This window comes from Triturus cristatus, chromosome 5_2, assembly GCF_964204655.1.
Source record: "Triturus cristatus chromosome 5_2, aTriCri1.1, whole genome shotgun sequence".
NCBI classification, from domain to species: Eukaryota; Metazoa; Chordata; class Amphibia; order Caudata; family Salamandridae; genus Triturus; species Triturus cristatus.
In genome coordinates, this window is record NC_140588.1 from 536,675,789 (window position 1) to 536,747,877 (window position 72,089).

Consider the following 72,089-nt stretch of genomic DNA (forward strand, 5'->3'; position numbering starts at 1 on the left):
GTACGGTCTGTACATACGGGGGCGTGGGGGGTTCGGTGCGGACGTATGCGGGAGGGGTGGGAGGCTGGGGGGCCGTACAACTCGTACCCCGAGCACAAGTGTACTCGGGGTAGGGGTCGTACAAAATTTGCTCCATACAGGGCCTTTTCCATGCGCTTGTGTTTTCGGACGGGCGGTACGGATCGTACTTGCGCACTCGGACTTCAGTTTTACGATTTGTATGTAAAACTGTCCGGGGACATCTCGTAGACTTTTCCAGAAGCGATTTGTATGTATTTTTCACGTACAAATTGTACTTCGCCGTTTGTACGGGACTTGTACGATTCGTACGTAAAAAAATACGGATACAAGTCGTACGGTAATTTGTTATAACGGATCGGAATCGGCACCAAAATGTCGTTTTGGATTCCCACATCCAGTAATTTCAAAGGGAAGAGTCAACAGTTTCATGTCAGCAGTGAGGCATACTATAACTCGACAATCTCCGAAGAATACTTACAACATAAAAAGAACTGGAAAAGTATATTAATGACTCCAATCAAGTGATTCTGACAATGTGGAATGCAAATATGGATAACCAGTATGTTATGTCATATATAACCAAATATGAAAAGACGGAGTTGAAAGAAATGTGGGAAGGAATTTCACAGGAGAAGACTCTTAGTAACAAATGGTACAGCTTTAGTTTGAAGATGTTATCCCATTGAGAAATTAGATCCTATGAATGTTCGGACCTCTGCAAGTTTATATTCAAAGTCAAGAGGAATTATTTGGGTAAATCTAGGTCTTGCTGCAACACGAAATCGAGTATTGAAATCTGTACAAGAAATTGAATACTTAGCATTGAATGAACCAGAAAGTACAGATATTGTTAAAACGAATATGTTGGATACATACTATCCTAAAAAAACTCCACATCTGGAAAACATATGTCTTTATGAAGTACTGCGACATTACAGCTTCAAGAGAAACATTACAGAAAATATAAATGAAGAAAAATATGCAGTAATTGGATGTGAATGATGTTTGGTAAAATATGCCAAAGGAGTTATAATTAACCACAGGAAACTCAGTTGTGAAACTCCAGATACAAGGAAATGTTTCAATTTGGCACTTCTGCAACTTTTCAAACCTTGGCATAGTGAAATGGAATTATTTGGAGATTTTGATTGCTATGAAGATTCCTTCAATGCATGTAAATATAGCATTCAATGCACAATTTTTCCAAATTATCTACAAATGTTAAATGAAGTGATTGAACAAGAAACTTCCATTACAGCTGAAATAGCTAAAAACAGTTCTCAAGATAGTCAAAGTTCTGTTCCTATAAGTCAAGATTCATTAGGACAACCAATTCTTGAAAATGAAGCATCGATAGCCATGAATGAAGTAGAAACGGCTATGTAACAAGCACAACAGGATATTATTGAGTTGGGAAACGTGGAAGAACAACTAAATATTGAACAAAAAGAAATATATCAGCAAGTGACAGAACAGATACAACATGGTTTGCTGCAAATGAAGGAGTTTATTTGGGTATTTTTATTGCAAATTGATTTGGAAACATTATTGGGCCTATTGGGAAGATGTGAAGAATTACTTTTTGGATTATTGTTTGTTCTAATTGTTATTGTATTTGCAAAATTCTGTTTGAAAGAAATAGTTTATATATTCAATCTTTATATTATAATGATGTAAATGAGAACGTATCTTTCAGAAATGTACTTCAGAGAAATAAATGATTTATTGTGTGTAGAATGCAATGTTATATTCAGTAGAATCTGAGAACAGCAAAAATGGAAAACTGAACATGTTATGTAAATGCAAAATTATGTTGTGTTCCTAAAACGATATTATTATATGTAATACCTATTTTTCTTCTTCTTTTTTACAGAAAGTAATACTAAAGCTTTAAAAGATTTTCAATGCAGTTTAAAGTAGTTTTACTGAGTTTTGCATCTTGTTTAATAAAGAAGGTAAGATGAAATAATGTAAAAGTATAACAATATGAAGTAATATTTACAGTTACTTTTATTGCACTCATCTATTTTATCAACCACTACCCATGCACTGATCTATACAGTTTGGCACTATTCCCCACTCTTACCATCACCCATACACTACCCATGCATTTCTCAAATCATTTCATTTATCATCTTTATTTCGGTCACAAGGACCATAAAAGAATTACACAATATAATAATTCACACATGATTAAGAACAAATTGATTATAAAACAAATGGCCTTAAATTTACAGACAAGTTCATTCAATTGGTGTTGACTTAATACATCGGTTGCGACTGAACCACATAGCTGTTAAAAATTTTGCGACTGCAAATACAATTGGGGCCGACAGATCTTCTTTTAGAATCCTGAATGCCTGGAGGTGCCGTCTACAGCCCAGGTTTTCGAGGAGTGGAACTAGCCAGTAATTCCTTGCTCTTCGATAAACTGGGCAAAAAAATATAATATGCAAGTCAGTCTCACTTGAATGAGCACAGGCTGGACATTGTGATGTAAACTGGGAATTTGTCCAGTGAGCAGTGTGCGCTCTGAGGGGGAGGGTGTTATACCGCCATTGCATATAAAGCTTCCTTGTTAATGAAGGGGCTATATTATCAAATGCAAGCTCTAATAGGTACACGTCTTTAAACCCCAGAAATTTTTTCGATAGGGACCTCTCCCGTACACTCTTGATTAGAACACCTAAATGATGCTCAAAGTAGACCTTGGAGATGGATTTGCGTGAGATTCTGGGACATGTATTTTCAGGATCAGACCACAGATCCGGTCTGCCTAATGACTCGCATGTTTTTTAATGTGTCTAAGCCAAGGAATTTGTGCAGGTTTGGCAAGACGCATGATCTCCTGAAGCTCAGCTCTATAGTTTGACAATTCCGGTGTGCACCATAGTTTTCGCCAGTAGATTATGGGCCTAAGGCCCAACTCCTCAGTGATGGGTCTAAGACCTAAATCAAGTCTTAGTGGGAGAAGGGGGGTACTAGACGGAAGACCTGTCAATTGCCTTAGGAAATTATTCTCCGTGACCTGCAATTTTTGGGTTGCGGTATGCCCCCATAATTCGCCTCCGTAGGTCACTGCCCCTTTTGCCTGAATTCTATAAATTTGGAGGCGGGGAGAAAATGGCCTATAGGTCAATCCTCGCGTCATCCTTGATATACCACCTATCAACTGGGTCAATTTGAGGTTTGCCCTGGTTAGATATGAGTCCCACGTCATGGACTGGTTGATCGTAACCCCCAGGTATTCAAATGTATAAACCCTCTCTAGTCTGGAGGGCCCTAAGACAGGGTTTGCACGTGTAGACGAAGGTGGATTGAAGATCATGTACTTAGTTTTAGAAGCATTAATCTCCAATCCACGTATCGCGCAAAAGTTCGCAAATCCGTCCAGGACCCGTTGTATACCCATGGGGGATTCGGAGAGCAGCAGGGTATCGTCCGCAAACAAAATAGCGGGCACCCTGCTGCCATCCAGCCTGGGGGCATCGGTATTACTCAACCCATTCAGATGGTTAATCACCCCGTTGACAAAGAGGCAGAAAAGAGTCGGCGCGAGCACACAGCCCTGTCTGACCCCCCTGTCAACGGGGAAACCATCTGAGAGAGCTCCTCCTCTACCACACCTAACCCTGGCAAAATTTCTCAAATCACCTAGCCTGCATCCACACAGTTATAATATTACCCAGACACTACCTATGTACTCTTCCAATCACCTTGGCACTATCTGTAAACTCATGTAATCAGCTACACATTACCTGTACACTCTTACAATGTCCCAGGTTATACTTATACACTTCTGTAATCCCCTAAGCATTATACCTGCAGTCATGCAATCACCAAGACACTACCTTTGCACTCTTTCAATCATCCAGGCAGTATCTATACAATGGTGTATTCATTCAGGCAGTACACATACACATATAAAATCAACCAAGCTCTATTTATACAGTCCTCCAATCGACCAAGGTACTACTTGTATACTTGTGAATTCACTCAGCCACAACCCTTTACGTTTTAAAATCACTCAGGCACTACCTATGCACTCCTACAAACACCCAGGCCATACCCCTACACTCTTGCAATCAGCAAGACATTACCCCTACACTCATGCATTTCCTCAGGTATTAACTATGCATTCTTCTAACCCTCCAGACATTACTCCTGCACTCATGCAAACACTTAGGTATTAGCTATGCACTCCTTAAATCCCCCAGACATTACCCCTGCACTCATGCAATCACTTTGGCATTACACATGCACTCTTCTAAAGACCCTGACATTGCTCTTGCACTCACACAATCATCCATGCATTACTCATGCACTCCTTCAATCACTCAGGCAGTGTTTGTGCATTTATAATCATCCAGCCACTACCTATGCAGTCATGCAATCACACAGGCCCTACTAATGCACTTCTCCATGCACTCAGGCACTACTCATACACTCCTTCAATCACCCAGGAACTACCCATGCAGTCCTACATGCACGGAGGCACTACTCATACACTCTTCCATGCACCCAGGCATTACTCATGCACTCATTCAATCATGAAACCAGTACCCATGCAGTTATAAAATAATCCAGGCACTACCTATGCACTCATGCAATCACCCAAGAACTACTTATACACTCATGCAATAATTCAAGCACTACCCATATACTCCTCTAATCACCCAGGCACTATCCATGCACTCATGCAATCACACAGGTAATAGTCATGCACTGCTGCAATCACTGAGCAAGGACTGATGTACTACTCCATTAACTAAGGCACTACCTATGAACTCTTCAATGCACCCAAGCATTATCCATACACTCCTTCAATCACCCAAACATTATCCCTGAACTCATGCAATCATCCAAGCACTACCCATGCAGTCTTTCCATCAATCAGGCACTACTCCTGCAATCACCCATGTACTACTCATGCACTCCTTCAATCACCGAGGAACTACCCATGCAGTCCTACATGCGCTGAGGCACTACTCATAAACTCTTCCATGCACTCAAGCAATCACTGAGACACTACCCATGCACTCATGCATACACTCATGCACTTCTGCTGCACTCATGCAAACATGCAAACTCTACCTGTACACTCATGCAATCACCCAGGTACTACCCATGCACTCCTCCAATCACCCAGGCACTACCTTTGCACTCATGCAATCACCTAGGCACTACCTATGCAGTGCTCCATTTACCCAAACTTTACCCATGCACTCTTCCAATCACCCTGACATTACTCCTGTACTCATACAATCACTCAAGCACTACTCACGCACTCATGCAATCACTCAGACACTATACAAGTAGTCCTACAATCACTCAGGCAGTATCCTTACACTCATGCAATCACTTAGGTAATTTTTCTATTTTTAACCAATATATGTGGTTCTGTAAGAACCTTCTTTTTTTGTTTTCAAACAATTTTTTTAAATGTTTTTACTTTTTTAACGTCTTTTTCTTTTTTGGGGTGTTTTTGACTTTTTTTAAACAAAACAAAATTGAAGACTGTAAAGGAACTGTTTGAGAAAAAAAACTAAAAGGAAATTTGGGAGCACATTATAAAAAAAAGAACATTTATTTGCTTTGATTACATTGGTAATAACATCAATGCACTGCTCCCCGATGCACAGTTTTGCATCACATTTCTTACAAATTATGGCCACTTCCAACAGCCCTGGAACAATGTGAGGCCTTGGTGTTGCTGTAAGTCCTTGAGAGGATGTTGAAGGGGCATTGAGGTCTTGTTCAGCCGCTTAATTCTGCTCTCTCCGTGTTACTTCTCTTGCCAGATGTAAGGGATGGATAGTCTCCAAATGCTTCTTCATGCTTGATGTCCCACATGAATATTTCTTTTCTGAGCCTCTTGACAAGACTCTTTTACAGATGTTACAGGTGACTTTTCATGCGTTCACCTTTTTATTTCCCTCTGGCACACTAAAGAAGGCCCATACCATGCTTTCCTTCCTTTTCTTGACTGGCTCCACAATGTCATCATCCTCCAGTTCCAGTGGATCAATATCTCCATGTCTAGATGCGACAATGTAAAATAAAAGTCAAAAAACACATAGAAAGTAAAAAAATGAAGAGAGGTACAACAAACAGGTCTTGTCAGCAAGACAGACACATAATGAGTGGAATGTAACAAGGATGGATCCTCCCTCTTACAGAATGAAAATGATTTAAACCAATCAGAAGCTTTCTTTTTTTGGTGACATGAAGTCGGGTAGGGTGCACGTACCCTTCGCTTATGCGTCGCGCACCCGCAAAACATTGTATATATAATTATAAAGTATAAATAGATGTTTATGCAATATTTTTAAAAGCATATTAATGAAAGTGTTTATTCAAATCTGATATTTTAACTTTGTATAGTGATATTTCAAACTTTGAAAATACCCCGGAAATACATGCAGGGCGGGGCTGCGTACCGTACACGCAGACATTGCGCACTCGTTAATAGACACTCAAAAAAACTGTTTACAAATTGTTTTCTAAATTATATTGGTCAAAGACTTTAACCAAAACTTATATTTATAATTTCTACAATGATATTTTATACTTTTGAAATTAAGCCGAAGTTGCGACTCCAGCATGACTTCTGAAATGCGCGCTAGCAGGGTTTGCACACTTTTAATCTGCGCACCCATCAAGTAAGTTCGCTTAGGGTGCGCAAATCATTTGAAAAAAATTTTTATGGAAAAAATAAAGCATTTCAATACAATACAACAACTTTACAGTATTAAAATAATTATTTCCCAAAAATATAATAGTAACTTGTACATCTAAAAAACAGTGTTATGCTTGAGATTGCTATTTTATATTTCATAGGCTTAACATTCTGAGCACTCAATGAATATTAAAATTTCAAGAGAAAAGTGAGATTTAAGATGTCTTGAGAGATACATTACTGATGAGGGTACTTTGTATGAGTGTGTTGTAAGGTATAGTCAAAATAGGCCTCTTTCTACATGTCTGTTGATTCTTTCTGCACATCTGTTGCTTCTTTCTGCACCTTTCTTTGTCTTTCGAACTTCTGTTGTCTGTTTGTGCATTTCTCTTGATTCTTTCTGTACCTTTCTTTCAGTTTCTGCACATGTCCTACCTCTGTAGGTATAGTTAGTAATTAGCATTTAAAACCATAGGTTTCAGGGACGTTACAGTCTGAAATTATCATTTAAAAAACCATAGAAATTTACTGAAAGACCATAGGTGCCAGGGAGGTTCTAGTTTGAAATTAGCATTTAAAAAACCTTTGAAATTCACTGAAAAAACATAGGTTTCAGGGACAATATAGTTAGAAATTAGCATTTAAAAAACCTTTGAAATTCCCTGAAAAAACCATAGGCTATTAGGGACATTATAGTTAGAAATTAGTATTTAAAAAACCTTTGAAATTGACTGAAAAAACCATAGGTTTCAGGGACGTTAAAAAAACCTTAGAAATTCACTGAAAAAACCATAGGTTTCAGGGACGTTATAGTTAAAAATTCGCATTTAAAAAACCATAGAAATTCACTGAAAAAAACACAGGTTTCAGGGACGTTATATTTAGTTTGACATTTCACTCGTACAAAACCAGAGAAATTTGGGCGTTATAGTTAGTTGAGCTCGCAATGCACTGCTGATGACATCAGATATTACATCACTCATGACATGGTCAGTGACATGACTGATGACATCACAAATGACATCTCAAATAACATCACTCATGACATGTAAAAGCATACATGGTAGAGGCATATGCATGGTAGAAAATTAAGAGGTACGTTTAAACTCTCTCTCTCTCTCTTTCTAACATTGTCTCACTTAACATTTCATGGTATTATGAAAATAGGTAGTGTGATTAGCGCCAAACCACACAGCCCTAGTGGGCTCACCCAATTCAATATATTTGTCAAACATGTCATTGATACATATGGGTTGCCGCTAATCACGCAATTACCTATTTTCATAATAACATAAATTGTTAAGTGAGACAATGTTATCACAGGTATTTAGCATTCAACAATATGGGGTGATTTACCAACTCTCCACTCAACACAGCACTGCCCCCGTGATGCTGCACTGCATTGCATGACAATGAAGGAGCAGGAGAGTGCCATATTTTCAAAGATATGGTAATCTCCTCCCCATTCCCTGGCGCCGGTGCTGACTACAGCTGTTGTGCAGCACCCACACACCTTAGTGCCATAGCGCTAGAGTGTGTGTGTGAGTCCAGCATTGGTTTTGTACAGGAAGGATACCCTTCCTCGTGTCTATGCCTAGACACGAGGGAAAGCTTTACCCACTTTATATGCGTGCTGCACAGTGCAGCACGCATGCAAAGTCGGAAAAGGAAGGAGAAATGAAAGCATTTCTCCTTCCTTGCGTCTAATTTAAAAGGGTGCAGTTTTGTTACGCTAAACCTAATCTACTGTGTTTACCAAATTGGGTTCAGCGTGAGAAACCTTGGGTGGTTGTATGAGAATGCCCATCCACCACCCATGGCACGCCCCCATGGCGCAAAGTAATGCAAAGCAGCGATGTGTGCTGCTTCGCATTACTTTTACGTTATTTCCAGTGCAAACAAGTTTAGCGCTGGAAAGTAAATTAGATAAAAAAGATTTTGTGACACAAACACAACACAGCACAAAAGCTTAGTAAATCTCCCCCTATGAGTTTTACAGCCACTGTGGTGCAATTCAGTATCATGAATGTATGTGTCCAATTCAATTCATGGGAAATTTAGGACGGCAAATTAGTCAATGTGTTTTTTTCTGAAAATGGTATCATTGTATTTGGTATACATATGGGATGCAGTGTATGTATGATATTGTGAACTATTGCGAGCAATAGGTAGTGTGTCTACACTCGCGTTAGATCGTGCAACATACAGCAGTGGCATAGTTCACAAACATGTAAAATTGGGCAAGCCCATCTTGACTATATAGGTCAGCTCTAATAATGTAGCGCTTAATCTTACAATAACTTGGTAATGACTAACTAGACATTGGTTTAACAGATAATCTGCACTTAGCAATATGAATCAGATAGTCACCAAAGTGTAATTTTAATACTGTGAAAGTGTCCAATATTAAACATGATGACTTAAAATGTATTATGCTACGTAGTTTCACTGTAAATGTATACTACTTTATGTGCATACAATTAGAAAGTCATGCCAGGATGTATCAATGTGAGTAATTGTGTAATCAGTCTTCACTTATGATGACACTTCACGTAGCAACCTGTGTAAATATGGTAACAAAATGGCGTTCCTTTATCTATGAAAAAGGCTGCTCGGCAGCCGAAATGCGTTGGCTAGCACCCCAATAAAGGCATTCTAATCAGCTTTCAAGAAAGCGTCATCTTCCTTGTGTTTACGAGGTGGTATGAATATATATATACATAAATATACATACATACACATGTATTTAAGGACTTTTTACTTACCTGCAAAATGATTATATTTTCATGGTAAAAGCCATCAGTGCTAAAGACATATCAGTTGTAAAAAAAATTGTTGTAAAAGACTTTTGTGGTGAAGGCATTTTCGTTGTAAAACCTTTGTTGTTTGGATGTCGGTGTAAGCAATGTTTCCCATGCGTATCTCTTATATAAAGGGACTGAACAAAGTCAAAAGCATGCCTCTCTTAAGTACAAGCTGTGTGTCTTTCTTTCTCCTCCATTGCATCTTCAAGTGTGAGGGTCCAAACTGCACCCAGCCTGCATCATATTGGCAAAGTCTTGCCTATGCAATATCTATTGGCCTTGTGAAAGTTTTTTTAGCCATGTTGTACAGCAGCGCGGCTGCTGTGGGGCATGATTAATAGTAAATATTTTTTTTAAATGCTATGCAGTATTAAATGCTGACCATGTCATAATGTTATTTTTTTACTTTCACCCATGCTGCACTGCTGTACAAAATGTCTAAATAAACATTGACACAGTCAATAGAGCTCACATAGGCAAGCCCTTTTTGTTTTGCTAATGCATTTTATTTATGATAACTTCTCCTAAAGCTATAGTCTAAAAGCGTTTTATGTCCCACTTCCACTTACAAACCTTGCAGGTTAGCAAGGAACAGATCACAATACATAGGAGTGGACTGAAAAACAGTAAAGAGTAGATATAATGCAGCTGGCTCAGTCAGACAGTTGCAGTTATATAATGTAGGCACTGAGATGGCAATGTAAAGGTGGATTATTTCAAAGTTTCAATTCATTTACAAAAGGTAGCATAGAAGAGCTAATACAAAGCACCCAGAAGGTAAACCTACTCTGAGACTGCAGAGCTGCTCATGTCATGTTGCGGTGGCCAAGGAGTCGGGGCTGAGTGAGGGGGGTCCACTAAGCCCCTTGACTACCAGACAAAGGTCCCTCACATCTCAAGCCCCTTGGTATTCAGCTCCCTGCCCTGACCTAACCTGGCATCAGATGCCTGATGAGGAAAACACTCAGCTGAGATGACTCGTCCCCCACAAATCGGTGTCTCTAAATGTAAAGCTCAAACAAACTGAATTGCAGAGAAGTTTTAATAAACTCACAAACACTGGCCTGGTTGGTAGGTGTCTGGCAGTGCTAGGAATCTGCAATGTCAGCGGCAAATGTACGCTGTATATGTTGAAATATGGAGATGGAATCTCCATCAAATGAAATAGTGTGCCCGGGATCACACAGTATGCTGAATGGCTGAGCCAGGACTCAAACTCACCAACAGAGTAAAGCCAGCAGATCCCGAGGTAACAGACAGATCATGATGCCTCCCTGTTCCTGCCATCCTGCATAGTACCCTGGCTGCCCTGCAACCCCTCAGCATACACAAGCACATGATTGCAATACCCCAGTCAATTTTCCTTACTCCCTGATTTTCTTTTGGATCTGGCAGGCCTATAACTCCCGTTTTCCTACAGGACCATCTTCATTTCACCACCTGATGCATCCCAGGAGATGCTGTTTCCCCTCAGACCTTTCTGATCAAAAACTCTATCTCCCTTCTATCCCAATCCTGGTCAGATTCTACCCACAAGCAGTATTCCAGTATTCCTCAGCCTGAAAGAAGTGGTGGGTATGGTGCGACAATGAAGTTCCAGTTGTTTCTTTCATCAACTTCCTACCAGAATTGGCTTCCATTAGATTAATCTAATTTTTCTGTGAACAACTATTGGCCTGCAACTTCAACAAGTCTTTCTCTCATAGAGGGTAGACCAGTTTGCAGACTTCCTGTAGTCAGTATAGTCATGCAGGCTATTCCTTTACCTTCTGACATATCTGTCCTCTGAGATGTCAATATCATCATCGGGTTCCTTCAGGAATGGTCTCCCAACTCTAATTTATCCAGAAAATAATTGTGGCAAAACGAACCATTCATTATGTTTAGTTTCCTGCAGAATGCTTGGATGTCTAAGCCCTGGTCTGCACAGGAAGGTTTTCCCCCAAGACATGGTGGTTTTCACTATTACAAGAGGGTCGAAGACGCTTTCTCAGCAGACTACCTACTTAATGTCCAGACAGCTCCAGGTTGTGCATGGTGAAATGTCAAAAGAGAAACAAAGACTGTACTGGGGAGTTTCAGCAATCAAATTGGGGTTTCTTCTTAATGGCCCTTCAGATATCTTTTCCTTTCAGCCCCATTTTGCTATTTTAGCACACTGGGTGACCTGGTTTTTCTCAAAGCAGGTGATGATATCTCTAATTTTGGGGCTTACTCAGTCAGACGTAATATGGCCTCGAATTACTACGGTCTAAGTTCTAAGATACAGGATATCATCTGAGCAGCTACTTGGTTCACTGGTGGTACTTTCTGAATCTTATACTATAAGCTGATTTGAAATTGTGCCTCAATTGTGTTTCAACAGCTTTGAACAGGCATAATCCATAGCCTCTGGTCCTGACATAGAATAAATATTTTTCTAGCTAACGCATCAAGAATTTTCAATTCTATTAAGGACATGGAGGCAAGGATTATCCCACCCTCTCTTGTTAAATAATGTAGTTTTAGCATTTTGTTTATATTATCCCATCCTCAGGTACTATTGCATTCATATGTCATATCTTTTACCCGCAGGGATGCCTTAGGGCAACTATGTGCTCAATAAATGGTGTTAAATTAAAATAAATTAAATTAAATTACCCTACATGGCATTGGGTATGATGTATGGATATATTTATATGTGGTGTTTTTTCCCCTACATGATATTGGATATTGTGTGCTAAGGTATTCACATGTGGTGTGTTTACCCTATCTAGCATTGGTTACTACTGTGGTTTCTTTCTCTGTTCTTTCCAGATCCTGATTGGAAGTTCGAATAGATGAACAACAAGAAGTTCCAGATTTCAGTTTTATTCAAAATCCTGTTGATCTCTTGGATGTCTCTAGTTCCTGAGTCTTATCCTTGATGCTCCGCTGTGGTTAAGACACCGCAGTGATATCCAATTGATGCAAGATTGGGCTTTGTTCTGAAGTTCAATCAGCTGATGGGGGCAAAGAAAGAGGACGTCAATATAGTGACAATGCATTGTATATGTGCAGAGACATTGGGATTGGTGCAGGAGATGTGATGTCATGCTATGGTTTATGGGCAATGTGGTTTATTGAAAAAGTTTGTTTTGATTGGCTGATGTCGAATTGGTTTTAATAAACAGCAGAGAAGGAGAAGCATAATCCTCGCCTCCATGTCCATAATAGAATTGAAAATTATTGATGCATTAGCTAGAAAGAAAATGAATCGTGTGCAGTGCCCCTCATGTATGCGCTGACCTCAACCCCACCTGAGTAAGCGAGGCCCCTCCTGGAGCATTGTGGGACCCAGACGTCCCTCTGGTCCTCACTGTCGAGAGAAGGCTCGGCAGCTGGATATGAGGCCTCCCTTCGTTGGCTGCGTTTCCCAGGATCCACGAGTTCAACTCAAACGGTCCTCCGGGAAGCCTTTAGGAAGGAACAAATCAGGTCATGTAGAGTAGCCGTCATACAATGCCTCGGAGGACTATCAATCCAACTGTCCTGTAGAGCCATAAAATTCCTCAAAACCGCAGCAACAGAACTGGTAAAAAAGGAAACCATCAACTAACTTAATTAGTTCCAGTACACCTCGTCCAGAAACTCACTTATTGTATTTTCTGTATGTTTTATGTTTTATACTCACCTATTTTTACTCCAAAATGTACATTTCATGAATGGTGGTTCTCCCCCCTTTTATGATTTTTTTTAAATGAAATCAAATAAAAGTATTTGTTCATCCATTCAAAAACTCTTCTATAGTTCCTGCTGCCTCTGAGTCTAACATATGCTCTGGCCATCGGCTCTCAGCATTCTCCTCCACTGCATCTCCCAAGTACTCCAGGTCCTGTTGTCTGATCCTTTCCCTTATGGGGTCAAATCCTGGAGGGAAAATTGAAGTATTTTTTTTCTAACTTTTCCTCTTGTGCTTGTGTTCCTTGTCCTTTCTCCCTGTTACCCTTTTTATTTTCCCTTCTTAGTCGTTCTTGTGGTGACAGGATGGACAGACCCAAGGACTCCAGAGGTCAGTTCTTGGTCTTGTGTTCCATCCCACTGCACACTTGTTATGTAGAGCTATCAATTCAAGTAACAATTATCTCTGACGGTCAAGTTTATAACCACCTGGAACTATTTATGGATTACCAAAAATTATATCTTAATTATAGTTCTAACCTATATTTCGGTTAAAGTCATTTTCTATTAAAATTATCAGTTGAAGTTTTTGATAGCTTGTGTTTGACAAATTATCAAAAGAATAGTAAATCATTTAATACAACCGATTTACATTTTAGAAAGTATTTTTTTTAATAAATAACCTGCAATAAGTGCCCCCCATTGGTTCATCAATTTCTGTTGCCTGCACATTATATGAATAAATAGAAAGATCCTGTATTTTGTATGGTACCTGCACTGAAACCTAAATGGTTAACTCTTCCCCGGCTGTCCTGGAGTGTGATTGGAGCATTCAGGTAATATTATCTGGAAACCCATCTAGCTGTGTGAATGCTCTAACCCAGACTTATACTTGAAATCATCTCAGCAAAATGCCATTCTATGGGGCATATTAACAAGCGGCAGCGATAATTATCACTGGCCGCTCTTAGCGAGGAAAATGTTATCGCTGTCTATCGAAGGAAATTATCGCCATGCTAGCGTTGTATTAACAACGCATGGCGCAATGGTGATAATTTCCCAGCGATAGCGATGTTTTCCATGGAACATCGCTGGTTTTCCAGCGATGTTCCATGGAAAACGGCGATAACCTTGCTGATACTACCCTGTGGTCGTATCGGCATAATCCACCCCCAGTGGTAAGTATAGCTAAGTCTGCATTTTAGCAGACGTTAGTTTTTGGAGAAAAAAGCTGTTTTCTCCAAAAACGAACGGCTGCTAAAATGCCTGGGCAGCTTTGTAAATATCGCGATGTGCACATCAGCGATATTTACAAGGTTGTACTGCCCAGTGACGCCCACTTTGCATCTCATTAGAGATGCAAAGGGAGGCATCGGGTAAAAGGGTGCTAACATGCGCTAATGCATGTTATCACCCTCTTGTAAATAGGGCGATATTTTTATCTCCGCTTTTTTGGCATTTTTGGGAAATGCAATGACCCCTACGCACCAGGAAATTAATTTGTGCGTACCAGGGCCATTATTTTTTGTTTAACCACATCGATGCTCAGGACGGCTCCTGGCCGTCATGAGTCATGGTAGTTGTGTGCTCATGACGGCCGGGAGCCGTCTGACTGTTGCGTTGCCGCTCTGCCCACGTGCGGCTAATTCCCCGCCTGTGCGGGCAAATTAATTGGTGGGCGGAGTTCGGACGGCTCCCGGCCGTCATGAGCACACACCCACCGTGATTTATGACGGCCGGGAGCCGTTCTGGGTACCTGAGCGCCACGCCCAGCCCCGCCCCCCCCTCGCATTGCAGCGGAATTTGCCAAGCGTGGAAGGGGTAAAAAAAAAAAAAGAAAGCTGCCCAGCTTTGGTAGTTTGTTTTCTGAAACCAAAATGCTTTGCTCAGCAAGCACAGCACATCAACCAGGGTGCCCTGTAGAGGAGCTGTTGCAGTGTTGACTGCACTGAAGGCACAAAGATTCCCAGCCTAAAATGGCAGTCGGCCCTTCACCAGGGGAGCAGAGGCCATAGCCTCCGCTGACACAGCAGACCACTAGGTCCCCACAAACTCTAAATGAGCCCCAAAATGTGTTCTTCTCCTTCCTCACGTTGATGTTACTGTTCTGATTTTCTGGATAAACACAATGCCTCCAAGGACCCGATAAATGAGTGCCTGCCATTATTTAATTGTTTTATTTTTTCAGTGTAAGTGTTAAACATGTCGACTAATTTAAATGAATCAAAATTCAGAGCATTAGTCCAACAAAGATGGGAAAGGTATTGAACATGCCGTTAAGAAGCATGAAAGTATTTACTTATTTGGGTGTGACTTTTGAAACCGATATGAAATTGTGGCATAAAGCTGCACGTATTTTGCTATCATCCAAGTCGTGGACTCTCGATTTACTACAAATGTTGATAACAAACTCTTTGATCCCTCTGCGTCCCTACAATCCCTATGCAAAACATTTACAAAGCATGCACAGGGGCTGGTTTGTGGGAATACATACATTATTCTAAACTGCAGATAGTAGAAAATTGATTTTGTGTGGTGCTAGTTGGGTCTGCACACAATACCTCCAATGAGAAAAGGAGTGTCAATTAAACATTTTAGTCACAAAAATGACATCATGTCAGCAGGGAGGGACTGGAAACCCAAAGCAGCCCTGGCAATTTTGTCAGACCAGTGCCCTGCCCCCCCCCACCCCCCGGAGGTGGGGGCAAATGGGGACAGGGGAGGGTGCAAGTGTGAAGCACTGCTGCTTAACAAAACCGACCCCAGCCCTGCTGCTTTTGTTGCTGAGGGCTGATATTTCAGCGTTGCTGCAAAACTGCCCCCCCCACCCCATTAACAAAACTGGCCTCCACCACTCCAAAACCAGTCCCCACCCTTCCAGCCTGCAGGCCAAACACCCGATGCCCACTACGGCCTGTCGGGCACTGCATGTCAGGCGGCCCTGTTTGGAAACGCAGGGTGAAACTGCTGACATATTTTATTTCAAAGCAGCTTTCGTGATCCTGGTAGTTTCTGATCTTGGTACAAAACTCTGCCTCCTTATCTGGAGTCTCAAAATGGTGGGGGCAGTTTACCAAAGGTGTAATCGAGATGCTTCCTCTGATTCTGACATATCAGTGGACGACAATTAAACTGTAAATTACCTTGTAACCCCTTTAGTAAACAGGTGGTATCAATGCCATAGATAGACTACTCTAAAATCTTCCACCAGCATTAAAGTGCCAGTCCTATAGAAAAAGAACATTGTTGCCTTAGGAGTAAGTGGAAGGTGGGATACATTTTTCAAACTATAACTTCACTTTGGTGGCAAACACTCTTTCTCAAGACCTAAGATCTCTATCAACCAGAAAAGGTATCATATTGAGGCAATATTAGGTCAGAATGCATGACCGATAAAATCTGCCAGAAGATTAAATGAATGGCAGAAGCGCAGCCTTCTGATTCCGGGGGGAGGGGGGTGTGTGGGCTTGGTGTGTTACACCCTCTTAAAATATGTATTCTGTAGTAAGTAGTTGGGTACAAGAGCCGTCAGTCGGAGAAGATAAAGTCTCTGTCGGATTTCACCTGGGATTTTTACATGGCCACACTGACAAACAGACACAAATACTCTCTCGTCTCTGTTTTAAGGGGCAGTTGTATGACCGTTTATGTCATTCGCAAATGGGAATTCGACCCGTTTGCGACCACAAAATTGGTCTGCCACATGAACATAACATATTTTGCGACTCAGTAACCTATTACCGACCCGCAAAATATGGTTTGCGACTCGCTATTATGAAGGGGCGTGTCAATGGCGTCTCTTCCTAATAGTGAGTCTTACAGCAATGTATGATTGTTTTGCGACCGCATTTGCAGTCGCAAAACACTTGCAGTTTACCACCTACTTCAAGTAGGTGGTAAGCTACTCGCAAACGGTGGAAAAATATTTTTTAAGAGCAGGGAGGGACCACGGCCTGTCCTTAAAAAACGAAACTGAAAAGTTCCATAAACGGGCTGCATATAAAAAATAAAACTGCTTTATTTAAAAAGCAGTCACAGGCATGGTGGTCTGCTGACCCCAGCAGGCCAACATCCCTAGGAGTGCTAGACATTCCCAATGGGGTCGCAAATTGCACTTACCTCATGAATATTGGTGAGGCATGCAATTTGCGACCCCATTGGGAATCGCAAACAGTGTCTGAGACACTGTTGTACACTCACTTTTATGAGTTGCAAATTGCGAGTCGCATTTCGACGCAATTTGTGACTCGCAAAAGTGAATGGTCGTTCATCTGGCCGCTAAATGTCATAATAAATGTGAATTCTTTTGAAATTTATGGTGTTTTAAATGTCCCTAACAAGTCGCCCTCCTCTATCTTTCCACTGCCCCTTAACCCTCCCCTCATCAGAGACGTTTTAAGGCATGGGCAAAGTGGGCTCTGGCCCAGGGCCCCAGCCGCTCATGGGGGCCCCCTGATACAGCCAGCTCTGAGCGAGACATAGACTAATCCGTGCATTAGCGGCCCGGTTGGGAGGTAGAGGCTGCGACATTTATCCTGCCTATTTTTAAAATGATAAAATTATTTTTTAAGATTATATTGCGCTGTTTTTTTAATAATTTTAAAACTGTTTTTAGCCCTCATATGTGTTGTACTGCTCATTTGCACTGAATCTGTGGAGGAGCTGTGTTCAATGCTCCGGGGGGACCGTGATTTGCTCATTTGCACTGAACCTGGGGAGGAGCTGTGTCTAACGCCCCGGGGGGACCTCTAGGTGGGCTGTCCCACTCGAGGTCAGCAGTCTAGCTGCGATGGCCTCGACGCTCACCACTCCTCTTAAGGGGCGGATGACGCGGCCACGATGCGGGTGCGCCTAAAGTAAGCTCGTCTGCGCCCGTCCGCACCCGACCAGGACCAGGGGCCAGGACCCCTGGTTCTCCAATAAGGGGTAAGCTCTCCTATTCTTCTGTCCAACTAATTCATCTTAGAGACTTTGTACCCCCTAAATGTAGTCATTCAATGGTGCAGGCCAAAAGCTACAACAAATGTTCCCACTGTCCCTTTGAATTCAGACCATCATTCACAACTATTGCCGAAAATACCCCTCACTCCCAAAGGACTCTTAAAATGTCCCTTTTGAACTGCTGTTCATTACCTAAACACTCTACCGAACTTTGTTTATTGCTGGAGGAATACGATTTTGATGCCTTGTTTCTTACTGAAACTTGGCTCTCCAGCACTGCAGGTCCAGCGGTAGTTCAAACCCTGCCCCCGGGCTACTTAATTCAGAGACAAGATCAAGAGTCAAGTAGAGGCGGGGGTCTGGCTCTTATCTACAAAGATATTTTTACCTGCCAAATCACAGCCAGCTTTATCCCTGAGTGCGAAAGTTGTTTTTTTTCACTCGGCTTCTCCCCTACATGTACTTTCTCTGGTGTTCTTATTTATCGTCCGCCAGGATCTATTGGCTACTTCAGTAGGGAGCTTCCTGAAATTATAGCCAAGCCGGTGAATTTCTCCGTATTAGGTGATCTTAATATCCATTTTGATCAGGCATCCTCCCCTGACGCTGAGGCTGTTACTGATAATCTGGATGCACTGGCCCTGAAGCTGAAAGTGTCCGGCCCCACCCACCAAAAAGAACACCTCCTTGACCCACTCTTTTCCAATATTGATAGCCTTGTGGTGGTAAAGCTCATTCCCCTGCCTTGGTCAGACCATTATATGGTCCCCTTTGTTTGGACCCTGCAGGAGGGTGGTCAGCCACGGGAAAGGGTAAAATCGTGGAATCGGAACTGGTCTAAACTCTCTATGGACTCCTGGGCATCCACTCTCGACAACATGAGACCTGTACTAGGCAAAGACCCTGAACTTGCCAACAAGAAAGTTAACCAATGGCTAGAGATGTCATTAGATACTCTAATCCCTAAAAACTGGACGACCAGTAAAAAAGTCGGGCACAGTGCAGTATGGTACTCTCCCAAACGTAGAGAATTGAAACAACTTTGTAAGCGCCTTGAGAGAAGTTGGAGAAAGGATTTCTCCACTTCTGAGAAAACCAAATATAGAGATGTCATTAAAGCCTATAAGGCAGAAATTAGAACTGCCCAATCTGGATATTATGAAAAGAAAATTATTTCAGCCTCTAACTCCCCCCGTGAGATTTTAAAAATAACTAAATCCCTCCTGAAACCTCCTGAGCCCTCTCTGCCTTCAGAGGATACCTTAGGACGGTGTAATAATTTGGCACATTTCTTTTATTAAAAAATTGAAGATATCTATTCTGCCTCCCCCCCCCCCTATCTGCATTGGCCAGTACCCCCCTGGCTGATGACCAATCCCAATCCTTAGATCCTTTTATTGAATCTATCCCACCCATGGATATGAAAGTTTTAAAAATCTACTTCGATCATTTGAAATCCGGCTCCCCTTGTGATAGTGCACCCCCCAGCATTTTCAATCAGGTCTTTGATTCTGTCGCCCCTGTTATTCTGGATCTAGTCAATAGTTCTTTCTCCTCTGGGATCGTTCCTTCCTCATGGAAACGGGCCATGGTTAGAGCCCTCTTTAAGAAACCTACCCTGGACCCTGAAGTCTTTGCTAATTATCGCCCAATTTCGCTCCTGCCCAGGATTGCTAATATAAGCGAAAAGTACGTTAACTCTGTTCTCTCCGTATTTTCAGAGGAGAATGAACGTCTACACCCCTCTCAAATGTGCTTTAGACCCCATCAGGGCACTGAGATGTCGGATGTCTGGATGTCGGAGGGTCCGCGGCCATCATATTACTTGACCTCAGCGCGGCCTTCGACACAGTTAACCATCAATTACTGATAGCGAGATTTAGAGAAAGTGGGGTGTCTGGAATTTTACTCAAATGGCTTGAGTCTTTCCTGGTAGATAGATCTTTCCAGGTCTTTCAGGACAATGCAGTCTCTGAAAGGATGCCTTTGCGATGCCGGGTGCCTCAGGGCTCCTCCCTGAGCCCCACACTTTTTAATGTTTACATGCGTCCCTTGGCCAAGGTGGTCGAGCCCTTTGGGGTTAGGATCATCACGTACACTGATGACACTCAGCTGATTGTGTCCCTCATTCTCTTGGACAATAATAAGACCAATCTGGCCAACTGTCTGGAAAAGGTCTCAATGTGGATGGAAGGCTCATTCTTAAAGCTGAATGTTGCTAAAACCGAAGTGATGTTTTTAGGCAACCATCAACCTGGAGATCAACGCATTTTGGCCTAAATGTCTAGGTGCTATGCCACCCCCCAAAGATAAAATAAAAAGTCTTGGGGTATGGCTGGAACATAACCTGGACTTTAGGGAACAGGCGCGCAGGGTGGCAGGTACCTGTTATGGCATTCTGAAAATGATTAGGAAGATTCTACCCCTCCTGCCCTTTAATGCTAGGAAATTGCTGGTGCAAGCCCTGATTCTCTCGCGGCTAGATTACGCCAATGTACTCTATCTAGGCTCCCCCTGTTCTACCATTAAAAAACTGCAAACGGTCCAAAATTGTGCTACACGACTTCTCATGCAGGCTCGTAATCGGGATTCTGCTAAGCCACATACTATCTCTTTGCACTGGCTTCCAGTGGCCGAAATAATAAAATTGAAGGCTTTGTCCATTGCTCATAAGTCACTCTCAGCTAATGCTCCGCCGATTCTCCGATCCATAATTTCTCCGTACCTCCCAAAAAGATCACTGCGCTCTGAGGAGAAACATCTTGCTCTTGTTCCCAGAGTTAACAGAGTCCGGAGCGGTGGCCGTTTATTTTCTGTCATCGCGGCGAAATGTTGGAATCAGCTACCAGACCATATTCGGATTGAGGCCAACCATCTCTTGTTCCGCAAATGGTTGAAGACTCTGTTGTTTTCCTGGATCCCCAGACACTTCTCGGTTTAGGCTCTGTCTCTAGCGCTGGGAGGCCTTTGGTAGCCATGCGCTTTATAAGTGTATATTCATTCATTCATTCTGTTCTGCAAAGAGTCTTGCCCTGATGACCTTGAATAATTCTGAAAGGGATTGTTTTAAATATCTTTTCCTATAATGTATTGTTAATGTGAGTGATGTGCGAGAGTCAGACATTTTGCAGAGAAATGTTGTGTTTATGTTTCATGCAACACCAAAAAAAAAAGTTTTTTATAGATCAAAGCAGGACCTCAGATATGAGAAATGTGAGGGTGTCATAGAGATTATTTGCAGTATTAATGAGATACCATTGTATTACAATATTGAAAACAAATGTCACTATCCATGAATATTAGAAGTAAGCACATTTAGAATTTGGACGACTGCACATGTGCACTGTCAGTGACCTAGACAAAGAGTGCATGAAAGAGCTGAAAATGGATCATGCATTCAAAGTTGTTCCAAACAGGGGCCCCCAAAATCCTTAAGATGTCCCTGCCCCTCATGCCATGCTTCTCATATAATGTGTTTTAACAATATATCCCAGCGTGACTGTTGGGAGAAGCTCACCCTCCCCCATCTGATTGACCAAGCTACTACTCCGATCAATGCCTTGGTATTTTATGATCTTGTTTGTTCCTAGTTGATGAAGATGTTTAAATCCAAGCCCCTTGTTATTAAAAACTGGTCGTTTTAATTCACTCAAGACAGTAAAAACAGCAAATGCTACAAACACACACACGTTCCCTTCTTTGCGGAACACATCTTTAAATAGAGACATACTCAGAGAGGTTGAGTAATACCTTCCAAGCATCTGGTGGCTACAGCAAAGTAAAGCAGAAGTAGAGACTGTAGACTTTCGCAATCATTTTGGGACACCTCAGGAAAAGATAGAACTAGCCACATATTGTTTAAACGTTAGAGGTTAATTAAAGTACAGTCCAAAATCTTACTCTGCCATCCGCCCATTTTATAAGAAACCATCGAAATAAAACCAAAGTAAAACACAAAGATAAACCCTTGAAAATAATAACGGCTCATCACAATGTTACGATTTCCCTCCAGAGCAAAACGAATGTGTCTTTTGTCCAACTTTCTTCCTTTCTTCATCATGTGCTTTGCATCTTTAATCTATAGATCACTCGATCATTTCTTGCTTCTTGGTCCTGAAAAATGCATCTGTTCAGTGACATGTAAAACGAGCACTATTACAGTAATTTTTACCTCATTCCTCCTTAGCAATGATGCTACCTCTAAAGTCACATGAAAAAAGCACACACACGTTTGCTAACAAGCAAAAGACAGGATAATCACCACACTCTAATAGCACGATGCCAGGTTCACCCCAGGGTGCAATTACTTCTTCTACAAATGACACTATCTGATCTGTAGCACTCCACAGAACCTTCAAACAAGGACACTTTTTTCTTCCAAGTCAAACAGAACCTACATGAACAATTTATTCTCTTAAATGCTGAAAAATGACTCACAAAGTCCAGAACAAAGAACTTCGCGGAAAATTGTGTCACAATGATATTTTTCATTCCAGCTGTCACGGTTACACATGACCTGCCTATTCCACACGTGTAATCCGGAGAATTTCCAATTTTCAATGCAGAATGTCCCTTTCCTTTCAGAAGTAAATACAGAAAGGCTGTTCAAGCCCTCACACTCGTGCATCTGGATGGTGGTAACAGACTCCACACTGGCAGTGGCACCCTTTAAGGGCATCCTACATGCTGCAGCATGTCTCATCCAGGGACTGAAGAAATATGATCACCTCATCCCCATCCTGACGGAACTCCACTAGCAACCCCTGCCAGCCTGCACCAAAACCATCTGCATCGTTTACAAAGCTATCACGGCTAGCACCCCTGTATCTTGCAGACAAGCTCAACATCTCTGGTATTTCTCAACAAACTGAAAATGAGGGCAGCATCAAACTGCAGACTAAAAAGTGTAAAAAGAAAAAAATATGGCAGCAGGCCTTCTTCATTTATAGACCCATTCTCTGGAACACAATTCCCATATATATCAGGACTGCCCCACTGCTGCTCCAGTTTTGAAAAGAGTTGAAGACTCACCTCTTTATAGAACTCTACATTACAATGCATTAACTGCCCACCACCAAGATACCTCACGTATCACTTGTTGACTTTATGTTTGTCTTTGACCCTGTACAGCACTCCGCTGCGTTTTGGCTAGGTTCATGCTATAGAAATACCATATACAACATACATACATTCCTAAAGAAGGAGCGCCATTCTTTGTCCTAAAAACACTGCTTTTGTAAATCTACCTCTGACGTATTTCAAAATAGACCCAAATTTTATAGTACCTTCCCAAAACCTTCTAAATGAACCACAGTGGAGATAGACTACTTTGGGACTTTGCCACTCACTGTCTCAAAAGCTCACCCTAAAATAAGGTATATGATATACATGCAGCTATATGAAATGTAATGGCTTGTTAGCCTATCACTTCCTTGTGAACAGAAGCATGCCCTGGAGCATCAGCATATTTTAAGTGTCAACACCAGTTTGGGCACGATGTTACATAATTCCTCCTCCCCATCTTCATTTTTCGCTTCACCCAACTTGGCACTATGGGGCATATTTTAAAGGGCAAGGCGGCACAAAAGATTCACTTTTAACGACTTTCTTTTGGCGCAGTGCCCTACTCCATACTTACAAAGTGGCGATAAGTCACTTTTTGTGGCTTAATGCCGCTTTGTAAATATGGTACACTTTTAATCAGGTATCTGCGTGAAAAAAGGGCCATGTAATGGGCATTGCTGTGGGAGTTACACTGCAACACCCATTCTGTTTTTGATGCTTCCCCAGATTTACAAGGATCTGTAAATCTGAGGCAGCACCAAAAACTAACGCCATGCAATAGCAGGCGTTAGAATGGCCAAACAAGGAGAAATGCTTTTATTTCTCTTCGTTTTTGCTTTTTCTATGTGTACTGCATTCTGCAGCACACATACAAAGAGCAAAACGGCATGAATAATTGTTTATGAGCAGGAAGGTGTCCCTCCCTGCACATAAGCAATCATTAAATAATGATGATTTGCTACTTCTATGTGTGTTGAAATCACCATTTGTGATTGTTTATGTGCAGGTAGGTACACCCGCTTGCACATAAACAATCATTCCCTGCAATGCAAGTACCCTTGCACTATTGAGCGAGGGTGCCTGCATTGGCAATAATAATATTTTTAAGAACTATTAAACAGAGGAATTTATTGGATACATGGCGAATTTGCAATCCGTCCACATGAGAATACTCTTCCCCCCCCATCAAACACAATCTAGAATAGACCACATTTTCATCTCACGCACTGTCTCTCAATCCTTATGTTCAGCTAGCATAGGCCCTATTCTTATATCAGATCACGCTCCCGTTTCAATTCAATTAGATATTTTGCATAAATACACACAACCAAAAAGATGGCGTTTTAATAACTCCATACTTCTAGACCCTAAATTCAATACTTCTTTTATTTCTTTCTTCCATGAATGCTTTCGTATAAAACGAACAAAGGATGTTTCCTTTCACATGGTTTGGGATGCCTTCAAGGCTACCGCTCGTGACTTCATCATCAGATTTGTGTCGAATAGATGCAAAACATCACATACGTTAAATAATGCACTCCTCACTAAGATTAAGAAACTTGAGCATTCCTTTTATACCTCCAAGTCAAAGGAATGTCTTAAGGATCTTATTAATGCTAAGATTGCTTTTAATGACACTTTCACCGAACATGCTTTTCTATATTTATTAAAGTCCTCTGCGAAGTACTATGGTGGCCAGATTAAGTCAGGCAAACTACTAGCAAATTATCTAAAGATTAAGCAACATAAACTTCATATTGTTTCTTTTATAGATGATAACCAACAACCACATTTCAAAGACCCTGAAATACTCCAAGAATTTGTACATTTCTATAAATCTCTCTATACACCTAAAAACGTACCTTCAGATGCGGACATATCCCGATATTTTTCCACAGTCCAGAAACAAACTAATTCCCAAATGAATTTTGATCTTTTGGAGAATTATATTACGCAGACAGAATTGCTAAATGCTTTAAAAATTCTTATAAAGGATAAAGCCCCAGATGGCTTTACAGTGGAATTCTTTTTACACTTTGCCCACTTACTTATTCCACATTTACACACTCTCCTTTCTTCTTTCATTGCTTCCAGCAGCTCCACAGGCTCCTTTTCCGAAGCTCTGATATGTTTGATACCAAAAGATGATGAGGACTTACGATTCTGTAAAAATTATAGGCCTATTTTCCTAGTAAATGTGGACTACAAAATCTTCTCGAAAGCTCTAGCGATAAAATTAGAACCTCATCTTCCCCTGTTGCTTGGCAAAGAACAATCAGGCCTTGCCAGAGGTCCCAATATCACGGACAACATGCGCTTATTCTTTGACATCCTATCTAAATCAACACATTTTCCAGATTCATTTGACAGGGTGTACTGGCCATTTATGTTCCATGCCCTCAAATGGTTCGGATTCGGACCAAAAATTACTTCTTTAATTGCTTTACTCTATTCTGAACCCAAAGCTGCCATTCACTAATGGTCTCATTTCCTCTTATTTTAATCTTCAATGTGGAGTACGCCAGGGCTGCCCTCTATCCCCTTTTCTATTTAACTTAGCTTTAGAACCTTTTGTGTCTCGAATTTGCCAGAATCACAATATAACGGGGTTTGTTTCTGGTTCTCAGCAGATAAAATTAGCAGCAGACGCTGATGAAATTTTAGTATTTATCTCTCAACCACAGTCTTCACTTACAACGTTTATGGGAGAGGTTGAAGCTTATAGATTGGTGTCGGGATACAAACTGAATAGCGGCAAGTGTGAGATATTGCCCTTGACCAAATATACTTTTAAAGACGATTTTACGATCTCTCATTTCACTTGGAACCCTAAGCACATTAAATACCTTGGTATTTGGTTTTCTCCCTCTATAAAGTCATCTATTTCTCTAAACATAGATAAGTGCATTGATAAACTTAAAACACTGACTGCAAAATGGCACCCTCTTCATCATTCGTGGTGGGGTCGTTTAGACACAAAATGATGCTCACTCCTATAATTGTGTACATCTTATCAAACATACCACTATCCATCCCTGCTAAATTCTTTCACAAGATCAACACTATTTTGGTATCCTTTTTATGGAATACTAAAAAATCAAGAATGGTGCTTCAGAAATTAAAAAGGCCAAAATCGGAAGGTGGCGTTAACTTTCCTCATTTTTCTAATTGCCACAAAGCATTTCAATTAAGACAATTATCAAATTGGGTTACTGATCACTGAACTGATAAACCTTTATGGGTCGATCTTGAGACCACGTTTATAGCCCCTTTTTCATTTCAGGAATATCTTTCATTTACTTGTAAGCCACAAAAGATTTCCACCCCATTAATTAAACATTCCTGTAAATTATTAGTTGTTACACCCCATTTTGATGCAAATGACTTGGATTCCTTTCTTAAGTCCACAATCTGGCACATTAAACTAATTCTTATTAACAAGAAACCTATATACTCGAAAGTTTGGAGAAATAAGGGTCTACTTTGGGTACATCAATTATTTGATCAAGGCTCACCTATTCAATTTACACAGCTACAGACCCATTATCATTTACCTTCGTCCTTTCAACATACGTTTTCAGCTTTATGAAACGCAATACATGATGTATATGCTAAACTTTCAAATATGCCTTCTCCACCTTCCCAAACTCATTTCCTGTTGCATAATCTCTTACGTATAGGCCCTAAAGCTTCCACCATCAACTCTCGCTTAATGGACCCTCCAAAGAATCAGGACAAAACTAAACTGGAACTTTCCTGGGAGATAAATTTGGGGGTGGATTAGCCTATCTCTCTATGGAACAGAATTTGGTTAAAAATTAGAAAATCATCTAGAGCGGCCAGCACAATACAAACACTTTTTAAAAATATATAACAGGTTACTTTTTACCCCTGCACACTTACGCAAGATGCAAAACACAAGTCCCAGTACCTGCTGGACGTGCTCTCTGGATAATGCTGATCTGAAACATATGTTATTTACATGTCCACACGTTTTTAAATTCTGGGAACAGGTCTGGCATCAAATCAACACTATTTTTAACACTACAGCCCCCCTCTCCTATACAAATCTTTTCTTAGGTAGTTTGGCAACAGACCGGGGAGGGGACAATCCCAGTTGCTACTTCTTGACTTACTACTAGCGGTGACATTCCAGCAGATAACAAAAAATTGGAAGGATGCCTCCAAATTGTCTTATCTAGCCTGGTGAGATGCTGTTTGCTATAAACATTGCCTGGATACAGCACTCGTACATCCTATATCTCTTGCTAAAAAGCTTATAAGTCTCTAGTAAAATTGTATTACATGTACTCATGGTCTGTAAATTAAATGCTACTCGTAGGCCTGCAACACTCGTTGTGCTACTCACTTAAGTAGCCCTTCAAAATATGTCTCAGGCCATCCATTGCAGGCTGTGGGCACTTTTAAACTTCCAATTTGACCTGGTAAAATAAACCTTTTGCCAAGCCAAAACCTTCCTTTTTCATGCTTAAACACCATACCTTATGTAGGTCCTAAACTACCCATTGGATTGGATGCAGTATATTAAAAAAGTTGAACATGTACTTTTAAGTTTTACATGTCCCGGCAGTGAAAAATTCCTACATTTGTCACTACTGCAGGGCCTACCTCTCCCATAGGATAACATTGAGTTCCCTTATTATATTTAATAAGTGATAACTTTTGATTGGGAACCGGTAGGAATGTCATGTTTACACTCAAATTAACTGTCATTTAAAAGTCTCTTTTATGTTAAATTTAGGTTACAATTCTGCTACTTTTAGAAATTTGTCATTTTCTTGTCCTAACTATTTGGTGCCTGCTCCTGTATCCTGGGTCACACGACTGGGTGTAGTTGACCTTCATGTATTCCTCCCAGACAGTTGAACTAGGTATTGTCAGGATAGGCTATCCTGTCGGGATGGGAGGGACAAAGCTTTTCCCTATCCCACTTTCATTTCAAAGGAGCTGTCTCAGAACACGCACAAAGAACTTTACACTAGTCTTTTGTGGCGTCAGATGTCTTGGGACCAGGGCAGGGAGGCAGGAAATTCCTGAACCATCTGTGGGTAGAAAATTCCAGAAGTTTCTTCCACTTCAAAGCTGGTACCTGGTATAAAATAGAACCATCAGAACCACTCTTCAGTTCACTTCTGGACCTGCAGATAGACTCTCAGAAGACTGCCCTGATACCTGAGGCATGCTGTATACCTCAAAGGACTTTACTGCTTCTCCAAAAGGACTGCCTTGCTTCCGGAAGTCTGCACTGTGCTCTCAGAGGACTGCCCTGCTATTTGAGACATGCTTCTCTACCACTGTGTATCCGAAACATGCTCCATCATGGTCTGCCTTAACTTTCAACTTTGCTTTGGTCTTATGCAACCAGATACCCGTGGTTGGCACTTACTAGATATTGGTTTACTGGTTGACTGGGTTGTGAGCCCTGAGCCCTGGTCAAGCAGTAACCAGAATCATAGTTAGGTTAAGGCACATGAAAACCCAAAGGTAACCTGTGCTCAACCACCTGGCAGCTTGGCACAGAGTAGTGAGAATTAACTTAGAGGCAATGTGTAAAGTATTTGTACAACACTTTGAGCAGCAAAACAGTGAAAACACCCCCAAAAAAGATCCCACACCAGGTTGGAAAATAGAGCTGAATTAAAAATGTAGAACAAGACAATAAAAGTCCAATCAGTAGCACCGGAGTTATATATTTTTTAAGAATAAACTGAAAAATAGCACCTAAAGCATCAAACGTGGCACTCTGCTGGCGTTGGACTGGGTCAAAGTCCAAAGTTCAGGCCAACCACAATGGAGCGCAGGTGGGATACAGTCCCAGATTAGTCCCACTTAAGTTGTACCTTCTCAAGTTTTGTGCCAAGAGTCCCGTTTGAGTTGGAGCGGGTCACAGGGAGGAAAGAGGAAGTTGTGGGTGTTGGTCAGCATGACGCGAAGAGCAGGGTGTAGCGGTCGGGCTGGAGCTTAGCGGTAGCGGTTCTCTGTGGGTGATCGATGCTTGCTGTGCAAAGAGACGGACAGGTGGTAGCTTGTGCTGAATTTCAGTGCGAGCGGCGCAGTTCTGGTGCGAATGGGGTCATTTGCGGTCACAGAGAGCCCAAAAGCTTGACTTCAAGAGCCCTCAGCCACACCAAGGGTCCAGGACCTGAGAGTCACCACTTGGGGGTCAGGAACTCGATGCAGCTGAATCCAGGTGTTGTTTGGGAGCCTTTTATTTCCCTGAGGCTCAGATCGGGATGCCAGCAAAATAGCCCTTTGAGTAAAATCTGGGGTCATGGTTTCAAGATAAAGTTGCAGGTCCAGTTCTTCTTCCCCAGGCAAGAGGGCAGCAGACAGCAGGTCAGCACGGCAGGGCGGCATTTGCTTTAGAGCAGCAGTCCAGCAGAGTGGCAGTCCTTCTTCCTGGAAAAGGATCCACAGGTCTAAATGTGTACTGAAAAGTTAGCGTCTGAGGCCCTACTTTTATACCCTGGTGCTGGAAGGTGGTTTAAGCTTCTAGACAGTGGCTTTGAACTGCATGGAATTTCCTGGCTCCATGGAGGCTGAAGTGACAATGTAGGGTTGTTAGGCCCTTTGTGCGAAGGCAGAGCACAGGCTATTGAGGTGTAAGTGGGTGTTGGAAAACAAGGCATTAGTTGTGTAGCCTGCACAGTTAATGTGCCTACATTTGCCATCTACTGGGAACCAAACACCCCCATGTTTTGCTGACTGGTGGTAACAGACTCTAACTGTCCCTAGGCTCTGCCTAACCAGGCCCAGGGTGAATGCTATGCTGAAAACACACTTAGAATACAGTGAAAACACCTACATACATTAGGGTACACTATGGATAGGGTACCCCTATGATTTGCTTGACCTCCCCTATAAGACCTAGTACATAATAGGGCAGGGGATCAAAACTACCTTTAAGCACCTAGTATATAATAGGGCATGGCCAGCAGCCCTTTCTGCACTTGCATGTGTGCACTGCTGAATCCCGTGGTCAGTTTAAAAGCAGGCCTGTTTTGCAGGACTGCTTTTAACATGTAAATTGTGCCCAAATTCGACTTTCGTTTTTGGGTAACTTAAGAATTAATACACTACAATATTTTGGCATATTAGGTACCTCCAGGGTCTCACTCGGTGTCCCAGTGGTGGGGGGTCAGGTACTTATAAGGAGAACCCTTATATAATTGGTTTTATATGCCCTGGGGATAATGAAATTGCACATTTAACTTCCCACATTGTAGTAAAGTGTTTCCTAAAATTGACTTTTGTGCTAGGAGCACTGTGGCGTGAGGATCTGCATTATTTTTACATATTCAGAACCGCCAAAGTCTCCCTTAGGTGTTCCAGGGGTGGGGGGCCTGTAGATATAAGCAGGGTCCTTAGAAAAGATGTTTTACAGGCCCTGGGGTTGGAGAAATTGCCAACTTCATTTTCCCGATTGCAGATCCCCAGCCCCATAGGTTAACATGACAAGAAGTTATTAATTAATAACTTCCGCCAGAAAACATAGAAAATATAATTCAAGGACTCAGTAGACTGGTATTGATAAATCCAGCAATATTCTATTGTTGTATTTATTCAAATTCAAATTCAAATTCAAAATCACTTTATTCGATCAATAAAAGTATCAATCATAAAAGTACAAAATACAAAAATGCATCACAAGTTGATAACCAGAAAGACCAGAAAAATTCATATCTGCGAATGGTCAGTTTTCTTGTTCTCTAGATGGATATAAAAAATAAACAGAGCTAAAAACAAGGCTAAAGATAGATCAAGCCATAAATAATATATAATAAATAACCACATAACAGTGTAATTAAAAAAAACCCATCCAGAAGAAGAGGCGGTGGACAAGCTCACAACATCTTATTTAACTAATTTTCCCTTAACGAGCCTTTGCCTTATCCTCTAAGCGTGTCCCAAAAACTTTGCTGTACCACAGATAACACTTGGGATTAGCGTCTCATAAGTTAAAATGCGTAAGGCCACCCGATGGGAAGAACAGCCCAAATTGGAGCAAACTGGTTTTAACCACCTGGACCTCACTTGGCTGTATGCCCTACAAGCAAAGAAAAAATGTGCTGTAGATTCCGTAGGGCAAGCACAGCCCGGACAGCCCTCATTATTTCCCGAGTGGCCGCTCCAACCATACTGGAAATCACAGAGGGGGAGTATGCCATACCTGAATTTCAGGTAGAGCACTCTGTCCCCCGGGGACTCGATAAGGTCAAGGAAGGGTTCCAATTTTAAGGTGGGCTTAACATTCAAAAATCTCTCCGACAAAATGCCATTTTGATTTTTGTTGGTCATGGCGGAAATCCAGTCCCAGTAAAGCCTTTTCACAAGAGGTTTGGGCGGGGGCATCTGGCTCTCCCAAGCCTTTTCCAGGCCAATTTCGACCACTAATTTCTTCAAATTGGACACCCAACCAACCTTGTGACCTGCGCCCAAACTTAACAGTTCTTTTAGACCGGATGCATAGTGGCATAGGTCAGAAGACCTCATAAGCCGGGTCCAGTATAGCAGAGGGCGCAGCCTCGCCACTTCGTTTATTGGGTGCCTCCCAAGGTCGTGACGGAGAGGTATTAGAGGGGTGGAAGGGGGGAGCGAAACAAGATCACGAAAAAATTTATTTTCTGATTTTACTAATTCAGAAAGATTATCGAACCCCCAAAGTTCTGCCCCGTATAAGCACCCAGGCAAGGCCTTACCCTCATATACTTTAATGGCTGGGACTACAGGGCGACTATAGGAGAGTCTCTGGTGCCTCGCTATGGCCCCGGAAATCCGTTTGTGGTTTAGAACCATTTTAGTCAGATGAGGTGCCCATTTTAGTTTATTGTTCATCCTTACCCCAAGATAGTCAAAGGCCTCTACCAGCTCCAGCGGGCTGCCATTCAAGTTAAATTTGTTCCTGAAGCATTTAGATGGTGCCAGAGCCATTAGCTTGGTTTTAGCTATGTTGATTACCAAGCCTCTATCTACACAGAACGAGGTGAAGCGATCAAGAAGTTTTTGCAGGCCCATAGGGCTCTTGGAGACCAGGAGGGTGTCATCCGCAAATAATAGGGTTGGTATTTTTTCCCCGCACAGGGTTGGGGCATCGGCCGCGTCCTCTCTCAAATGGTCTGCCACCCCATTTATATAGAGAGAGAACAAGGTCGGCGCCAAAACACAACCCTGGCGTACTCCTCTCTGGACAGCTATTTTCTCTGTGAGCTGGCCCTGCCCCCCCCACCTTACTCTGGCAAAGTTGTCTTCATGCAGGCGTTTAACAAGAGACAGGATCAAGGGAGGAATTCCTAGATCGAACAAAACTTGCCAGAGCTTGGAGCGGGGGACCAGATCGAAGGCTGTCTTTAAGTCTATAAAGGCCAAATACAGGCTACCCTTCCTGATGGTTACAGTTTTCCAGTGGATCAGGCAGAGTCTAAATACCTGATCCATTGTGCCAACACCACATCTAAATCCAGCCTGGAAGTGGGACAAAACACCCTCCTCATCAATCCATCCCTTCATCCGTGTTAAGAGGACCCTGCCAACTATTTTTTGAATGACATCGATCAAACTAATCGGTCTGTAGTTTGTGGGATCCTCTCTATCCCCCTTCTTGTAGATGGTCACCACCTCAGCCCCTTTCCAAGATTCGGGTACAGGGTGGCCAATTGCTATGAGGTTTAGGGATCTACAAATAAATTGTGCCCAAAGGTTTCTCTCGTGGATCATAAGATCGCCCGGAAGGCCGTCGGGACCGGCTGCTTTGCCGGGCGCAATTGAAGCAATAGCTGTAAGAACCTCATTAAGGCCAAAAAGCTCGTTCACAGAAGGTACCACTGGGGGCTCTATTTCATACCCTTGCTCATGCGATATGCACCCTTCATCGCCCATATATAATTTCTGAAAGTGCTCAAACCAGTCTCGCCCCGAGATGTGGTTCGGTAATGGATCAGCCCCCCTCCTTGTGCTAACATTAATAAGATCCCAAAATAATGTTGCATCCTTCAACTGGGCAGCAGATTTCAGATCTTGCCAGTGGGCTTCTTCCCAAGCTCGTTTGGCTAGAACAATGGACCTGTAATATATTTTCCTTGCATACAAGATGTTGCTCTGGACCTTGGTTTTTAGGGCTTTCGAAAGGTCCTGCCTCCGTGTTCTGCACTCGTTAGAGTACCACGGATTTTCGCATTTAGGAAGTGGGCGCTTACAGCCCCGAGATATTTTGGCCTGAAAGAACTCACTTACGTTGTCCACAGTTGAGAGGTATATTTCCTTAAGCTCTGAGCAGTGCGTAGGGGAGGGGGGAATATCGGAAACGTCGTTAAGTAATAAAATGTTATCATTGATGATCTCCCTAATGCCCTCCAGTGATAATTCGCTTTCGGCAACCTTATGCCATTTAAGGCGCCGATTGCAGTTAGAGAGTGCAATTTCCCTCATCCGAGTAGTCTTAGCACTGACAAGCTCGGTGGAAATAAGAGCAGAATTACATTGAAAGTGCATGGACAGGGGATTGTGGTCACTTTCGCTTCTTTGGACCACTTCCATGTCTATAAGATCGCCCCAGGAACCGACATCCAACAATATATAGTCAATGCGTGAGGGCACCTTGGTTCTAGTAAAAGTGGGGGCTCCCATTAAGTCGGATTTAGATCTACCATTGGTCGCCCTCAAATTATGCTCAAGAGTCAGGGCATTGATTTGTATGAGTCTAGGGGACCATTTCTTTATTAGAGGGAGGTCTAGACAGGGAATTTCCCACTTGGCATCCAGATCCCTTGTGCCCTGGATGTCCTCATTGCAGAGTGGCTCAAAGGTACAATTTAGATCTCCTGCAACGATTATGCCTACTGCAGCGGTGATGGCCGTAAGCTCAGTATCCAGGGTTGATATAATGGGGCTTGCTTGTCCACCAGGGGTTCCTCTGGCATATACATTAAAGATCTCCAGGCCAGCTTTGGAATCTGGCCCAGTAATGGAGATATGGAGAATGTCCGGGGAGGGAGTTTCCCGGTTTCTAACCGACCAATTCAAGTGGATGTTAACCCAAGCAAGTAGTCCCCCCGAGGGCCTGCCTCTGGGTGAACTGCTGGCCGGGACATGAAAGGTGGTATAGCCTGACCTGTAAAGTGGAACTAGGCTCCATGTCTCCTGGAATAAAAGGATGTCAAATTTGTTGATAAAGTCATTCCAGACGGGGTCGGCAAGATTTGTATCCAGACCCGCGATATTCCATGATAAAAGATGGAGTGATCTTGCACAATTAAGGGGAATGTCTTTATTTACATCCACCACCTCGCTTAAGACATTCGCTTCACTTGGTGGTTGGAGGGGAGCCAAAATAACACTACTAACCCCACCCGGAACCATGGGCAGAGAGTATACTGAAGCAGTATTAACCACTTGGGAGAGGCATTCCAGGACAGAGGAAAAGTTATCTTGATGGTTATGAGACAGTCAATCAACCTGTCTGAGACCTGAATCTCCGGACTCATGCAGGAATGACCAAGAAGGGGAGGGACGGATCTGGATCGAGGAAAACTCCGGCGGGGATGTCCTGAGTTCCAGTAAAAGGAGGTTTTCTGCTAGGGAGGGGTCACTAAGTTCGATCTCAATGCAATCTGCCTGAGCATCTGCCCTGGAAATCCTATTTGCTCCAACCAGATCGTCTCGAATAATGGATCTACACCCCCTTACATAACGCAACCAATGGATAGCTTTATTAAGTAGTGAATCCCTACATTCATAGCCCCCTTTGCTAGCAAGTTTTGGAAAATTGGTCATATACACCTTGGTCCTAATAGGTCGATGGAGCGGACGCGGGCCATAGGTGGTTCTGTAAGGGGGTGGTACAATGGGTGCTCGTGGCAGCGAGGATATAGTGTGGACATGATGATCCGTTGGCAAAGGTCTAGTTTCGGGTACCACAGTACAAGGCTCGCCTCTCATGATGTCTGCATAAGGAGAACCAGCCTTGTCATTAATGGCCTTCTTCTTAGCAAGCCCCCTCGTTCTTTGGTCTTGGGATAAGGGTGGACAAGTATTTGGAGTGTGGATTGTAAGCCCCTGTGTAACCCTCCCAATTGGTACAGAAACCTTCCTTGATGGAAGTGCTAAGGAGGTAGTAGTTAGAGGAGCTTGACCCTGGGCTAGACTGTCCAGTCTTGCGGTCAATAATGCAACCATATCCTCCAACTTCTTGATCCTAACCAACAGAGCCGACTCAGAATACCCAGCCTGTGTGCCAACGGCTGGCCTTTCACTTGGAGATAGTGCCATAGATTCCTCTGGGGCCGATATAGTGGTGGTGCTAGTATGTGAAGCAAGTAGGGAAAATCTATTTGAGCATAGAATGGGAGTGAAAGTGGGAGATGCCTGGGCTTCTTGCTGCACCAACCCTGGTTCTAATGGAAGGGATAGAGGACTGGGAAAAACGACGTCCACGAGTGGGTCATGTATAACCGGTAAGGGAGCTAGCGTGGGCTTGTTGCAACTAGACTGATTAGTGAACATTGTGGGGATGGTTTTCCTGCGTGCTTTATTGCAAGTTTTGCCACCCATCTGGTCCACGTTTCCTATATCTTTTTCAGTGTCGTCGCCAAGAACCTCCTCACAGTCGTTAACAATTCCCTCAATTCTTTCCAGGACACAATTGAGACCGGCATGCAGAGTCTTTTTAGCTTTTTTTCCCTTTTTTTGTGCCAGCGACAGCGCCTCCCTCCATGACTTTCCTCTTCCCCATAATCGACCCGCACAAAAGTTTTACAAGCTAGTATGATGCACACGAAGTATAAAATGTCTAACAAAACGAAAATTGCTAAAATATTTAAAAAACATAAAACCAGATCGTCGCGGGGTGTAAAGTAATTAGCGCTCAGGGCGATATGCACATGTAACAACAATGACTAGGACCTACTGCAGACCCAATGTGATGGTACAAGCAGCCTGACATACACCCCGTAGGGACCACCAGGAATCAGAGTCAAGGGACTGCAGTGAGGACAGTTCCCACAGTTCCCACCGGCCAAAGTACCTGTATCTGGGCTCGTACACAACGGAGAGTGTAAGGGAGGGGGCCCAGCCCAGCCTCATCAGGCCTCTGACGGCCGTAGACGGCCCGCCCTTTGCCCGGGCTTAGCCCGGCGTTGCCCGCGCGCGGTCCCGCGAGGCGGGGGTCACGATGGTGTTTTGTGCGCCTCCTGGCGCGAAAACGGCGTGGGCGGCTCCCCTGCCGCTAAGAGTTATGGGGGATGTAGTCTCGTCCCCACTCCGCGGCCGCAGATGGTGGAAGCGGCAGCGGGGGACGGAGCTTCCAATAACAGGAGGTGTCAGGCGTCAGGTAGCAGCGGCGGAAAGCAGCGACAATCCCAGGCAAGTCCACAGGAGAAAGCAGAGCCCGCTCTGCCGGGGTCACGGTGGTGTTTTGTGCGCCTCCTGGCGCGAAAACGGCGTGGGCGGCTCCCCTGCCGCTAAGAGTTATGGGGGATGTAGTCTCGTCCCCACTCCGCGGCCGCAGATGGTGGAAGCGGCGGCGGGGGACGGAGCTTCCAATAACAGGAGGTGTCAGGCGTCAGGTAGCAGCGGCGGAAAGCAGCGACAATCCCAGGCAAGTCCTCAGGAGAAAGCAAATATATAAGTTATAAGACTTTCTTGTCTTTAAGCCAAAATTCAGCCTTCCATTGATCTGCCCTGATTGGTCAAAGATAAGTGGATTAGCCAGGCTGCCTTGATGAAGTGATTAATGGCACCTAGGGTGAAGCACCATTCTGGGAGTAGAGGGTTCTGCTGCATATGAAATCCAGAGCAAGGGGAAGAGGCATAAACTATGAGCTTCAAAGTAAGGAGGGGACAGGCAGAAGAAGCCAGGACCACCTACACCCTGACGCTTTAAACCCAGCAGGATGGCAGGATTTAGGAAGGAATGTGCAGATGCAGGGGGAGGTACACTATGGAGATTAGACATCCTGGAGGTTGGATTAGCCAGCTCTTGCCTCTCTGCTGGAACTTCGGCTATATTTAAGTTTGGAGAAATTGCGCTTTCTGGAAGACCATTGTGCCACACTTTGGAGGAAATGGTCATGCTCTGGGGTGCTGCCCTGCACCTCATTGTAAAAGAATGCCCTCCCGTGTGACTCCAGAGAACCCCGAATAAGTATCTGAGGGGGGCAGTGCCTCTCAGATCTGCTCCTTGAAACAAAGGAATGAAGAAGGCTCTATGCTGAAAGCTTTATTCGCCCCAACCAGGCCCTGCACTCTAGAAACGTGCATCTGCTGCACAATCTGGAACTACAGCCGTCTGGACCTAACTCGCTTAAAGAAAACTATGGACTCCCTGCAAGCTGCAGGTTAACAGAGCTCACTTGGACAATTGCCAACAAGATTCCCCAGTCTGGAGCGCTACCAGTGCACTTGTAATGGTTTTGTCCAAGAGGATTGTGGGAATTGAAGTTCCAAACTTTCAAGGACCATCTTGGAGCTTCTAGACCCTTGGAGTACATTTTGGACACTTTGGGACCCTTAAAGGAACTTCAGGAAGGAGCTTTATAAGTGAACCGACTCAATCTGACCATCAACAGCGAGCTGTCCTGCCCTCCAGGTTCTTCACGCTGAAAAGCTCCGGAGGTCTGACTTCCAGGGTTTGACCAGGAGCTGGTCATAACCCAATCTGGCAAGCTCTCACTGAATCCTGCCAGGTGAAGAGCATCAAGGAGAAAAATCTCTGTAACATTTTTACGTCGTAGAAGAGGTGACTCGTGCCAACCACAAGAGGCAAGCCGCCCACCAATCCACCGCGAACTGGCCTGGATCTCTGGTTCGTCCTGCTGGAAATCTCTGGAGGTCTGACTTCCATAGGTTTAAATGGGAGCTCAACGCAAGGCAAGTCGGAAAACCCTCACTGAATCAGGATTGGCTAAGAGCTTCAAGGCACCCCGGTAGAAAAAGCTCCTAAAAGGTATCTAAGTCAGGAGGTAAAAACTTTGACCGAGGCCTACAGCGAGGGGTAGCCGCGCAGGGCTCCATTGCAGTCAGCCTGAAACTTTGACTTTGTCCCGGTATAGCGCAAACAGATGTCCCAATAGGTTTCTATATACTCTATAGGGCTAAATCTTTAAAAAAAATCATATCTCCGGTTTCCTTTATTGGATCTTTTTTATTTTGGTGTCATTTTAAAGATACAATATTTCCTATTTTTATAAATTGGTGTTGGATTTCTATTGTGTGTTGTGTCTTAATTATTTACTTAATTGTTTTTTAAAAAATGTTTTACATACCTGTCTCTGAAGTTAAGCCTGCCTGCTCGCAGCCAAACTACCAAGGGATGAGCATGGGAATAATTTTATGAGACCTATTCTGAACCCTAGACAGTGTTAGTGGCCTTATTACCAGTGGTAGATACATTTTTACCTCTACTAATAATCCACTTTCGAATAGAGGGGCTGTGCTCAGCTTCTCCCCCATCCTGCTAGTAGTTGGTTTAGTAAGGCACCCAATCCCTCTATTGTGTGATTGTCTGGGAGTAATTCACAATGCCTGTCAGACACAAAAGGGCTAAGTATCAAAAAGAACCTGAATGAACAGGTCAAAAAGAGCCTAACCTGGGGGTGTGGGAAAAACAGTAGGTTTCCCCTAGTCACCTGAAGAAAAGAAAGGGCAAGACTGTGCCTTTCTTGAGTCCCCTCACTCACCAGGGTTTCCCCTTGGTGACATGCTTCATCATTGGGGTCCTCCCAGTCCTCTACGGACTGAGGCGTGCTGCAACTTGCGAAGTTACGTAGGAGCACTTAAAGCAAGTACTATGTGTAGTGCAAGTGTTGTGAAGTGGAGTGGGATAAAGTGATTTAAAATAAACAACTAGTGGGCCAAATATACTTTATTCTTGCTCCTAGCTGAGTAATTAAAAACGGGGTAATATGCTAGAGGCCCTAACTGTAATGAGTAAGTGTGCCTAGCATACAGTCAACTAGTTTCGAGCTTCCCCTAGCTCTTCCTCAGGACCACACCGGGACCAGCCCAGTGTGAGAAACCACTCCTAGAAGACCTAAATAAGGTGACAAAAATTGTGAGTGAAACGCTGCAACTAATAAGCATGCGTTAAAATACATACTCAGGGAAACCTACTAGCGCCCAGCCTCTCGGACCGCATGCGGTCCGAGAGGCTGGGCGCTAGTAGGTTTCCCTGAGTGCGGATTTCGACGTACAAGTGTACGAGATTTCCACACCCCCTCCGCTGACCATGAGGCTTATCATTTGCCTTTAAAATTATATATCCTGACGTATACTTACGTATGTATTTTAACGCATGCTTATTAGTTGCAGCGTTTCACTCACAATTTTTGTCACCTTATTTAGGTCTTCTAGGAGTGGTTTCTCACACTGGGCTGGTCCCGGTGTGGTCCTGAGGAAGAGCTAGGGGAAGCTCGAAACTAGTTGACTGTATGCTAGGCACACTTACTCATTACAGTTAGGGCCTCTAGCATATTACCCCGTTTTTAATTACTCAGCTAGGAGCAAGAATAAAGTATATTTGGCCCACTAGTTGTTTATTTTAAATCACTTTATCCCACTCCACTTCACAACACTTGCACTACACATAGTACTTGCTTTAAGTGCTCCTACGTAACTTCGCAAGTTGCAGCACGCCTCAGTCCGTAGAGGACTGGGAGGACCCCAATGATGAAGCATGTCACCAAGGGGAAACCCTGGTGAGTGAGGGGACTCAAGAAAGGCACAGTCTTGCCCTTTCTTTTCTTCAGGTGACTAGGGGAAACCTACTGTTTTTCCCACACCCCCAGGTTAGGCTCTTTTTGACCTGTTCATTCAGGTTCTTTTTGATAGTTGTATAAATGGAGGGTGAACCTAACCTTTAAAAACCTCTTCTTCCCCCGTTTTTTGTTAACCACAAAAGGGCTAAGGACAGGACCATGCTAACTTTATCAAAGAGGCATTTTCAAAATTTTAATGAATAATCCGAGTTTACTATTAATGAAGATTTATTATTACAATTTCTGGACACCAAACATGATATAGTTAGCAGTTCACAATTGGAAATTACAATGTATTAAATGTAAAAAGGAATTCCCAATGTTATCTTATGAGAGGGGTAGAAAAACAACTGCAGGATTTTTCAGTATCAGGACATGTAAAACTTAAGAGTACATGTCCAACATTTTAACTACACGCACCCTGCCCTATAGGCTATGTAGGGCCTACTTTAGTGGGGATTTATATGTAATAGAAGGGGAGTCTAAGGCTTGGCAAGGAGGTTTAAATGCCAAGTCGACATGGCAGTACAGCGAGAAATGGTCACAGTAAAAGTACATTTTGCGTGATATAAAGTTGAATCATTCAGACATCACCATGACATATCAAAGATAAATGCGATTTATTTTCTAATCATTGCATGATTATAGGAGACAGCATGATTGTCTGTACATTTGGTAAAAACGGTGCTCGAAGAGGGGGGAAATAGTGCTAAGGAAGGAATGTGTGCTTGTGAGTGATGTAGGAAAGAAAAGGCAATGTGCAATATATATATTAACTTTAGCTGAAACCTGTCCAGCCTAGTGAAGGCAATTTAATCCACAATAAACATAGCATTCTATAGACACAGATAAGAAATCTCTGTTGTCTGGGCTTGAAAAATAAGGAACGATTTTCAACATTTTGACCTCTGTGTCCTGTAAAGGTAACTAGATCCTTAGCCTGGGGTCCTCATCAGGACAAGAGAAGGGAGCACCTAGGGCTAATCAGATACTTCATATCAGCCATGTGATGAAAGGTGTCATTTGAAGTAAGGATGCGTAGTAACAATGAATGTTTACCAAAGCAATAACAGCGTGAAGAATCAGGCAGATGTGTAAGGGTGGTACGCCCTTAGGCTCCTATATCAGAGAGAATGAGAAAGAAGGTTCACATTAGGATTATATTACAGTAAAAGGAGAGCAAAGCCCAAAACGAGGTAAATGGAGCTTACTCCAAGTTGTGAGATTAGATCATAAGTAATCTTAAGAACTGAGTAGGCGTCATGGCCTCGTGGTCCATGGAAGTCAGTGAGTCTGGGACCCCACACTTCTGAGAAAGGTTTGTCACTAACCTCCTAGAATAATACAAATATATACCCTTCAGACTGGCATTAGATTGAGTAGTCAAAAGACACACAATTGATGGACGGAATGCAGAACAAATCAAAACATTCACCCCCAGTCAAGAGATCTGGGTTAAATCCATCATTCTTATGCTCACCATGCCACCCCAGTGTAGACCTGGCTATAAGCAAATCAGTCTTGACCCTGTGCCTCATGGGAAGAGTCCAGCCCGAACTGCCAAGCCAGGTCCTCCCTGGACCGGAAACAAGCATCCTAGGACTGGTTTCGGAGTTTCACCCCTCTTCAGCCAGGATAGCTTGATTCCAGTGGCACAATGAGCCCAGGACTCACGTCTGAGCATACCTAGCGCACTTAGGGAGAGAAAGCAAAAGACACGCAATTGATGGACGGAATGCAGAACAAATCAAAACATTCACCCCCAGTCAAGAGATCTGGGTTAAATCCATCATTCTTTTGCTCACCATGCCACCCCAGTTTAGACCTGGCTATATGGAAATCAGTCTTGACCCTGTGCCTCATGGGAACAGTCCAGCCGGAACTGCCAAGCCAGGTCCTCCCTGGACCAGAAACAAGCATCCTAGGACCAGTTTCGGGGTTTCACCCCTCTTCATCCAGGATAGCTTGATTCCAGTGGCACAGTGAGCCCAGGACTCACGTCTGAGCATACCTGGCGCACTTAGGGCGAGAATGCAAAAGGCACACAATTGATGGACAGAATGCAGAACAAATCAAAGCATTCACCCCCAGTCAAGAGATCTGGGTTAAATCCATCATTATTTTGCTCACTGTATATCAAGAAAGTGATGGCTCACAAGGCTCACTTGAGCCACATTTTGTGTATCTTGTATTAACAAAATGATGAAAGTATGTCCTTCAATCGATATGCCACTAGTGAAAAAGAGTGTTTTTCAATTTGAAATAGTGTGGGCAGGTGAATACCTAAATGTACTGTAATTGCTCATGCTTTAGCTTTATGTCCGTACGATTTATGCTGCACCCTTTTAGGGAGCTTATTATGTTTGAAAGATGTTGTTGCTGTAGGCAGGTGAATACCTAAATGTACTGTAATTGCTCATGCTTTGTCTTTATATCTGTATGAATTAGGCTGCACCCTTATGGTGGGCTTATTAGGTTTCAATAAGCTGTGTGAATCAAAATATGTCTTTTCATTGATTGAGATAACCTGCCTTCATTTTACGAACACGAGTTCTCATGTGCGAAAAATATCCTCAATAGCCACCCCCTGTAGCCTTTAGACATTCAGGAAGATGACGTTTGTTCACGCCACACTCACTTCAGTCACATCTGACTTTTCCTTTTTTACCGTAAAGTCAGGTTGTCAGTTTACACAACAGAGAATGCCCTCCGCTCACTATGTGCCAGTATCCAGTGACTGAGCACACAACATGGTTAGCGTGCACGGGGCATCTCACGCTTTTAAGTGTGGCGCATATCGGGCCCGGCTGTCAGTCTCTTCAGTCGGACAGCGGGCTCAGGTACGTTCGGTCATGCGTTGCGGACTCCTTTGAGCCGCTTGTAAATTTTGTTTTACAGACTCTATCTAATGCGGGTGTTTCTCGTTTACAGATTTATTCTAACTTCCATTGACAAGGTCCCCACCATATTAATTACTTGGAAGGTAGGCACAATTATGGTTTTATGCCTACCCTCATGGCAAGCGCATTCACATGCCCATGCATGTGTCAATTTACTGGGTGTCTTGCAGATGTAACGTTTGCCCTCTCTCTCGCCAATAAACAAAGGCACGCAAAACCTCTCAACCCGTTTGGGTTCCTTTTCATTTTTAAGAAATGCTGCTACTAACTACCACGATAGCACACCTTAGCTAGATTATTCAGGACACGTAGTTTTGACCTTTGCCTGTTTCTCGTCATACAAACGCACGCTAAACCTTTTAACCCGTTAGTGCTCTTTCCCTTTAACAAGCTTTGCGTCTTACAACCACGGCAGCACGTCTTTACTAGACCTATAGTTTTAACTTCGGTACGCATGATTATAGATGGTAAACCCCCCCCTTCTGGGGCTTCTTTCCACAATCACGCTTACACAGAAATGCACAAATGGATCTCCCTTTAAGTCCCCATTTCGACCTCTGGTGATGTTCTGCACCACTCACCACAATACCCCTTGAGCGGCACTACTCAATCTAATGCCACTCTGAAGGGTATATATTTTTATTATTCTAAGAGGTTAGTGATTAACCTTTCTCAGGAGTGTGGGGTCCCCGTCCCACTGACGTCCGTGTACCACGAGGCCACAACGCCTACTCAGTTCTCAAGATCACTTATGATCTAATCTCACAACTAGGAGTAAGTCCATTTACATTGTTTTGGGCTTTACTCTCCTTTTACTGTAATATAAGCCTAATGTGTACCTTCTTTCTCGTTCCCTCTGACATAGGAGCCTAAGGGCCCACCACCCTTACACATCAGCCTGATTATTCACGCTGTTATTGAGTCAATAAACATTCATTGTTACTACTCATGCTTACTTTGAATGACACTTTTCATTACATGACTAAGTATCTGATTATCCCTAGGTGCTCCCCTCCTCTTGTCCTGATGAAGACCTCAGACTAAGGATCTAGTTACCTATACTGCACACAGGGGTCGAAACGTTGACAATCGGTCTTTATTTTTCAAGCCCAGACGACAACGATGTGTTATCTGCGTCTATAGAATGCTATGTTTATTATGGATTAATTTGCCTTCACTAGGCTGGACAGGTTTCAGCTAAATTTGATGTATATATTTCACATTGACTTTCCATTCCTACAACCCTCGCAAGCACACATTCCTTCCTGAGCACTCTGTCCCCCCTCTTCGAGGACACAATCATGCTGTCTTCTATAATTATGCAATGATTAGAAAATAAATCACATTTATCTATGATATGTCATGGTGATGTCTGAATGATTCAACTTTGTATCAAGCAAAATTTACTTTTACTGAGACCATTTCTCACCGTACTGTACTTTAACCGGGTCCACTAGTATTTCGGGTCACCCCATTGTTATATAAAAGTGGACATGGCAGTTTGAAGCTGCATCCAGGCTACAATGGCAGGCCTCAGACCTGCTTTAGGGCTATGTTATTGGGTGTCACAGCCAGTGCTGCCAGTGCTGCAGACCTGCTAGCAGCATTTAAATTACAGGTCCTGGGCACATGTAGTGCCACTTTACTAGGAACATGCAAATAAATTAAATATGCCAATTGGGTATAAGTCAATTCCACCATGTTTTAAATAGAGAGCACAAGTACCTAACCACTGGTTAGCAGTAGTAAATTGCACAGAGTTCCAAGGCCAACAGATATAGGTTCAGCAAAATGAAGGGGGAGAGATAAAATGTTTGGAGCAAGAACATCTTTAGGCTGACAGGTCTAACAGCGCTAAGTTCTTTTTTGGTGCTATTTTTCACCCCCTCTACTTTCTGCTCCACAGCAGCAAATCCTGATCAGGGGGCCTCTCTCTGAAGTGTATCTGTGCTCCTGGAGCCCTCATCAGATACAGCCTGCAGCTTCGTCCCGTTAGAGAGTTTCGACTTTGAAAAATGAGACTAAGTCTGAATGTGGAAATCTTCACCAGAAATTCCTTCCTGGTTCTGGAACACCAGTCGAGAGAGACGCCGGACGAAAGGCGCTACGAGGGAGTACATCTTTTTTTTCTTACAAATTGAATTGCTACTAAAAAACTTCACTGTCGCTGTAACAGTTAAATAAAATATTCCACACTGGCCAACAGCCAAGGATTAAAAAAGTGGGGAAAAAAGCTGCCGTTTAACCAGCTCCCAACACCAAGTTTTTAAGCCCCGCATATCCGATAGCTTTTCTTTAATATTCAGCAAATATAGCTAATTTCCTATAAAGGAAAGATGGACCACGTCCGGGCGGAAAAACTGGAAATCTTCCTTAGTGATATCGGTATGAGCCAGACAATTTATGCTATGAATACTGCAAAAATGGTGAAGTTCTCTGTTTACTTTCCTTCTGGCCCTGTCTACAGCCGTAAATTTGTACAATGTCGTTTCCACCTAAATAAATAAACAAACTTTTTGGACAACTATTGGACAAACACAGCTTGCTCAAAAATGGCAGAAATTTACCCTATTTCATACCACCAATCAATTTTTAGATCATCAAAACTAAAACCAAGGTTTTGTCCATAATGATTCCTATCAGCTTGCTTTGCAGTCTATTTTATGAACGAATGTCCAACAATCCAAACGTTTGCCATGAATGTAGACTGCCCAACAAACTACCTCAAAAAAGAAACAGTGTTTTTTTTAAAGTTTTTTTATTTTTTATAATTCTTTTTATTAAGACAAACATCGGTTCAAATAAATAATACAGAGGTCACAGAGAATACAGAACTAATAAGGACACACGGAGGATGAGAATTGCACTTATACATAAGGGGGGAACATCACGGGGAAGGGGGGACATTTGATTCGGAACAATCAGGTGGCGTACAGATTTCTCCCCGGTACCTATTCCAGGGTCCCCAGACATGGGCCCATTTTTTAGGGCAACCCCTAGCGACATAAACCGTTTTCTCTCTAAACATACACCAGTCGAGATCTTTCTCCCAAGTGTCCAATGTAGGAGGTTTAGCAGCTCCCCGCAATTGCGCTATGTTTTGTTTGGCTATCCTGAATCCCAGGGTGGCCCACTATGTCTGATGAGTGTTCAGATCTGTAGGTTCCCATATGTTGAGGAGGCAATGTCTCGCCTCCGGCAAAAGACGGGTGTGTAGTACATTGAATAAGACTTTGTGTATTCTATGCCAAAAAGTGCATTCCCATATGATGTGAAAAAAGGTTCCTAGCTGACCACATCCTCTCCTACAATCCCCCCTATCGGTGACTCCCATGTGGATCAAGCGTGGCCCGGTGATATATATGTGGTGAAGGATTTTTAGCTGTACCAGTCTGAGACGCGCCGGTATGGCGACCACTCTGGGGGAAGAGACCGCCTCTTGCCAGTCTTCATCATTAATCTCAATCCTATCTCCTGACCACTTCACCCTTAATGCCTGAAGGGGATCGGGCATATTATTTATCAGTTTTTCATAGATTAGGGAAATCGTCTTTTCAGGAAGGTGGCCGTCCAGGATTCTATCCTCTAAGGGCGAGGCATCAGGAGGGGTCGTGCCCGCTGGCAAAAGTGTTGGAAGTGAATGTAGGATCTGGGCATAGCGGAAGTACTCAGTAGGCGCTAAGTCATACTCTGCTTGTAGTGTGCCGAAGGGTTTGACTCCCCCCAGAGGTCTTTGATTTGCGCAATACTGATGAGATCCCATTTATCAAAGCCTTTTGATCTCCATAGGCTGCCTAAGGATTCACAATCCCAAAGGGGGGTCGCCATTGTCAGTTTACGTCCCCACCCAAGGGCATTGGTCATATCATGCCAAATCTGCACTGAGTGCTTGGTGGGGCCCGTCAGAGTGTACTTGTTGGGCCGTGAGTAGAGCGCCCTGTTGTAGCCACCTCCGGGGAGGAGCCATTTGTCCATGGCGTAGCCTGGATCATCGCCCCATCCATAGGTACCATGATTTATGGCGGCCAGGTGTGCAACCCAGTAATATTTTTTAATGTCTGGCAGGCTGATGCCACCATCGTACCAGTTTAGGGTCAGTCTATTTAGGGCAATTCGTGGCTTGCCATCCCAGAGTAATTCTCTCTGAAGGCCCTCTATGTCTCTAAAGTATTGTTGGGGTGCCGGGTCAAGAGCATTCTGCAAAGCATATAGCAGGCGGGACAGAGACATCATTTTAAACAGGGCTGCCCTACCCAACAGGGAAAGGGAAAGCGATTTCCATCTTTCAATGTCTTTTTTGAGTCTGAGCAGGGGCGGGAGGAGATTCTGAGCGTATCGGACAGAAGAGTCATGTGAGATGTAAATGCCGAGGTATTTAAAGCCCGCTGTGTTGATCTGGATTGGGTAATTTCCAGGAGGAGTAGGGGTATCTCCACATAGGGTGAACACTAAGGATTTTCCCCAGTTAACCATGAATCCGGAGAATCTGCCGAATACTGCCAAAATGTCCAGAACTACCATGAGAGATTTCGACGGGGGGGGGGCAAGATGTCGTCTGCATAAAGTGAAATGCGGTCCTCCCACCCGAGGGACCATCTTAGCCCTCGTATCATCAGGTCCTGTCAGATCCAAGCAACCAGTGGCTCCAGAGCAAGGGCGAACAAAAGGGGGGAGAGAGGACATCCCTGACGGGTTCCGCGGCTGAGTGGAAACGTGGCTGATACTTCATTGTTAACCACTAACAGGGGGGCTCGGTACAGAAGACGCACCCACTGAGTGAATTTTGGCCCAAAGCCCAGTTTAGCCAGTACCACCCAAAGGTAGGGCCATTCAACCATGTCGAACGCCATGGTTGCGTCTAAAGATACTATCACAGCTGACTCCTGCAGGGTTGAGGCCCTGCCCAAAACCCCATGGAGTCTGCGTAAGTTCAGGGCCGTGTTTCTATGCGGCATCAAGCCCGATTGGTCTGGTGTACCAGGGTGCCTATTACTTTGAGCAGGCGGGTAGCCAGAAGCTTGGCCCGTATCTTTGGCTCCGCATTTAAAAGGGAAATTGGTCTATATGAGGCACAATCCTTCCAGGGCTTCCCATCTTTGTGAATAGTGACTATAGTGGCGATCCTCTGTTCCCTCGGTAGGGCCCCACATTCCAGTGATTCCTCAAACATCGATTGCAGGTGCGGTGAGAGTGTATTGGGCTGCAGTTTATATAGCTCGATGGGAATGCCATTTGGACCAAGGGCTTTTCCCAGCTTCACGTATTGCTTGTCCAATTTTCTCTGTGGTTAAGTCACTGTCCATAAACTCTCGGGCCATCGTGGGTAGGCAAGGGAGCTTAATGTCGTGTAGGAGGTCTTCCTCAGTGTGTGGGGTAACTGTCGAGTATACCAGTTGAAAGTGAGTAGCAAATCTGTCTACTATGTCTTGGGGCTCAGTGAGAGAGGAACCGTCATCATCCTTGAGGTCAGGGACTAGTCTGCTCGCCCAGTCCTTCTTGTCTAACCAAGCTATTAGTTTCCCTGCTTTATCGCCCAATTCATAAATCCTTCCTTGACGTTCTCTACTTAGGGATTTAGCTCTGTCCATGGCCAGGGATTTATAGTCTTGCTGTTTCAGACTCAGGAGGTGTAGCTTTTCTGGTGTGAAGTCCGCTTCTAGGTCAGCCTCTATGTCCAGAATTTCTTTTTGTTTTTCTCTCTTAGCCCCAGTAATCAAAGACAGAGCCTGCCCCAGGATCACAGTCTTGAAAGCTTCCCACAGGGACTGGGACGAGGACACAGACCCTACATTTTCAGTGAAATAATTATCCATGGCTTTGAGGAGGTTCGTACGAAGTTTAGGATCTTTAAGGCACCAGGGGTTGATTGGAGCCAGTCTACCAACTGTGGCCCGACTCAGCACTAAGTGCATCCATACGGGGGAGTGGTCTGAGATGCCTCTGGCAAGATGTCTGATCTCGTGTATATGTGTGATGTGAGCTGCCGGTACCTGGCAGTAGTCCAGCCGGGATAAACTGTGATGGGTGCCCGATTGAAAGGTGTGTTGTACCTGGTCTGGATGAAAAGTGCTCCAAACGTCCACTAACCCCATAGTGTCGAGGAATTCAGGTAGCCAGCTAGCAGAGGGTCCTATGTCTCTGGGAGGGGAGCGGTCCAGGAGACCCGAGACCACAGTGTTAAAGTCGCCTCCGAGGACCAGGAGGCCGTCTGGGATTGTGAGAAAAAATGAACCCAGATCAGTGAACATGGAACACTGTAGACCCAGGGGGACATAGACTGATATGAGCGTGATCGTTCAGCCCTCCCAAGTGCCTGAACTCCCTGTGTACCTGCCTCTCTCATCTGTCCATACTGAGCCTAGCTCGAGTGGGAATGGGTTTTTGACCATAATACCGACACCGGAAGTAAAGCCTGCGTGTTAGACCATTTTATACCCTCCCCTGTGCATTGCTTTACAGAGGTTTCCGACCAGGTGTGTTTCCTGTAGGAGAATGACATCTGGGGCCTGCCGCTTGATGTATTGAAGAACCTCACTGCGTTTAATCTTATCCCCAAGACCGTTGACATTCCAGCTCAAAATCCTAATATTTTTGTCCCTCATGTCTCTCATAGCTCAAATCTCCATTGGCTAGCGCCTCTGTGTGGACAATATAATAAGTTACCGATGCGTGAACCGCAACAACACTTAAATCCAAACCCCATTTCAACTGCCCCCTAGCCCAACTGCCCCCACCCGGCTGCTCTGCACACCGGGCTCAAAACTGCCCATTAGGAACTTGCAGAGTGCCTGTCGCCCTGAAGGAGAACTATTAGTAGAAAAGTGTGAGGGCGTGGCAGACCGCATCCCCCCCAGGTGTAGCAACAAAAGGGACCCCAACGTGGGTAGCACTCCAAAGTTCAGAAAGTCAGTTGTAATGTAGGGAGGTATTTCACCGGAACCAGATTCCCCCACTTCCCGTTACCTGCCTAACCAAACCCGATAGTTAGCCAGTCTAAAGAAAGTCCAGCGCCTAGCACTTTCTTGTCAGCCACGGGCCTATGGGGGGGCCTCACTCTCAGCAGAACGATCTTTCGGAACTTGCTCCGTTCGATATTCAAGCCAGTCAGCTGCTTCCTTAGGTTGATCAAAAAACAAAACTCTTCCATCCGATTTCATCGGGAGATGCGCTGGGAATAGCATCGAATACTTCAAACCCTTGTCTCTGAGCTTTTGTTTCACCGCCGTGAAAGATCGTCTTTGACGCTGCACTCGTTGCGTGAAATTGGGGAAGAAGGAGATGTCCGCATTTTCGAAGCAAAGTGGGGCTCCCACTCAGGCATTTTGGAGGATCACATCTCGATCACGGTAGTTGAGCACTCTTGCCTGCATCGGTCGTGGGGGGCTCCCGGCTTTGGACAACCCCCCTGGGACTCTGTGCACCCTCTCAATAACGAAGAACTTACTGAGGCCCTTGGGCTTCAGGTGTTGTAGCACGAGGTCCTTGACAAAAAGGTCTGGGGCCTGTCCCTCTGCTTTCTCCGGCACACCCAATATGTGCAGGTTGTTGCGACGTACGCCCCCTTCATAATCGTCTAGCTTGAGTTCCATGGTTTTACGGAAGTTCTGTAGGTCTTGAAATTGACCCTGAAGCTGGGCGATGTCGTGAACGAGACTGGCGATGGTAAGTTCGCCCTGCTTGACTTTACCATTCAGCTTGGTTAGGTCGGCTCTGATCAGGTTGACCTCTATGGCAATGGTGTCAATTTTGTGCTCCAGGGCAGTTTGGCCAGTTGTGATTGCCTTCATCACATCTTTCAATGATAATTCCTGGTCTTCCCCTCCATGTTCTCCGGTTAGGCCACCTCCCGACTGCCGATTCTGGAGCATATCTTTAGGGAGGGTGTAGCGTTCAAGCCTGTTCGTTTGCACCGCCCTTTGTTCCTTTGCGCCAGGCCCTTTACTCTTCTCTGTTGCCATTTGGGTTGCTAGCTGGAAATTTCTTGGTGAAGGGGCTCTGGCGTCTGGCAGAGCATACAGTAGTACGCAACTCACAAATGTCTGGTAGACTATGTATATCGGGCTGGACAATAGTGGAGAGCACGCCAACAGCATCGACACAAATCGCACTAGGTGGTCAGGCTGTGATGTCGGCGGAGGCTGAGGGAAAGAAAACACGGCACTTCATGGACCCCTGCGCATCACACCACTCCGTCCTCACTTCTGCGCGTGCTATACACATGGCAGGAGAGGGCCTTGACAAGGGGCAGACAATGACACCATCGGCGTTGGATAAAGTTAATGGGCCTTGCTATGCTCCAATCCCATTCTATGTCCGCAAGCAAGGTATATGCACTTGGTGCAGGGTGCGGTCTTATCCCTCAGCTGTTTTGGGCCCCTATTTGGGGTCTGCAGGAATTCACCCTGTAGTTTTATGGCTGGGGGGGCACCTTCCACGGTCATTCTACACCGCGCATTTCACTCCTCAAGCCGAGTATTGGTGGAGCACAGGAATACTCGCCCGGATTACCGCAGCTGGTTCTGCGGCAGCACCTCGTCACCAGGCGCGGTGCTGAAAGTCCACTCCTGTGCACACGAGTTCCCAGGGGCAACAACAGAGTTTGCCGCCCCCGGGCCTCCGCTCCCAGAGATGGGTACAGCTGACGCTCGCCGGGATCGGAGGCCACGCCTCTAAGTTCTTTCAGCGGCGCGTCTCTCAAAATTGGGTCCCCAGCTCCGCAGCTCCCACAGGCCCGCCGCCTACTGGGATCAATAACTCTGTGCCCAGGGAATTGCTGGCGGCGGGTGTCAATCATGGAGCCTCCACCCGTGTTCAAGTGTGCGATCCCACCACGGGGAAACAGGATGTGTGAGGGAATGAGAGGGTTCACAGAGCTGTTATTCTAAGCGGCCATTCCGCTCCGGGTCTTGACCACGCCCCCGAGAAACAGTGTTAGAATATATAAAGAAATTATAACTTCTCTAACTCTCTAACATATCTCAAACAACAATTTGAAGACCACTGGCCTAAACTTTTTAATTGCTTGAAAGAGATACCCCGCCTGGCTGCTTCTGAAGCTGCACCTATTCTAAATTAGTGAATACCAAAATTATTAGGTTTATTACCTAATAAGCTTAATGTTTTTCTTAATACTGACAGAAACTGTGATGCTTTTAAGCAAGAGTCATCTTGATGTCTGAAAATAAATATAAATGAATCGCCATCTACTGCTTTAAATTCAAACCAAGCTTTTACCGGGCATAGCGGGGCCGCCCAGCTTCTGTAATACCACTGTAGCTCCTTTACCTATTTGATCTGTCTTTGATTTTTCCAACAAAAATCATACAGACAGCTTGGTTATTAAAACATTTGATATTTTAAGGCCCTCAATATTGGATCTGCCGGGTAATTCCGAGATCCTGAAGCCTCCAAAAAATAGCCAAACCATACACAACTTGAATAATAAGAACTCAAAATTCGAATAAAAAATTTGTTGTATAGACTGAATGATATCGAATAAAAATTTCTTATGGGCTCTCTCACCAACTGTCCCTGTTTTTTCATTCTTGCCTGGCCTTGTAAAATTCTTCTACCCAGTTCCCCAGCTAATGGCTCATTGCCCCAAAAACACTTACCATAAAAAGAGAGTCCTGCTAGTGTGCCTGTAATATTAGTAGCGGAAATATTTCGTTCTATATTGGCCATTATGAACTTGAGAACGTCCTCCCTATGTCTTTCCAAAGCTATTTATTGCCGAGTCTAAATGAAGCACCTAAATATAAAGATTCAGACCATGATCTTCTATAAGCAGTTTTCGTGCTGGGAGCTAGGGAGTTTTCAACAAGATATTGCATTTTCAGTCTGCTAGGTCCCATACCTCTTGAGGAATCTGGGTTTTCACCAGGTCTGCTCAGGGTGCCAAAACCACGGAATCTCAGCCACTGGGAACGTGACAATGCATTTGCTATATTATTATCTGTCCCTAGTACGTGTTTAATCTTAAAAACTATATTGTGCATTAGGCAACCTAACATGAATCTTTGTAACAACTTTGAAAGCAATCTTTCTTTAGCCCTTTGACCATTCACAAAATCACCAAGTCTTATTATCAACGTGAAAAATTACTGTTTTGTTTGATAAATTCTTACCCCGTACCGCTAATGCAACCAGCAGAGGAAAGAAATTGAAAAAGGCTATAATTCTTCTCTCAGAAATCCATTTCGATGGCCACTTTTCTGCACACCATTTTCCTACCCAAAAGAGCCCGAAACCATTGGCCCCTGAAGCGTCAGAAAAATTTGAATTGACCATATAGATTCCTCATCCAGTGATCAAATTGTAATACCATTGAAAGCTCTCAAGAACATTAGCCAGACCTCAAAGTCTGCTCTCATGGCTGCTGATGCTCTAATTCTGCGGTGAGGTAAGGTGATGCCCGACATAGCAAAACCTAATCTTCTGCAAAAAGATCTACCAGCCTTCACCACTCGGCAAGCAAAGTTCAAATGTCCCAACAGACATTGCATTTCAGACAGCATTAACTTAGGAGATAACTTGGCATGCTCCAGGATTACCACCATTTCCTTCACTTTCTTAACAGGTAGCCTTGCTTCCATTTTGACTGTGTCTATCTCAAAACCGAGGAAAACCAAACAATTCAAAGGGCCTTCGGTCTTTTTGTCTGCCAGAGATATGCCCAAATCCAATGACCTAAAAAACTGAAGAGCTCTGCTACATTGCTGAGTGTCAGCTGCACCTATAAACAGGAAGTCGTCTAGATAATTTGTTACTTGAACATGACCTGACCTGAAAACGAAACACCATTGAATAAAAATAAAAAAGCTAAACTCTTCAAAGAGGTTGTCTGAAACTGCATATCCCATAGGCAGCACTTTGTCCACAAAAAATTAACTTTCAAAGTGAATACCTAACAACGAGAAATCTAAAGGGTGTACTGGTAACAACTTAAAGTAAGACTTAATGTCGCATTTCACCAATTCTGCATTCGATCCTACTTTCCTTACCAGCTCTAGCTCTACATCAATTGACGCAAACTGAACCATGGTATCCTCCTTAGCTATAAAGTAATTAACTGATAGACCTTGCGGTCATGAAAAATGCTGAATCATTCGAAATTTGCCTGGTGTTTTCTTTGGCACCACACCCAATGGTGATACAATAATATCTGGTAATGGCTATGTAGAAAATGAACCTGCCATCCTCCCCTCTGCAACTTCTGACAAACTTTTTTTAACCTGTGGGAATTCTTTGGCTGATTTAAAATTTTCAGCAAACCTACAGCATCGGGGTCCTTGATATCCTAATCTGAAGCCTTCTTTAAACCCCCATTCAAATTTGGCTGCCTTATCCCTCAATGGATAGTATTTCAACCAGTAGCATAACTTCTGTGTATCAGTTGGGTAAAAAAGCCCTTGTAATTAGGCTGGAATTAATTTCCCCTTCCTCTGCCTTGCCCAAAATTCCCCCAGTTTGCCTGTTCCCCAAAACACTGTAATATCGCATGCTAGCCTCTGCATTTTGAACATTGGACTTGTATCTGCCGGGGTTCTTTTGGCAGTACCCCCTGTTAAAATTCCAGCATTCTCCTGAATATGCTGACTGTGGTTTGATCTAATTACCCACCCCTCCCAAGGTGGGTCTGCCAAGAAAAGGACAATGGAGGACAGCAAGACCGCTGGCTGTATGCATAGTAGGAGGAGGCCTCTGGGCATTCATCCACTGCACCTATAATTCATTATCAATTTCCCCCCAGGGTTTTTCAGGAATACGGACCAGCCTAGCTCTAAATTCTTCATCATAATGAAGCGAAGCAAAACCCCCAAATTCCGTGTGAGCCTTCCTAATAGTGTCTACAAATTTAAAAATGGACACTGGTGTATTTGGAAACTTCTCACAATACACACTTGCAAAAATTAGAAAAGCTGACGTCCATGAATTTATAATTTTAGGTACCCATGGCCTTTTAGCTAGTTCCCAAGCTTCCTCCCTTGATCCCTATTTTGATTGAATTTCTCTGTGGAGAAGCTTAAAAACGTCCACAAATTCCCCTTTCCAGATTTTCTCTTTTGTGTTTTTACTCAAATGGGATCCCAAAGGCATAGATAAACCCATATAAGGAAGCCTTTTAAAACTTCTGATTTTGATTTTTCTTCTTTTTCACTTCTTTTTCACTTCCGTTTGCATCATGATTGCATTTAGATTTATTTGAATCTGATAACTCACTCTTAATTTTGTCTTTCTTGTTTACCACTTCCTTACCAGACAATACATCAGTTTTTTCACAGCTTGAACAGCCATCAGTCCTCACGACTTCATCTTCCACCATCACATCGGATGCTTTTCGTTTTGTAATACATGCACTTTTATACCAATCCTCAAATTGCTTCTCACCTGTTCCTAACGACTTGTCCCAATCTGACGTTTTCTTCCTTCTCTCCCCTGCCCCATAACATCAAACCAGGAATCCTCAGTATCTTTTTCCTGAAAAATATGAGCTTTGGGCAGCTTTTTAGGGACCGCCCCCCCAGTATGCTTTGAAAGTCCCTGGTCAGGTTTCAATGCCATTATCATCACCAATTTTCTCCTCCTCCAAATCAAATACGTTGTCATCGCCTACCAACCCTGCCTGGATGTTTGCCATCCCCCACCACACCATCAAAAACCCTCCAATTTACAGCCCTTTTCAAGTGTGAAAAGCTTTTTTCATCCGACACAAGAAAGACTGCATCAAAATCTTCCCTTTCCTCATCCATCGCATCGCAAGACGTTTTTGACCTGCCCGTTGTTTTTTTACTGCACTGGTCGAACTTCTGCAGCATTTTCCCCACGTTGGCCTGCAAGTCGCCATAACTTGCTGACTCCAGAGAACCCTTTTCAGCTGATGATGCCAAGCTATTTCTATTGACCTCATCATGAACCCACACCCATTGCCCAGAACCCTCAGTAGCCTGCCCCTCTTTAGTAGACATATCCTGCTTCCTACCAACATCACTCTTCAGCACTTAGTTCTCTTTATCTTGACTGACATTATAACCCTGAACCCCCCTGTCTGACAGTAGATTTATCTGCTTATCTTTGTCCTGAAAGGATGGTGCACCACTTTGTACTTTATTGTGCCTTAATACAACATCACTATCCTCACTAGAAATCATAGGGCACAAAGACCTCTCACCTGAAACACTTGGCACACTTTGAGACAAATTTAACATCCTGCCAAAAATTGGTATCCTTTCTTTACCTGACATTCGATTGAAGAATCCCCTTGTTCAAAATCACAAGTTTCTGTCTGAAATGTTCCACTAGGAGGCTTTATTGTTAGCTTTTTGGCAAAGAACTCCTCGCCTTTAATAAAACTGGCTCCTTTAAGGGATTTTCCTCTCCCCATGAGCCTGCCTCTTAACCCAGGTGTGCGTGACCTTTCCCTCTCTATCCTCATACAAGCTGCCCGATGGAGGTAAGGGGAGCTACTCCTGCAGAAACTTCATTACTAACCGGAATAACTTTATCTTTTAAATCCACCGCTCCAGGCAAGCTATCGACCAGGCAAGTACGGCCTCAGACACGCCGTCAGCCGACGCTCTCTTTTTCTTTTCAAAGCCTGTCCATGCTTGAGAAAGGACACCGGGCATAAGCAAATCTTCCCGCCCCGCACAACAATCTCAGGGCTTCCCTCACTGATGCGAGTGACTCATCCATAGCAGCAACTGCCAAACTAATAATAATATATAAATCTGGGCCCTAACAACAAAACGAAGCCTCCTACCTCGGAAAAAACCCTCGCCTGACTGAGAATGCAACGGTCTAACTGCCGTGTTCTAAGGCAGGCACCCTCCCGCACCAATCAGCTGCAGCCTGAGGACTGTACCAAACAGCTCGAAGCTGGACATTCCATGAATGCCACCCCCAGGAGCCCTTATTGTTCCTGGTGTAGCTCAGGCAGATAATCAGCTGAGTTTCGGGATGTTAAAATCTTATTTTGTACTGGCCTTTGATCACGTTGTCTGCATTTACATCTGGCTGAGGCAGCAGCAGAGGGGGTATGGTTACGCTCCCCTCCCTGCCCCTTCCACCCCTGCTCCCGGCCTCTCTCCCGCCCTCCTTTCATTTTTTATTTGGCTTCCTCGGCCGGGTCAGGCATAGGCAGAGAAAAAGGACATGTTGTTTAAGCAGACTGCAAGCAGAGGAGCTCATGAGAAGTGGCTGCTCTTTTGCAGTAGTCCAATTACTTTAATATTAGCCAATAAAGTTGGTGGTTTTACAGAGACCTGGACTTCAGTCTGACCCTGAATCGTAGTAGGGATTCCTGCATTCTTAGCATGCAAGGAAGGATCAAGGCTCTCCTGGGCTGGTAATTGTCTTTGTCACATCTGCATTATCTTCCACAGAGAGTACGTGTAAAAAATAAACAACACTGTAGAATATTACAACATCATTTTGGAAAACAGTAGCTGATTCAGTTAAAAGAACACATTAAATAAAAGACCTTGGGCTCGATTCACAGAACTAACTTAAGACAAAATCCTAAACTTACTACTTTTGGTATTCACAGAAGGCATTTAGTAGTAGTAAAGTTAGGATTTTGTCTTAAGTCTGTCTTAAGTCTGTCTTAAGTCTGTCCTAAGTTTGTCTTAAGTCTGTCTTAAGTCTGTCCTACGTTTGTCTTAAGACTGTCTTACGTCTGTCTTAAGTCTGTCCTAAGTTTGTCTTAAGTCTATCTTAAGTCTATCTTAAGTCTGTCTTAAGTCTGTCTTAAGTTTGTCTTAAGACTGTCTTAAGTCTGTCTTAAGTCTGTCTTAAGTCAAACTTAAGTCAAATGTACGACAAAATCCTAACTTTACTACTACTAAATGCCTTCTGTGAATACCAAAAGTAGTAGGACAGACTTAATCACTGGGTGCATTGGCCTCAATTAGAACCAGCCTATAGGATGGATAGATATAACATGTCCCCCGGGATTTATCAGAGAGCGATTTATAGTGGGGGAAAAACATACCTCGACACACACCAACATCAACAACAATTATGATATGGCACACTGCTCAGCAGCACTGGGGGGTGGAAGAATAAGATAACATTGGTTACTCCAGTCAGGGACTCAGCGCAGCGGGTACTAATAATAAAACAACCAGGGTTTGAAAAATGGGACCTTATTGGCATCTCCAAGGTGGGACACTTATGGGAGAGAGGAAGATTATTCCCTTTGGTGACCTACAGAGGGATTACTATCGAGATGCTAGAGAAACTTTTCTATACCTTCAGGTGCGCAGTGTATTACAAAGAGCAATAGCTATTGGGGAAGATCCCCCAACCTCCTCTCCTCTAAAAGATAGACTTCTGGACGATTATTTAAAGCAGAAGTCAATATCACTAACATGTAAGAAGATATTAAACAACATGCTTGATAACTTGGGGAAATTAGGGATTAAATGGGTGGATGACATAGGAGATATTAGTGATGAAGAATGGCAGGAGGCACTGACATCCACCCGTGAGGTGGCTATATGCTCCTGATTCCGCTTCATTCAGTTAAAGATCTTATAAAAAATGGTGCCTCCACCTCACCACTGTGCCCCAGAAACTGTGGTCATGTGGGAATTTTTCTCTATCAATGGTGAGACTGCCCAATTATTAAGAAATACTAGGACAAAGTAACACAGAGAATGTTGGCATGGTGTGGGAGGGTGGTAGAGACCTCGCCCTGATGGTGCCTCCTTAATGTCTGGGAAGTCTCGGATCTTACAACAAGAGAATAAACCTGGGTCACCCTGGGGTGTGTGGTTGCTAAACGGAACATTGCGAGGGCATGGAGAGGAGCGACTGGTCCTAGGTTTTGAGACTGGGAGGCAGCTAGGGATTGGTGTATGCAGGCAGAAAGGGTGGTCTGTGAGAGTAGAGGCGGTCCACATAAATGGTCCAATATATGGGGGAGTGGAACAAAAGAAAAGGGATGATATTCATGCCGTTTGATGGCCCATCAGTGCTGGAGGTATAAGGGGAGTGGGGAAATACTGAATGTACAACCGATAACTGTGAGAATATTAAAAAGAATGTTTAGCCTGCTATGTATAGGATTCGACTTCCTAATATGTATTGTACTAAATGGTTGTGAACTGTATTCACTTTGCAAGCGATTTTCAATAAAAAGAATTTACAAAAAAATACTTTTGTTTTCCAGGGGTTCTCACTTCCAAGTTTTATCACAACCACTAAAGTGCGCAAACATGGTATATCTACATACTCATTCCTTCTCTCTCAACTTACTTTAGCCACTCAAACTATCTTTTTATCACACTATATATTAGTCCCCTAATCCTTATGAACAACCTGCCACATAATTCCACTACACAAATACAATCCACACCATGCAAAATCCACAACTAGCAAATTGAAAATGCACATAATTTCACTCTACAACACATGCATTCACTACACTACAAACCAAAACACATATGCATAAAACATTACCATTTATAATGTCAGCAACTCTAACTCTAAAAATTGCTGGGCCTATTGCATTGAAAATGCTTGATATGTATTGTAATGACCCCCGTCTTCTCGGTTTCCCTTAAGCCACGACCTCCCCTGCCTGCACACCTGCTTTTCCCCGGCAATCTCAAACCCATCTCTATTCCACAATATTATTTAAAAAAATGTTCTAGAGGGCATGACAGCTGCAAAGTGCTGTCAGACTATTTTCTGTCTTTTGAGCTGTGTACTGTGCCAAGCATTATCAGTACTGTGTGTACCCACATGTGCACTGTGGCGGTCAGACTGCATGTGAAGGCAAGTCTGTTTAGTGTGAGAACATAAATGATTTAATTTCTGTAAACTCCACTGGTGTCAACTTTAAAAGCAATGCTAAGATTCAGCTTCCTTAAAAATTTGCTTTGAGTCTTCATTTTCTCTTGAAATGAGTTGGAAAAAATGTATATAGGTCACAGATAGAGTGAAAATTATGATGAAAGTGAGTGTTTGACCATCCGGTTGAGTACTTTTTGACATCTATGGAAAAATAGTATAGTTATCAGCAGCGGCGGCTCCTCTAAAGTGGCAGAAGTGCGTTGCCCCACTAATTTGAGGTGCCATCCCCATGGCAAAATATGGAGTTTTAGGTGCTTTATTTTATTTTCTGTTACATATCTAAAGTCCTGTTTGGCAAGGTTGCCTGCATTTACTTTTATTGGTGTCACAGGCCAACAAGGAGACATGAATAGCTGTGACGCTGTGACACTGAGTAAATAAAATGCGCATGACAGACTGCCTCTGGACTCGGCCAGCGTGACATGCGTACTTCAGGCTTGAGAGTGCAAATCCACTTTGCCTTAAGAGCTGGGGCTTGTCCAGCTATCGCAGACCTCCGTGACCTCACTGGGGCACCTTGTTGTCATGCCCATCCAATCCCGGCGCAGCTCTCATGCTATTTAACATAATAAATAGCATAAGACCTACATCGGCATTGGCTCTTTGGCACACAGAACCCTCCAGTAGAGTCAAGACAGCGCGCGAAGAGAAGACATACAACATGGACAATTATAGTGTAGCTTTATTTTAAAGCACACAACGATTGCCCACTTTTTTTTTTTAATTATAAACTTGTGCCGTGCTCCCCTAGTGACCACGAAGATATGGACTGATGGTGTTCTCATTGACAGCTGAGCTGTGTGCCTTGCATCACTGACGAGTCGAGTAGCATGCCTGCTGCCGCAGTACTTATTTTTCAAAACAGATATGGGTCCTCAGGTCGAAATTAATTTATATTCGGAGCAGAATTAAAAAAAACAACATGTGAAACGGGCAACTTCAGAAATGCATTTGAAATGAACATATTCACATGCACAACATTGATACGAGGTTTAAAGCTGTCCTAGCTTGGCATTTTGTTTTCAAGAGCACACTTACTCCCTCAGTGTGCACACATTGTAAACATGCGTTAACAGCTAGCAGGAGTAAGACCATCTTCTTTATTTACAACAATAGCTCAAAACAAATGGAAGAGCACTTGAGCAACCTGCTGTGTGTGATGCATTGCGCACACCGAGCCCATTGCCACTAGGGACTTTAGAGCCGTGTAGCATTTGATATCTAAACAGACCGTATACTGGCGAAAACCACACATGAAACAATCTTGTACTGTGTCTCTAACAAATAATAGCATGATGTCAGTAGCCAAGCAGGCATGCAACAAGTGAAAGGATACGTTTTTGGGCATGTAGTAACTGGATTAGTCATAAAAAAAGGCTACGGGCCTGATTTAGTTGTTGAGCAGAATTCCTTTTGCCCGACACCGACTGGGTCCTGGGACCGACCGATTTCCGAGCTTACTAGTCGGCTTCTGACTGGTGGATGGGCTCTTGGAGCCCTTCAGAAACCAGCCAGAATGACCGGCCGGATTCCTTTCAGACCACCTCCATCATGATGAGGCAGTCGGAAAGGATACCAAGGGGCCCATTACGATGCAGAGCCCTTACGAGCCGCATTGTAATCGCCCCTAAATGTCACTCGCTTAGCTCACTCGGTGTAAGTCAAAGGTGAGTTTTAAGCCTCACCCCTTTCAAACGTCACCAGCCACCACTGATTAGCAGTAAGCACATTTGGGGGCATATTATCAAGAAACAGCGTTAAAATTATCGCCACTTTAGCGGCAGAAAACTGCCGCTAAAGCGGCGATAATGGGCTTGATAATATGCCGCAGAGAATTCCCATAGAAGCCCATGTTCTGGTGTCAACATGGGCCGTGCTTGATAATATGCCCGTAATGTGTCTACAAGTAATTGTCGATGTTTATAGAATTTCTCGTAGGGTAAAACGCGGCTGCTTTCAATGAATGAACTAGTACTTGTTGAATTGGCAGACATCACCAAGTGACTGTTTGGAATAAGGAATCAAGTCAAGTGTAGTTTTTTTAAAGAAATTTTTACTGGCTGAAGAGCTGATTGGTTTTAGGAGAGGGGTATATTTGGTGATTTGGAAGAGACTGGGGACAGCATGTGTTTCTGAGCTTCCCATTTTGACAGAGACGCGAACTGCGGGAAAATAAATGAATTGCCAGGTACACAGTCTTTCTTTTCAGAATGAGTCTTTCGTTTGAACCTTAGGTCTCCCTAAATCAGAGGCAGTGGGTTAGTGTCTGGACCACATCTGCTCCACTTGTGAGGCCTCGGTGTCTGGAGGTAAATCATAGGCTGAGGGCTTTGTCATATGCTTGTATAATTTGCCACTTCAATGAATGAATGGTGCACTGTTTAGAGCGCAAAGAGTGAGAACAGTGGCACCAAGGTTCACTTTTCTGCATTGCATTTCACCCCTCAGCCTGTCGTCCCCAAGCCTAAGGAATGACAGACGTGGGGATGGGTGGCTGTGCAAGTATTTGGACATGGAAGAGCGTTCATCGTAATGAAGATTACCGGTATGTAATCGGGACATTACCTCCTCAACTCGTCTATTGTCCTAGTTCTTATATTTGAGGATACATCCTTTTAATCCCAAAAGGAAAGAAGCACCGCTGCCAGGATAGTGCTTGAACTCATAATTGTATTCAAGTATCATCTTAAAGCATTAAATAATTTCAGAATGAACCAACAGTAGCCAAAACACTGGTTCCATAATGAGGTGCTACTATATTCCCCATGTCAAATCTATAGTGAGTAATGAATGCCAAGTTTGTAGCTCATTTAGGTTCCTTACATATAACCTGAAGGGAAGTTCCTGCTGCCTCTGCCCATAAAGCTGCTATTTGCAAGTCAAATGTCTCTGGACAGAACCTGGAAGGGAAGCCCCTTGCGTTTCATAGTCAATAGAAATTGTTGTGTTCACCCATCGTCACGACCTAAAGTAGAGGGAGAGGCTTTTTGACCTTTTTCACAAATACCAAAGTTTAGAAATAGACTGTCACTAAGCCTGTATTGTAATCATCTATTTATAAAGAAATTTACCACTGTAACTACATCCAATTAAGATGGTCATGTGCAAAGCAGGGATAGGGAAAATGAAGTTAATATGACTTTTGTCTCCAAATTAGATGGTGTGATTTACTTTGGACAGAAATTAGATCCTATTCATAAGTTTATCCTATCACTGTAAACCTGTAAGTAGGGAGGTTGAACAGACAGCGCTGCCCATTCACCCAGTCTTCTGGCAGATGTCATTAATACTAAGAACAAGCACTGGCAAAGGCAATAGGTCTCACATATGCGAGATCTACTGGTGTTATCAATGTTTGTTAGCCATTTTGTAAAGCCACCCAACTGGTGTTTAACGTAGCTGAAAGTGTAAAAAAGAACACGTGCTGCGCCACAATCAATGCTGGTCGCGTCCTACTGCTTTTTTTGTTTCACTAACCATGCTGCACAGCAGCCATGCTGCTGTATGACATGGCTTACAAACATTGAATGGCAAATACTAGAGCTATTTGGCTTTTTCAATACTTTCTTTGCCATGTTGTACAGCTGCATAGCTGCTGTGCAGGCATGGTTAAAAGTAAAAACAAAGTGCTATAACATTGACCGTGTCTAGTGTGGCATCCCTTGCATGGATCCCACAAAGTCTGCTATGCCACACTACCCTGCAAACCTCTGACTTTGCCTGTAGTCAGTCATTTTAGTCACATTTCTGTGACATAAGCCTTCCAGAAATCACATCAACCAGCGTTGCCTCACTCCTATTAAAAGGGATCAGTGCCTTCTTCTGTAAAAGTTCTTAAGTTCTCAGAAAAAGTGGCAGTTGCTTCAACTGAGACCTTGGCCAAGGTGTCTAGATTGACCCCCAATTTGGAGGTAGGGAACGGAATTCTATGGAATTATCTTTGCTTGATTAAGTCCAACAGTCTGTAGTCAAGGAGTTCCATGCCTACAATAATTGATAAAATCGAGGGGAGGGAGGTGCAACAAACCCCAAATCAGGAAGAGGTAGAGGTGGGCAACACATTCATCGGCCAGTGCCCCCACCCAAGATCAGAGGCATCAGTTTTTATGCTCCACCTTGAGGTGGGCTGGGGGAGTTTACCCGCAATCTGGAGTACAGCACACTAGACACCAGGGGAAATAATGTACACAAGTAAGAAGGTGTGGGTTTAGCTCCCCCACCCCAAAATGGACACAAGAGTCTTTCTGCCACCCTTTGAGTTGGATTGGGAGACTTCACCACTGATCAACCCACTGGGAGAGGCAAGAAGCCCACTAGACACCAGGGCAAACTAGTTAAAAGACAGGAAGGGATCAGAGTAGTCTACACAGGCATTGGGCAGTGCTCCACCTCAGAACGGGTGAATCTGACTTTCTTTTTCCACCAGGGGTGGGATTGGGGGAGTTTACCACCAATCTTCCCCTGTGGGGCAGTAAACTCACTAGACACTAGAGAATTGTTTTTAAATAACAATAACATTGGGGTGGTGTACTGGGAGATTGTATCCCAATGTGCACCCTGAAAGCTCACTAGACACCAGGGAAAAAGAGTAAAAATAACAGGAAGGTGGCCCACACAGGCACCAGGCAGTGCCCATACCCCCAGATCAGATGCAGCAGTCTCTCTGTTCCCTCTGGATTTAGGTTGGGGAGTTTAACCTCAATTTGGTCCTGTGGGAAGAAGAAAGACCATAGACACCAGGAACAAAATGTGAAAAAGAAGGGTTGAGGTGTCCTACCCAGTCATCGGCCCATGCCCTCACCACAGAACCCACACAACAGTTTTTCTACCCCCTTTGAGTTGTGTTGTGGGACTTCACCCCAATGCTGTCCCCCGGAGAGGGGGTGGGGGGGGCGGAAAGCTCAATGAACCCTACAGAAAAAAAATTAACTATCAGGAAGGGTTTGAAGAGGTTCATGCAGGCAACCCCATTTCTACTCACACCAGGCGTGGATTGGGGGTGTTCATCCCCAGTCTGACCCTGCGGGGCAGAAGTCCTACTAAACTTGAGGGGGAAGAAAAAGGTAAAAAAATAAAGATTCGGGCAGTCCATCTAGGCATCAGGCTGTGTTCCATCCCAGAAGTGGCACAACATTCTTTTAACCACTGTTTGGTTTAGATTGCGGAAGTTAATCCACAATCTGCCTTTGAGTTTGGAGTGTTGGGAGAAACCCATTAGACACCAGGGAAGAAGAGTTAAAAAATATGAAGTGGTTGGGGAGGCCCACACAGGCATGTGAAACATTGTTTCTACTCCACCCAGGTGGACATTGGTGCCTTCACAGTCCTGAGGAAGACCCTACTGTAAGGATTTAGGTTCCCCTACACTATCACTGAGTCGAAACGTCAACAGCTCTATTCTTTACGCCAATGTGGACAAAAGTGCTTTTTTCACTGTGCCAAATTTAACATAATAGCTCTGTAAATTTATTTGTAGCCCTGTGTCAGGCTGGACAGGCTTTGTATGTAATTTTTGATGTATATATTGTATTGATGTATATATTGTCACTGCCCTCCTCTTTTTCCACTAAACCCTCACTTCTGCACTTTGCTGCGCCAACCCCCCTTTTTTTGTCTTCTTTGGGGCATCATTGCATAATTGATTCAGACATTTGCTGTGTTTTGAACATGCCAACATGTGTTCAATATGATTAAACAATGTTGAACAGGAATTGTCTGAGTAATTTAACAGGCACAATCACAAATCATTGTTTTTAATTGTGTTTTCCTGAAGCAGCATACACGTTCACAGTAAAGGCAGGTGGCAGAATGCTCCATTCAAAAACATTGGATAGGATCATCTGTTGTGTGGTTTTAAAACAGTAGAAATCAAACCACCAACAGAGTGGGTCTGTTTTTGGGGGCACAGCCACAAGAATCCAGGTCTGTTCATAAACTGCGGAGAACCAATTCCGTTGTATCTAGCTTCATGCACAAGTGTCTCACCACCTCAGATCTTGGTGAATACAGACCAACACATGTGGCGGCTTATGTGAGGTGCTTCACCAACATTTCTATCATAGGCAAAGTGCACTCAGACTCCCGTGGACACACATGCAGAAAGATTATATAATTCTTCTAGTTTTGTGGTCTTTCTTCTGCACCATGCATAAACTAATTCCTGTAAGTTAATTGTGAGTTGATTACACACTGACGAACAGCCTGCCCCCCCATATTCTATAGCACAGAGGATGGACTTGTTATAATGATTCAGCTCCTCCAACAAGGACTCCTGTAGCAGCTCAACTATTAGTCATTATCAGCGATGCAACTGCACTGTACAACAACAACAAATTAACAACAAGTATTGGCAAAGTCACTAGGTCTAGCCTGTGAGAGCTTTTGGTTTTGGCAATGTTTTGATGCCAAGCTGTTCAGCAGTGTGGATGATTTGCAGTGTGTCTAAAACTCATTTAAGAAAGCGCTATTATACAGCTAGGGTTAATTTGCTTTGTTTAGTACCTTAGCACTTGATGCATTATAGTCTTTTTATTATTATTTTAGCCATGCTGCACAGCAGTCATGCTGCGTAGCAGCATGACTACAAACCATTGCCAAAGCCGGCACAGCCTATGCTGTACAGCAAAAACAAAAAGCAATGGCAGAGCCAATCGTCTCAAAGACAAGACCTATAGGCTTTTCAGATGCTAGTAGGTTCCTGGCACAATACCCCAGCAATTCTGAGCAAATTAGTTAATCTCCCCATGCATGAAAAAGTAAAAAATATAGACATTTGGCAAAAATCCTATCACATAAAGAAAGCAATTGTGCCCATGTCCACATCTTAGTGAAAAAATATTTGGAAGCAGTTAACATCACATTAAACAACCATTTAAAAAGAGAAAAGGGCTTATTTGAAGTGTGTGTGACACAGTATAACATAGATACAAATACAAGAGATTCAGCAAGAATGACAGGGAAGAAGAAAAAATGAAAGTAGTACCTCAATCACAGCATGATCAGTAGAGGCACAGCAGTCACGCTGAGGCTATCAGTACTTGGTCCCTGCTCCAATGATAATAACAGAAAGTAAAGCCAGTACACGCTAGACAATTAGAAGGCAGCAAATAAGAGTGACAATTAAGCCAACACGTGTTAAGAAATGGGTGGGCTGCAAGCCCCTTGTTGTATGTTGCAGATGCGACATAAGAACATAAGTATAAGGTGATGCACCCAGGTTTACACAATTTGTCCTAGTATAGAAGTCAAATCACCTCATGTAAGAAATTGAATAATCCTGAGCAAACATGTCGTACTTCTGGTCTGGCCCATCACTGGGGAAAAGAAATGTGCATTTCAGACAAATCTTTAAAAGGCCCAAATGAGGTGTAAGCAAATCTGTAATAAACAAGCAAACAGGGCAACCCAGGAGTCAGTGCTGCAGACCTATTCGAAGGGACCAGTCACCACAGAGGTTGCAGTACTTGCGTCATCTCACATAAGACTGAACATTAAGGCAATCCTGAGCTCGCAACAAGCGGGCTTCATGACAAATACTTTGACGATTGATCAACTTTTTAGACTCCACTTGATCTACTGGAAGACAGTTCTGATTGCGAAGAGCAGGCTGTATGCAGTTTTTGTAGACCTCAAAGCGGCATTCAATATCGTCTCGACCCATAAGTTGTGGCTGGTGATTAGAAACATGGGAGTTCCCAAATATTTATGTAATATCATCGAGAGGCTACATGAAAACAATTTTGCACAGGTACGCTGTGGAACGCTAGGAGAGACGACTGCCCGATTTCTAGTGGGCAAGGGTGTCAGACATGGATGTGTATTGGCTCTCGCGTTGTTTATATTGTATATAAATGACTTGGTTGAGCACTTAAATGTAGTTGATAATGATGCCCTGAATTTAACAAACATGAGGGCTCCGGCCCTCATGTTTCCTGGCGATACGCTCCTTTTGGCAAAATCTCCAATGGGCATACAAAAGACCCTGGACGAGTTTAGCAGATTTGGCATCATAACAGGCTTGGAAATTAATATCAATAAAACCATATACATGGTATTTTATCTTTGCCGTGTGACACAACAAAATCCCCTTATTAATGGTGCATCTTTTTGATTATTCAGGAATGCCTCTTGATGAGAGCATGAATTCGGGACACCATGTCGCTAAACGAAAACTAAAACTAGGCCACTAGGGGGACTATTGAAGCTACACAAAGGGTCTTTCAGCAAAGTTACCTCGCCAGTAACACAGATATATACCAGCCAAGCACTGGAGTTCACTCTTTATGCAGCGGAGATATGGGGACATAAAAAGACTAAAGAGCTTAAGTTGGAGCAAAATCGCTTTTTGAGGTCAATAAAGGGTCTCCCAATAAGTACTCCATTAACTGGGTTGAGAACAATTTCAGATCAAATAGAATTAAGACCTTTATTATTCTGGAGAGGGCTCTGGGCTACCCCAGAGCTGTCGCTTTATTGTAGTGGTCTCGTAGAAAGGCTTAAGAACCTGTGCTCTGCTCGATTCCTCTGCACTAAGCATATAAGAAAAAGTTTTAAGGGGATGGGTCTCCTGGATCTATGGAGTGATCCAGAGGGTTCATGCCCATGTATAAGTGCACAGGACTTGAACAATAAATACAGGTCCTACAAGCTGTCTAATCTTCTAACCTCCAATGCACATGGCACATTATCCTGCTTTTTTTACAGCACAAAGATAATTATTTAATAGAACCATTCTTGGATATTGTGGAACCCAGTATAGCCAAAAAACTGTATGTACAATTTAGGTTCGGAACGTTGCCTCTTTGTGCATTTATACAGGGCTGGTCAGGAGTAGATAACCCCAAGGATCTGAGCTGCCCTAGCTGTGGGCACAATAATGGATCAGTCCCCCATTTGTCTTTTTCTTGCCCTTGTTATAGCAACCCTAGTTCGAAATGGTTAGCTCCCATTTGCAGGAACCTGGGCACTAGAAACCATGAGGTGGCCCTTAGGATTTTACAAACTAACCTAGCCCTCCCCACCCCCCTCTGGTTTTTGCAGTTTCAAGATTTCGATTGAGTGTCTGGATTTTAAGAATGCGTAATATTCCTACATAATTGGGGCTATTTTTTTAGTTGGTGTTAGGGAGCATAAATGTATAATCAATTGTAATTTATTTTTTAACTAGACTATGCTTGTTTTTAGCTAATGGATGACTTAATATTTGACTGCTTGTATGCATGTATCTCTTTTATGGTATCTCGAAAATCTAAATAAAGAGTAATATGATGATGAATATTTACAAGATAGGCTGAATAGCATGCATTTTAAACACACTGATGTTTACAATACCCTCCCCCTACAATCCCTGAACTGGATAAGATAGGAAAGAGTGCACAAAGTTCCAAAGCGTGAACAACGTCCATCCGGCGCTTAGCAACATTTTGTTTCACATGGTTTAGCAAGTGATGTAAACAGTGGTCAGTTCGATACCCCATCTGCCGCAGCTATGTTCGGACATACAGGATACTCCACAAAATACAAATACGTCTTTTTCACCATGACTGTATCAAATGGTAGTGCAGGGTTCGACCCAGATGAGGAAACGAGACGGAAAATAGCTGAAGGAAAAAACACGTAAGTGATAAAAAAGGGCTTTTAAAAACGGAGGCATGCCACTCTTTCAATTTGCCATGCTCTGAAACAATCACAATGAACTGCAGCCGGACTCCATCATCAGCTTGTTAGGACCAGAAATGTTTTCAAATCATATACAGATAAGAAATGGACATTCAGTATTGATGTTGCACCACCTAAGCTCCCTCATTTTCTTTCAATTTAGGAAGCACAAGTCAAACAAGCAACAATTTCACAAATTAGTTTCAGTTCCCCCGTGCAACTGATTTATTGCGAATGCTGTTGACATTACTAAGTGAAACCTAGGGAAAAAAAACAAGCTTTATTGCGATCTAAACAATCCCAAACATCTTATGTGGCCACGCTGCCAGAACCTGAGCAAATTACTTCCATCTACCAGTGGCTCCCTTGTGTAATAGTTGGACAGGTCTAGTGTTTCACATCACGGTGACCACACGTCATCCGCAGGCCAGGCGTGGCCTGCGGGAAACCAATAAAGGGAGCCGGCCCGCTCGGGGGCGAGGTCTCCAACCAGAGTAACGGTGTGGCCTGACACTGATTTACCAGCGCTGCGTTAGCCTAAGTAATCCTGGGCCCTGCTAACTGCCCAGCGCGCAGGACGTTACATTGGCGACGAGGGTGGGGGCCGGATTCACTGCGTGCCCCGCAGCCTCGCCCGGCAGCATCCGTCACCCGATCCTCCCCAGCTACGCGGAGGTGCCCCGCGCGCGGGCGCGGTGACGAGGAGGAGGCCTTCAACGACGTGTGGGCTCCCGCCGGCTGTGGGCGCGTGTCTCTCCTGGTCCCGCCGTTGGTTCGGGCGGAGCCCGGAGCACCGGCATTCCCTGCGGTGCTATCGCCGCCACTAGTGAGGAGGCGACCACTGGGCTCCAACAAGCATTGGCTGCTCCAAGTAAGGAATCACTCCCAGCGTAATTGGCTACCACACGCGGACTGTGTTTTGCCATAAGTGCATCCTCTGGTGTCCCAGGGAGGGGATCTCCTGCACACGAGCGGTGCTAGGGCCGAGCACGCTGGTTAAGGGGTCGCCCGAAGACGTTTAGCCCCACGGCAGGGCCGGCAGTTACCCTCCACGCCCCGGGGGGAGAAAAGGAGGGACAGTAGGCAGCAGATACCGGGAGGGGGTGCTACTTCCTGAGCTATAGCCCCACCTCGCCCGCACTAGTGCACAAGCGGACACCATGAGCAACGATGGCCAGGCGGCCGCATCAGGCTCTGGAGCGGCTCCTGGGCAAGTGGCGGCGCCAGCCCCTGCCCCTTTTCAACACGCCGCATCAGGGGTGCTACCCCCCTTCAGTCAGCTGGAAGACCCGGCTACCGCGGCACCTCGGTGGAAAATTTGGATTGAGCGCCTAAATAATTACTTCGTCGTCACAAGAGAAGCCGACAACGCAATAAAGAGGTCGTTGTTACTACATTACGCAGGGGATGAAATATTCAAGTTGTTCAAACATCTGCCCAACTTGGGTACAGCCGCAGACTACGACGCGGCGGTGGCCGCTCTTGATGCCCATTTCGACCCACAACTCAACCCGGATTTCGAGCGCTTCAAGTTGCGCCAGGCCCGGCAACGGGAAGGGGAGTCGATGGACGTGTTTTACGCGCGGCTGCGTGAACTGGCGAGCACATGCACGGAAGACGACCAACTGAAGGAAATACGCGCCCAGCTAATTCAAGGGTGCAGAGACAAAACGTTAAGAGGCCTCATTTTGCGCCAGCCGAAGATCGCGCTGGAGGACATGTTAGTTCTGGCAAGATCACACGACTTGTCGGCAGCCCGGGCCAACGAAATGGGGCAAGCGCTGAGCAAGGCCCCAGTGAAGACGGAGACCATCAAGACGGAGCGGGCAGACGCCCTCCGCACCAGGCCACGAGGAGACACCCACAAGGCCCCACGTCAAGAAGGATCGAAGCAAAAAGTGTGGTTACTGCGGCTACGAACCACACGCCGCAAAGGACTGCCCTGCACAAGGGAAGACGTGCACAAACTGCGGAATCCCCAATCACTTCGCGTCAGTATGTCGGAGACGCACGAGATTCCAGGAGTTCCAAAACCGGAAGCCACCAACCAAGGCGGTGAGACAGCTGTCTGTAACGGAAAGAAGGCTGCCGGTGGAGCACAAGAGAGGGATGAAATACCAGGATGTAAGTGAAGAGTCGTCAAGCGATGAGGAGGAGGAGGTACACATGATCTCGTTTGCAAGGGAACTCAAGTTACGGTGTAGGCCCCAACCGACGTGTGTGGTGCACGTGGCCGGGACAGAAGTGCATGCTGTGATCGACACGGGAGCCACGGTGAATGTAATGGGCCTCCAGCAGTACAGACGCCTAAAACCTCGCCCGCCGGTGCAGCCGTCCAAGACGAGGATCTATGCCTACGGAGCCGACACCCCATTGCCTCTCAAAGGAAAAATGACCGTCCCCGTCCAGGCCGATGACCATGAAGTGATGACAACCATCCATGTCATCGACAGGGAAGCCGACACCCTCATAAGCAGCCACACGGCGGAAGACCTAGGATTAATATCGTTCGCACGAAGGGTGCAAACACACCAGGTGGATGAGCTGCTCAGCCAATTCCCGGAGCTATTTCGAGGCCTTGGCCGCATCAAGTGTGACCCCGTGAAGCTACATGTCGTCCCGGTCGCGTTGAGGCACAGAAGAGTCCCGTTCCATCTACGACCACTAGTAGAGAAAGAACTAGAACACCTCGAGAGCCTCGGCGTCATCGAAAAAGTATCGGGCCCTACGCCGTGGGTGTCCCCGATGGTTATAG